General features: G+C 37.5%; 3 protein-coding genes and 1 long non-coding RNA gene across 8 annotated transcripts; 1 reads left to right on the top strand and 3 right to left on the bottom strand.

Moving 5' to 3' along the window:
• The first annotated feature begins 16,800 nt into the window (after positions 1-16,800).
• Positions 16,801-20,245, top strand: LOC110873729. 5 transcript variants are annotated; one of them, XR_004863901.1, is made up of 5 exons: positions 16,801-18,670; positions 18,799-19,086; positions 19,176-19,410; positions 19,533-19,588; positions 19,785-20,245. It is a non-coding gene; the product is annotated as an uncharacterized LOC110873729 (long non-coding RNA). The 5 variants fall into 5 exon arrangements; XR_002555359.2 differs by having other exon boundaries at positions 16,801-18,728; XR_004863902.1 differs by having other exon boundaries at positions 16,801-18,921; positions 19,034-19,086.
• A 12,407-nt stretch (positions 20,246-32,652) lies between these two features.
• LOC110873728 (proline transporter 2) lies at positions 32,653-37,079 on the bottom strand. The gene is made up of 8 exons (XM_035975798.1): positions 35,942-37,079; positions 35,629-35,853; positions 35,446-35,540; positions 35,170-35,356; positions 34,956-35,083; positions 34,307-34,522; positions 32,997-33,227; positions 32,653-32,919 (listed from the first exon to the last, which is right to left on the bottom strand). The coding sequence occupies exons 1-8, from the start codon at positions 35,991-35,993 to the stop codon at positions 32,764-32,766; spliced, it is 1,290 nt and encodes a 429-aa protein (XP_035831691.1). The 5' UTR covers positions 35,994-37,079; the 3' UTR covers positions 32,653-32,763.
• Positions 37,080-37,748: 669 nt separating this feature from the next.
• On the bottom strand, positions 37,749-56,714 carry LOC110873727 (proline transporter 2). The gene is made up of 8 exons (XM_022122731.2): positions 56,542-56,714; positions 56,187-56,411; positions 42,468-42,562; positions 42,212-42,398; positions 41,694-41,821; positions 38,409-38,624; positions 38,083-38,313; positions 37,749-37,989 (listed from the first exon to the last, which is right to left on the bottom strand). The coding sequence occupies exons 1-8, from the start codon at positions 56,654-56,656 to the stop codon at positions 37,840-37,842; spliced, it is 1,347 nt and encodes a 448-aa protein (XP_021978423.1). The 5' UTR covers positions 56,657-56,714; the 3' UTR covers positions 37,749-37,839.
• A 466-nt stretch (positions 56,715-57,180) lies between these two features.
• Positions 57,181-58,433, bottom strand: LOC110871479 (glutathione S-transferase T3-like). The gene is made up of 2 exons (XM_022120207.1): positions 58,169-58,433; positions 57,181-57,917 (listed from the first exon to the last, which is right to left on the bottom strand). Exons 1-2 carry the CDS (start codon positions 58,431-58,433, stop codon positions 57,181-57,183), a joined length of 1,002 nt encoding a protein of 333 aa, XP_021975899.1.
• Between the last annotated feature and the right edge of the window lie 13,656 nt (positions 58,434-72,089).

Here is a 72,089-nt window from a genome sequence, read left to right as displayed (position 1 = left end):
GTGGCCCCACATGAAAGCTAACATAGCGACATATGTTAGTAAATGCTTGACTTGTGCTAGGGTCAAGGTTGAATAACAGAAGCCATCAGGACTACTTCAACAACCAGAGATCCCAACATGGAAATGGGAGCAAATTTCCATGGATTTTGTCACTGGCTTACCCAGATCTCAGCGAGGAAACCACACCATCTGGGTGATCGTGGATCGACTGACAAAGTCTGCACACTTTCTGGCAATCAAGGAAACTGATAAGTTCTCTACACTCGTAGATATCTACTTGAAGGAAGTGGTCGCTAGGCACGGGGTGCCAACTTCCATCATTTCTGATCGTGATCCACGCTTTGCATCAGATTTGTGGTATGAGATGCACAAATCCTTTGGCTCACGTTTAGAGATGAGCACAACTTATCACCCACAGACGGATGGGCAGACACACCATCCAGACTCTTGAAGACATGCTTCGAGCATGTGTAATCGACTTTGGTAACGGCTGGGAAAGGCACCTACCTTTGGTAGAGTTTTCGTACAACAACAGTTATCACACCAGCATCAAGGCTGCTCCATTTGCGGCTTTGTACGGATGGAAATGCCGATCACCCCTATGCTGGGCAGAAGTTGGCGACAGCCAAATTACTGGCCCAGAACTCGTTCTTGAGACAACGGAAAAGATTGCCCAAATCCGACAACGAATGGCGGCAGTTTGTAACCGTCAGAAAAGCTACGCTGATAAGCGTAGGAAACCGCTCGAGTTCCAGGTTGAGGATCGAGTACTACTTAATGTTTCACCTTGGAAAGGTGTGGTTCGCTTTGGCAAACGGGGCAAGCTTAATCCGCGTTATGTCGGACCTTTCGAAATCACTGAGAAAATCGGCAAGGTGGCGTACAGACTTAATTTGCCCGAAGAGCTCAGTGGTGTTCACAACGTCTTTCACGTGTCGAATCTGAAGAAGAGTCTGTCAGATGAGACCCTCATAGTTCCTTTCAAGGAACTCACTATCGATGACCAGTTACGCTTCGTCGAGGAACCGGTGGAAATTATGGACCGGGAAATCAAGTCTCTCAAACGAACCAAGATACCTATTGTTCGAGTTGATAATCTAGTATTGTTTTCTTTTACGTGGGTTATTGGTAATTTTCAGAATATTAACAAGTTATATTAGAAGTTTCAATGATGAATATTAGGGTGCATGATAGTGTGAATCTTTGATTTGGAATTAAAGGATGTAAGTGGTCCGATTAATATGATAACCTGGAAGTTTATGTTCAAACCATGATTCCAATTAGAATAGTAACAACTGGTTGGTGGAATAATAATAATTGTTGATCTGATATGGGTATAACCAAAACGATTTAATCTAATATAGAAGTGGTTAGGATGCCAACTAATATTGACCAATAGAATAGAGTTGCACAATATTAATATTTGATGAATTAGTGAGATCTGATGCCATGTGGTACATGAACAAGATGAATAATTGTTAAAACTAGGATATTACTTGATCCGATTTGAGTTGATGATTACTGATTTGTGAATACATAAAAGCTCTTGTTGATTAGTGAATATATGAAAATTGTAGGTGTGGCTGTATGTAAGAAAAGTTTGAGTTATGATTTTCGAAATGTATATAGTATTGATACTTGATCTTGATCGTGAATGCTTATGTGTTTATAGATAAGTATTAACATGCAACTGTGAAGTATGATTTTATGTAATATGTTGGTATTGAGTATTGATTTCGTGATAACGATACTTAGAATCGTCGTAGGAATACATGAAAAACAATCTAAAACAAGTAATGTATCGCTTAGTGATTTTCTGCAGAAAATATGCTGACTTGCGTAGTCTGTTCTGGGACTTTAAATTATCGAAACTTTACGTTTTCAGAGTCTAAAACTAAGTATCCGGAAATAGCTTTCAAACAGAAATGGTTTCGTATTTTTCGGACAGGTCTAGGTATTTTTAGCCGAATTGTTTGTAAAACTGCTCTGAGCTGCCATTTTCTGCAGAAAATGCAGCGAACATTTTGCATTATAACTCAGTGTGTGTTTACTGTTTGAATATGAAATTGTTACTGTAGATTCTAGGGATCGGACATCCGATTTTGTTTTTGGTTTCGCGCCAATCGGAAACACAGATATTTTTAAATAAATTTTTCGGCAAACCTGATCAGATTACGTCAAATCTGATCATGGTTTGGCGCAAGATTTTTCACGAAAAATCCATAAGGAATTTGGTCATCAAATTTTAATACAATGGTCTCTGGTTCGATTGAAACGTTCTGTAATTTTTCGGGAACTATCCGGTGCCCGAACGGTCCCGATTAATGCACCGTAAATTGTCTGAAAATGCACCTAAAAGCTGAAATTTTGTAACAAGATTTATTATGTGATTTGTGACAAAAATGTGGCCACTATTTCGAATAGCGACGCTTTGCATGCATGTATACATATGTATATTTTATAATATTTTACGTGCTACGTGTTAGATACGTGTATGATCCGCGTCTCTGTGTGAGTTCACACACTAACTTTTAAACGGTAATCATGTTAGGACGTGAGTGACCCGTTCCACTCCGCCCCTACTTTCTGTCTTTTAACCGAGCAAACTAAGGTGAGTTCACTGCTCTTTTTCCAAGCATGCATCCCGGGGAGGGATATTGGGTAACGTTCCAAGGAGGAATGACAGGTTAATGGGATGTTTGTTATTACTCATTTCTATCATATAAGACCCCTTACATCTACCGATATTTGCCGGGGAGGCAACAAGGTTATTAGTTGATAGCGCTATTAGGTTTGGCACCCTCACACCGTACCGAGGAGGACGGGCGTGAACTAATTTCCTTAAAGCATGACCAATGTTTTGATAGAGACATTGGGGTTGGGCAAATACATCTTTTAGCCTTCTGCGGTAATCGAGTTAATAACAACATCAAATCAAATTATTGAACTATTGAACTGTTGAACTGTTTTATACACATACCTGGTAACTAAACGCGTTAACAAAACTTTGAACTCACCAGCGCCGTCTGACACACTTGTCTGCATGCTTGCTGGCCGTTAGATATCTTGGATTTGGGAACTTGCTGTCTGGAGTAGCTGGAGTGGTCATGGGTCGACTGGAGGGATTTATGTGATTGAAATATTGATATCATACATTGGTTTTTGAAACAGTTTAACATTGGTTTACTATTTGCTTCCGGTGAACCTGTTGGTTTTCATTTAAAGTCGTTGAAGGTATTTTACATTAATAATTAAGGATTTTATTTTGAAACTTGTACGGGTTCAATGTAATTAGTGGCTCATTATTGGTAAGTCACACACCTAACAGGGACATTCCCTAGGTGGTATTTTGGGGGTGTGACAGTTTGGTATCAGAGCCACTGGTTATAGTGAACTTGGTTTTAAAACGTTTTTATAAAACCAGACTATAACCGAACAGAATCGAAATCGACCATGACACTCAGCTCCAAATTGCAAGGTTCGTCTTTCTCACTTGTTGCATACATTACAAGATTAGTACACAATTTCTTATGACCCAACATATGAACACACACTCATCACTATAGCAGGATTGCATGAGTTACTTGCTTACATTATGACTCATTTTGAAAACCATGAGGGGCAGACGCCGGGAGCGTGCTGGCTGCCAAAGCGGACGATATCATGGTGCATGGTTAGTATGCCATAGTCTTTGGATTCCTGTGATTTTATTACTTGACAACCTCCGTTTGACATTTGAGTTTGAAGAACCATTTGACATGAGTTAGGAGGAACTGAGATGAGCATGCAAATCACAATATTATTGTGGGTGCACACATAATAATAATGTGGGGTGCATGCGAGTCACAGTGAGGCTTAACAAGTGAAAAGGGGTTCCGTTCTGTTATTTGATCAATGTGAAACACAACAGTCTATAAGAGTCATAGCAGTGATTGTCTCTTACTTGAACGTGATCTTTTCACTCCACTCTGAACCCTTACGAATCTCGATGCTATCGAGTGTTACCTGAACGCCCATCTGAACGCCTAGCGAACTGTGTAGAATGTTTGGTGCTTGTATGAACATCCCTGAGTTGGATCGAATGATTGGACGATACCTTTTCACTCCTTTTCATTGGTTGGAACTCAATGTACCGACGTCTTAGACCCCGGAGTGCGACCACTTCTGCAACACTCTCGCAACATACCGTGTATTACTCAATCGACTTGCTAGATCGATGGACAAGAGGATGAGTGTAGTACTTTACCGGTTCCAGTATTTGGACAACCCTGATTTCCGGCAATGAATACCAGCGAATTGACTACATTCTAATCCTTAACTCTAGTCAGCGACTTATGGGAGTCGACTCTTACGAATCAATCAGGACACGGAATGTGTAACTTCCCACGCAGTGAGTAGTGTCTTAGGACGCGACACGGAATGGGACAAGATGGACCCTATTGTTGAAAGATCGTAGGGCCCCGTTTTAAGCAAGGGGAGTAGAGGCAACAGTCACGGCAACATCAAGGAACTCGTAATCGTAGCTTACAGTATGGAAACGAAGTTGACCTTAACAAGGATTGACTGTGTTAAGTCAAAGTGCCAACATCCATGGGGACAAAGACGGTACTAGGAATTCTCGGGGCAACGAAAACAACAATACTGGAAATGATGCTTACGAAAGGGCGTTTAGGATTGGTGTAGGTGACGCCAGGCATAATAGCAGCATGGTAACTTGTATAAGTAGCCCTGTTTTGGTTAGCCCTGGTGCTTCTTGAAACCGAACCTGTGGTGGAAGAAACTGATGGCAAGTCAAATGAAACCTCATATGTTCGTTGGGATGTAAACTCGACCTGGTGGGACAAGTGTTCGACGTCAACCTTCTTTCTGCTATCCTTGATAATTTGATGCAGTAGTTAGTATGGATTGGTTATCCATACATCGCGCAGATATACCCTGCGAGAAGAAAGCTTTGCGTACCCCTCTCCCTAGTGGAGAATCGTCATCTGTTCCAAAGTACCAGGGTTGTGTAAAGGTTAGCATCAGTTCTGCAATGAAAGCCCAGAAGTGTCTACGGAGGGATTACCCCGCTATGTTAGCAACCGTTTCTGATTGTCAGGGTAAGGAAAATAGGATCGGGGATCCATCAATTGTTTGTGACTCCTCTTGGTGTGCTACTCGAGGAACTTTCAGGTTTACTTTCACGACTGTTAGTCGGAATCTCAGTTGATCTCGCGACAGAGGCAGCTCTTAATACTCGTACATTGTACCATCTTGCACAGAAGGGTTGCAAGAACTGTTCAATCAACTACAGGAAATACTGGACAGGAGTTTGTCGGACCTAGCTTTTCGCTTTGGGGAGCCCCAGTTATATCCGTGAAGATAAGCCTTTTTCGTACGTGTACTGGTTATCAAGAACTTAACAAGGAGACAGTTAAGAACCGTTTGCCTCGATCATGTATTGGCAACCTGTCTACAAGTGCGAGGGTCAAGCTTCCATTCGAGGAATGACTAACGAATGAACTATCATCAGATGGGAGTCCAGAGGGGAGAATGATCCTACAATGGCGTATCAGACGCAGGGTGGCCATTGCGACGTTGTATTCCAAAATCTCTAGGCTAATCATCACACCGGCAGCTGCATGGATCACATGAATCGACTATGCTTATTGACAACGTGTTGAATCATTTTCAGGAGAGAGGAACATCATAGACAACATCTGTATCTTATTTTAGGGCTCCTGAGGGAGGAGCCATTACGTGCGAAGTCTTGTTTAGTGTAACATCAAGATTCGAGAGATGCATTTTGATCATGTAACCAACGGAGTGGGAATACACGTGGATCTTGCCAGGATCCATTTTGCTAGAAACTGATCGACACCAAGGATTCCTTCGGGGATGCAGCGATTTCTTGGGTTCACTGGATACTATCGTAGATTCATCACCGGATTTCCAAAGATCGCGCAATTTAAAACCTCTTTGGCACAGCAGGGTGCTGTGTTCGCGGAAGACAAAACAGGAGGACATTTTTTTAGCTTTTGGAATTCAACTCTACAATGCACTAAGCATCGTCTTTACCTGAGGGTGCGGGTGACTTAGTGGTATACCATGACGGTTCGAATCAGAGTCCCAGTTACACGCCAATGCAACACGAAGAAAGTAATAACTTACTCGGTGGGTTCACAAGAAGATTTACACGCGTCGCAACCTGGGGGTGGAAACCATGTCTTTAGATTTAAGTGGGGGCATTACTTGGACGGTACCAAATGCATTACCTAGACCGATCGCAAGGGCCTCCCGTGTATTGATGTTCGAAAGAGCTAAAGCAACCAATGACACCGCTGGATGGAACTTTGGAATGAGTGCGACTGTGAAACCTGAACGTGCACGAGCTATGCAGCTCTCTATCGACTTTAACTTACCTGATCAGACTCGCTCTGTTCAAACTGGAGAACTGAAGTAAGAAGGTTTTCAAGTTGAACCCATGCGGGGCATAGAGAAGCAACCTTTGGCAGTTCGGACGATATTCACTACCTCCTGGAACGAATGTAGATCTCATTATACGGCAACTGTAGGGAATTTATGTTGACCAAAGCACACCGACCTCGATGTTCTAGTAATCTGGGTTTTGATGAGAAATATTAGGATCTATAAATCCCGTACTGGTGATCGGGCATGAAGGCCCGCCTGGCAATGTATGTGAATGATGTTTGATTTGTGGAAAGGTCAAGGTGGAGTATCATCAACCAGAAACACCCATATGGAAATGAGAACAGACTGCCATGGATTTTGTCGCTAGTCTACTTACAACTCGAAACGGAAGCAATATCACATGGGTGATCGTTGATTGTCTCATGTAACCAGTACATCCTCTTGCAATCATGGAAACTGACAAGTCTTCATAGCTTGTGAACATTTCTCTGAGAAAGGTGGCTATTTAGGCACGAGGTGCCAACTCCTGTATTCCTGAATTTGATCCATACCTGATTTATGATAGGCACTACACAACACTCTTGGCACGCGTCTAGACATGAGCATTACTTATCACCATAAGACATACGGTCAGAGTAAATGAATCATCCTGACACACGAAGAAATGCTGTGAGCATGTGCGTGATTGACGTTAGCAAACATTTGGGAAGGACACTTATCTTTGGGTGAGCTCTACTACAGTCGTTACCATTTTAGTATGCACACAGCTCTGTTTGAGGCATTGCGTGGATGATAATGCCAACCTCCTTGTTGGACTGAGGTGGATGACAACTTAATCACGGGACTAGAACTTGCACTCGGTATTAGAAAGTGTGTGGCGACAACGCGTGATCGCCAGGAACCCTGATAACTTAACAAACACCGGGAGTTCGCTGCAGGCGAACGTGTCATATTGGAAGTCTCACCCTGGGAGGGTGCGATACGCTATGGGAAACGTGGCAAGCTTAGTCTGCGGTACGCTGGGACATTCGGATTCCTGGAATGGATCGGTGATATGACTCACAAACACGAGTTATCTGATGAATTGGGTAACGGTCACAATGCTATTTATGCCTCGAATCTAAAGAAGTGGTTGCTCGACGGAAAAACTAGTGATACCCTTATTAGAACCTTAGGCTGACAACAAGTTTCAGTTGTCGTGGAATCTACTGAAATCAAGGACCAGGACGTCAGGATTCGTTAGTATAGTCGGATCCCAATCGTGAGAGTTCGTTGGAACTCAAAATGTGGACCGGAGTTCACGTGGGAACGCAATGATTGGAGTAAACCCTAGTATCCTCAGTTGTTCAAGCGGTTGTATTAACTTATGATATCATTGGCGAATTTCGGGACGAAATTCCTCTTCATGTTGGGGATGATGTGGCACCTGAGGAAAATCCGCAACAATCTTGATTCATCACTTCACCTCTCTGTGCTTATTTGTCAAATTTTGGGACGAAATTTCTTTCAGGTTGGGGATGATGTGATAACCCGAACTTTCAAGGTCAGTGTCATGTGGTTTCGTGATTCTAACTCTTCCAAATTCCTTCATCCCACATCTTTGCTTTATTAAACTTTCCGCTAAACGTTTTATTATGATAAAATGTTGAGTGTAATCGTTCTATCATGTTAAACGTTTTATTTTTGTGAAGTTGGGTCAGCTTGGGCCGCGATACACAAAGTAGGCCACTCATGGTTTGGGCCGTGACAATTGTAGTCCATCTAGGATCATTTGAGCCCAACCCACCTTAGTTTATGTACACATTGGGTCTAGGAGCCAGGAATACGTATTTGTTAGTTTTGTTTTGAAATCATAAGATAACAAAAGGAAACCCTAGTGCACCCTACCCTACTCTTTTTGGCGATCAGCCTTCCTCTCCCTTCGAATCATTCTGGTAAGTTATATCAAGGATTATAAGCTTGTTAGCTATGATTAGTTGCATGAAAAGTGGCATTGATGTGTATGTATGCATGTTTACATAGTGGTTCTTTGTTGAATAAAGGTACGATGACATGTGGTGATTATTTGATAATCTAATATTGTTTTCTTTTACGTGGGTTATTGGTAATTTTTAGAATATTAACAAGTTATATTAGAGGTTTCAATGATGAATATTAGGGTGCATGATAGTGTGAATATTTGATTTGGAATTAAAGGATGTAAGTGGTCCGATTAATATGATAACCTAGAAGTTTATGTTCAAATCATGATTCCGATTAGAATGGTAACAACTGTTTGGTGGAATAATAGTAATTGTTGATCTGATATGGGTATAACCAAAATGATTTAATCTAATATAGAAGTGGTTAGGATGCCAACTAATATTGACCAATAGAATAGAGTTGCACAATATAATATTTGATGAATTAGTGAGATCTGATGCCATGTGGTACGTGAACAAGATGAATAATTGTTAAAACTAGGATATTACTTGATCCGATTTGAGTTGATGATTACTGATTTGTGAATACATAAAAGCTCTTGTTGATTAGTGAATATATGAAAATTGTAGGTGTGGCTGTATGTAAGAAAAGTTTGAGTTATGATTTTCGAAATATATATAGTATTGATACTTGATCTTGATCGTGAATGTTAGACAAGTATAGTTAATTATATATATAAGCTAGATATAATACAAGATTATGTTACTTATTAGATTAGATATTAGTTAGGGTTATATGTCTTATTTTATTTATTATTGGGGACGGTTATCATATGTGAACCCCGAATACATACATATACATTCAGATGTATCATTTACGTTTTTATCAATTCATTTTATGAACAAAACAGATCTGGTAGAAACCCTAATCCAATTCGTATAATTCAAGGAATTCCAACATAGTGGTATCAGAGCCACGACGATCCGACATCGTTTCAATTCAAACAACTGTATTCACGTAGAATCAAGCGAAGATGAATCAAACACAGGGGATTCAAACCCAAATTCCTAAACTTACTGGACAGAATTATTACCACTGGCATACTCAAATGAAAGTGTTACTCGAATCACAAGAATTATGGAGTGTCGTTGAAGATGGATATCAAGAGTTGGGAAATAATCCAACAAATGAAGCCACTGCAGCATACCGTGAGTCAATTAAAAAGGATAAACGTGCACTGCACATATTATTTCAATCAGTAAATGATACCGTATTTGAGAGGATCGCTATGGCCAATTCATCAAAGGAGGCCTGGAATATTCTACACAAATCATACAGAGGAGAAAATCGGGTAAAAACTGTAAGACTCCAAACTCTTAGATGTGAATTTGATGCGTTGAATATGAAAGATGGGGAATCTGTTGAAGAATATTTCAATAGAATAACCCTAATAGTGAATCAATCAAGAATGAATGAAGAAAAGGTCAGTGAACAACAAATTGTAGAAAAGATTCTACGTAGTATGACTCGAAATTTTGAGTCTGTTGTAATCGCTGTAGAGGAAACTAAGAATCTAGAAGATATTTCCACCGAAGAGTTAATGGGAATCCTGCAATCCCATGAGTTACGAATGAAAAGATATGAAGATCCTCCGATTGAACATGCATTTCAAATTCAAAATACTAATCAAGATAGATTTCGACAAAATCGAAACAGTGGAGTAGGAAGAGGACGTGGTAGATATAGGGATCGATATTTAAGTTCCATTAGATGCTACAACTGTCAAAAACTAGGCCACACCGCCAAGTTTTGCAAACAGAAAGAGGAGAATGGAAGTGCGGACAATATGTTGATTCATCAAGAAGATGAACCGGATGGAAAGGAAACGGATGACTCAATGTTTATGATTCTGAATGTAGAAGAGACCGTTAAAGATGATCACTGGTATTTAGACAGTGGTTGTAGCAACCACATGACAGGAAACAGAGACTTGTTCATAAAATTGGATGAGTCATTAAGAAAGGAAGTACGAACGAGTGATGACAAGAAGTTAGAAGTTTTAGGTAGTGGGGAAGTCATGATTACAATACAAGGGCGAAGCAAAAGGATACTAAACGTGTTTTATGTCAAAGGTTTAAGACACAATCTTCTGAGCGTGGGACAACTCATAAAAAAGGGTTACATGGTCAAGTTTCAAAAGGATAAATGCATTATAAAGGATGCTAGCAATGAAACCTTGGGTATCATAAGGATGACAAACAACAAAATGTTTCCTCTCAATCCTGAAAAGGATTTAACACTAGCATTGACCATGACTACTAAGGAAACCTCTACACTCTGGCATAAGAGGTATGGACATGTAAATCTAGATACTCTAGCAGAAATGGGAAATAAAGACTTAGTATATGGGTTGCCCAAGATTTCGAGAGATATAAGTATATGTGAAGGATGTGTATCAGGCAAGCAAGCGAGGAAAGTTTTTACGAACAAAGCCAAGTGGCAAGCAACTAAACCACTTCAACCTATTCATTCAGACATATGTGGTCCAATGAGAACGGAGTCCATCGGTGGATGCAGGTACTTTATCACCTTCATTGACGACTACTCTAGAAAAACTTGGGTTTATTTTCTTAAACTTAAGTCCGAGGCCTTGAATTATTTTAAATTATTCAAAGCATTAACTGAGAATCAATCGGATCACATGATAAAAACGTTAAGAACAGATCGTGGAGGGGAATATTGTGGAAAAGTATTTTCAAGAATATTTGAAAGAAAATGGGATTCATCATCAACTCACCAACAGTTATACACCCCAACAAAATGGGGTAGCGGAAAGGAAAAATAGAACGCTAATGGAGTTAAGTCGAAGTATGTTAAGCATGAAGAGATTGCCAAACAAATTCTGGGCAGAAGCAATAGCTTGCACCACATACATACTGAATCGAACAGTCACAAAGACTAGACCGAATACAACTCCGTTTGAAACATGGAATGGAAGAAAACCTAATGTAGAGCACTTCAGAGTTTTCGATAGTGTAGCCTATGTCCACATACCCAAACAGCAGTGGAATAAATTGGATGATAAAACGGAGAAGATGATATTTGTTGGGTACAGTGAGAATAGTAAAGGATACAAGCTGTTTAATCCTTTAACTAACAAGATTACTATAAGCAGAGATGTAATCTTTGATGAAAATAAAAGGTGGGTCATTAACAATGAATCAACCGAAACTCCGTACATGATAATAGAGGATAATGCAGGATCAACAAGTCAAAGTATAAATGATCAGGATTCTTCCGATGATCATCATGAATCAGATCCTGTTCAACATGAAAATTTGACAGACAATGTAGAAGTGAACTCCGGGTTAACTGATTCTCGACAAACACAACAACATCAAGACGACAGTGAGTTAAATTCTGCATCAAGTCAAAATCAGCGTGACGAAGAAACCTCCTCCACTGACTCCGAAAATGAAATGATTCGTACAAGAAATATTAATAGTATTTATAGAGACACAAGGGCTCTAACCAATGAAGAAGTACTACGAAAGTATAATGAAAATCAAGTGATTAACTTCGTACTTTATGCTAGTGCTGATCCTACCACCTATGAGGAAGCTAGTAAAGATGTGAAATGGATTGATGCAATGGATAAGGAAATCGAATCAATTTAAAAAAAATCAAACCTGGGATCCGGTTGATCCTCCAAGAAATCAGAAACCTATAGGGGTTAAATGGATCTACAAGACAAAGTATGATGAGAAAGGAAATGTAGATAAATACAAAGCAAGATTGGTGGTAAAAGGGTATAAACAAAAATTCGGGATCGATTATCAAGAGGTATTTGCACCCATGATTAGATTCGAGACAGTGCATTTAGTACTGGCACTCGCGGCTCAAAATGACTGGTGTCTTCATCAAATGGACGTAAAAACTGCATTCTTGAATGGAAAACTAAAGGAACAAGTCTATATAGACCAACCACAAGGATACATCAAACCCGGAGAGGAAACTAAGGTATGTCATCTCAAACGAGCTCTATATGGTTTAAAACAGGCACCAAGAGCTTGGTACAGCAGAATAGATACGTACTTCATACACCACGAGTTTAGGAAATGCACATATGAGCATACTTTATACATTAAAGACACCAAAGAAGGAAAATTGGTGATATGTTTATATGTAGATGATTTAATCATAGCTAGTAATTCTATGAAGTTGATTTCTGAATTCAAAGATGAAATGAAAAAGGAATTTGAGATGACTGATATGGGAAAACTGCATTATTTTCTTGGCATGGAAGTCTCATATGAAGATGGCAATATAATCTTATCTCAAAGGAAATACATGAGGAATTTACTTGAAAAATACAGAATGACTCAGTGCAATACTGTTTCAACACCGATGGAATACGGTATAAAATTGTCAAAGGATGATCCGGAAGAGTTCATAGATGAAAGTGTGTATAGAAGTCTTGTAGGAAGTCTAATGTATTTGACAAACACTAGACCAGACATTATGTTCGCAGTGAGTAAAATAAGTAGATTTATGGAAACTCCTAAAAGAAGTCACTGGGAGGCAGCTAAACGCATACTCAAATATGTTAAAGGGACTCTTGATCAAGGAATTACATACTCCAAGGGTGGAAAACAGAAACTAGCAGGTTTTAGTGATAGTGACTATGCAGGAAATGTGGATGACAGCAAAAGTACATCAGGGTATATTTTCCACCTAGGATCTGGACCCATATCTTGGCAATCAAAGAAACAAAAGGTAGTTGCACTCTCCTCAACGGAGGCAGAATATATGGCTCTAACTCTAGCCGGATGTCAAGCAATATGGTTAAAAGGAATTCTAGATGAATTGCAAGGAAAGGACAATTATCCAATACCTATCTACTGTGATAATAAGTCCACTATATGTCTGGTAAGAGATCCAGTATATCATGGTAAGACCAAGCATATACGAGTCAAATATCACTTCATAAGAGACCTGATCAAAAGAGAAGATGTAACAATACTGTTCTGTGCAACCAAAGATCAGTTGGCCGATATCATGACTAAGGCGCTACAACCGAAAGATTTTCTACGTTTAAAGACTTTACTACACATGATGCTCCGATGATCTAGCTTACGGGAGGGTGTTAGACAAGTATAGTTAATTATATATATAAGCTAGATATAATACAAGATTATGTTACTTATTAGATTAGATATTAGTTAGGGTTATATGTCTTATTTTATTTATTATTGGGGACGGTTATCATATGTGAACCCCGGATACATACATATACATTCAGATGTATCATTTACGTTTTTATCAATTCATTTTATGAACAAAACAGATCTGGTAGAAACCCTAATCCAATTCGTATAATTCAAGGAATTCCAACTAGGATATTACTTGATCTGATGCCATGTGGTACGTGAACAAGATGAATAATTGTTAAAACTAGGATATTACTTGATCCGATTTGAGTTGATGATTACTGATTTGTGAATACATAAAAGCTCTTGTTGATTAGTGAATATATGAAAATTTTAGGTGTGGCTGTATGTAAGAAAAGTTTGAGTTATGATTTTCGAAATATATATAGTATTGATACTTGATCTTGATCGTGAATGCATATGTGTTTATAGATAAGTATTAACAAGCAACTGTGAAGTATGATTTTATGTAATATGTTGGTATTGAGTATTGATTTCGTGATAACGATACTTAGAATCGTCGTAGGAATACATGAAAAACAATCTAAAACAAGTGATGTATCACTTAGCGATTTTCTGCAGAAAATACGCTGACTTGCGTAGTCTGTTCTGGGACTTTAAATTATCGAAACTATACGTTTTCAAAGTCTAAAACTAAGTATCCGGAAATAGCTTTCAAACAGAAGTGGTTTCGTATTTTTCGGACAGGTCTAGGTATTTTTAGCGGAATTGTTTGTAAAACTGCTATGAGCTTCCATTTTCTGCAGAAAATGCAGCGAACATTTTGCATTATAACTCGGTGTGTGTTTACTGTTTGAATATGAAATTGTTACTGTAGATTCTAGGGATCGGACATGCGATTTTGTTTTTGGTTTCGCGCCAATCGGATACACAGATATTTTTAAATAAATTTTTCGGCAAACCTGATCAGATTACGTCAAATCTGATCATGGTTTGGCGCAAGATTTTTCACGAAAAATCCGTAAGGAATTTGGTCACCAAATTTTAATACGATGGTCTCTGGTTCGATTGAAACGTTCTATAATTTTTCAGGAACTATCCGGTGCCCGAACGGTCCCGATTAACGCACCGTAAATTGTCCGAAAATGTACCTAAAAGCTGAAATTTTTGACAAGATTTATTATGTGATTTGTGACAAAAATGTGGCCACTATTTCGAATAGCGACGCTTTGCATGCATGTGTACATATGTATATATTATAATATTTTACGTGCTACGTGTTAGATACGTGTATGATCCGCATTTCCCTGTGAGTTCACACACTAACTTTTAAACGGTAATCATGTTAGGACGTGAGTGACCCGTTCCACTCCGCACCTACTTTCCGTCTTTTAACCGAGCAAACTAAGGTGAGTTCACTGCTCTTTTTCCAAGCATGCATCCCGGGGAGAGATATTGGGTAACGTTCCGGGGAGGAATGACAGGTTAATGGGATGTTTGTTATTACTCATTTCTATCATATAAGACCCCTTACATCTACCGATAGTTTCCGGGGAGGCAACGAGGTTATTAGTTGATAGCGCTATTAGGTTTGGCACCCTCACACCGTACCGGGGAGGACGGACGTGAACTAATTTCCTTAAAGCATGACCAATCAAATTATTGAACTATTGGGGTTGGGCAAATACATCTTTTAGCCATCTGCGGTAATCGAGTTAATAACAACATCAAATCAAATTATTGAACTATTGAACTGTTGAACTGTTTTATACACATACCTGGTAACTAAACGCGTTAACAAAACTTTGAACTCAGCAGCGCCGTCTGACACACTTGTCTGCATGCTTGCAGGTCGTTAGATATCTTGGATTTGGGAACTTGCTGTCTGGAGTAGCTGGAGTGGTCATGGATCGACTGGAGGGATTCATGTGATTGAAATATTGATATCATACATTGGTTTTTGAAACAATTTTAACATTGGTTCACTATTTGCTTCCGCTGAACATGTTGGTTTTCATTTAAACTCGTTGAAGGTATTTTACATTAATAATTAAGGATTTTATTTTGAAACTTGTACGCGTTCAATGTAATTAGTGGCTCGTTATTGGTAACTCACACGCCTAACAGGGACATTCCCTAGGTGGTATTTTGGGGGTGTGACACCGTCACCACCACAACACACCCCATCCCACCCCCACCTTCCCTTCTATCTCTTTCTCTCGTCTCTCTCTGTTTCTTTCTCCACCTCCACCTAGTGAGCACCACCACCACCATTAGCCGCCATATCTCTCTCTTCCTCAAACTCTCTCTCTCTAAATCGTTATAACAAGATCTGTAACATTCCGACCGTCAAAACAGTTATGTGGATCTAATATTGGGGATTTGGGATTTAAAACACTAAGATGGATCTTGGTGGCAAGAGATGCAGGTGGCGAGAAGTGAGGTTCCTAATGGCAGAGTTTGTGTAGTTAATTATTGTACCATGAACCCAATTTATTAGTAACTATCCCTCCCTGCAAGAAATGGTCATCTGACATGGAGCAAAACAAGAGAATGGTCATCTGGGCTGGTGAAATTATCAGAAAAAAGACTAATAAAACTCCAGCAGATACAGGTGGTCAGAGGCCAAACCTCACCACTAATCACTAATCCACACCGTCACCACCATCTTCGCTACCGGTAGAACCTCATCGGAATTTCTCCAATATTTTATTTTTTAAGGTAAAAAGTTTATTAATTTTTTATATCTTTCATGTATAATGCACTGACGGATCCACTCGATTAATTAATCTTCAAAAGGGTGTCTTAAAAGTTTTGCTTTATGATGCAATCTCAGATCATTGTGTGAATTATGGTTCTGATTGAAGTGATTTGATTTGGGTTTGAGATTGAATTTATGGTGTTCTGTTATGGCAATCTTTAGAGAGAGGAAGAAGAGAGAGAAAGGGGATGTAGAGTGTGTGTGAGAGAGAGATAAGATGAGTATATTATTTAGTTTATTAATATTTTTTCTAAAAAAAGGGGCATTTTAGTCTTTTCATTATAAACTAATAGATTAATCTAACGGTGTTAAAACATTGGACTCAGATGGTTAAGAAAAGTGGCTATAGGGACTCAGGTCGTTAAACATTTTGATTTTGGACTCAGGTAGTTAAAAAACCACTAAAACACAGGGACTCAAAAAGTAATTTACCCTTTATTTTATATCTACACCTAAACATTAGTTTTAGAACAAATAAATATAAAAGTTTAAATAATATATACATATATATTCAGAAAAATGAAGTCCCTCCAATTTGATTCCCGCTGCCGTTCTAATTTTTTTATTCCCGCTCCTTCCCAATGTTTTGATTGCCCCATACCCAAATTCACTTCCCCACAACCCTAGTCCACTCACATCTCGATCACCGGTGTTTCTCTCCACGTTCCGTCCCTGGACCGACCATCGGTGAACTACCTCTCGATAAGCAGTTCTGGTGGGAGCTATCCACTTCGCCCTTAACATTCCTTGTTTGTTCTCTTTCCCTAATTTCTTAGTTCTGAAAGTTTCTACTGTAAGGGCTTTGTTTTTTGTGTTAGTTGCTTTAGTTTTTTTATGTTTGGATAGTGTTACTTTATATGCTGGCTTTGCTCGCAACCTGTTCGATGAAATGTCACATAAAGAGCAAGTTGTCTTGACCCTGATTTGTTAAGTTATCGTTAAACCAAAGTTCTATAGCGTTAGATCGTCTGTACTCTCTTTTGCTTCCTTATTTCTTCGCCCTAAAAATCGCAGTTACTATTAGTTGTATTTCCATATGATACAGAGCTTCACTTGCATACTCAAGGTTTGTTTTGGAAAATGAATCGTTATCTAATGATTTTATGTTTTATATGCCATGTATTCTGTCTTTTCATTGCAGTGCTAAGGTTAAAATTGTCTTAGGCTATTAAATCGACTTTCTTGAGGTCTTAGGAACTGTCTCTACTTGTTTTGTTTATTTTTTTGTGTTTATTGTAGGCTCTTTGAAGTTGGTTTTTATGCCGTTTTGTTCATTTTAGAAAAAAAAAATGAGTCTAGTCTACCCTGAAGACTTTAACCCGGTCCAAAATTATTAATATGTTTATTTCTGCTGGTCCTTGTTAATTTTAAGTATGTTTTTTTTTTCTGCATGTTCTTGTTGTCCATGTGCCTGCTATTTTTATACTCGTTCTTAATAAGCATTCTAAGATGGTGTGTCTACTCTCATATATGGGTAGGGCTATAAACGAACCGAACTAACACAAATAAGGGCATGTTTGTGTTCGTTTGTTAAGGTAATAAATGTGTTCATAAACGGTTCATAAACACTTACAAAACGGGATTATATGTTCGTGTTCATTTATTAAGGAAATGAACCTGTTCACGGACGGTTCACAAACACAGACAGAGGGAGCAGTGTTGGATGTGGAAAAATAAGCTTGCTTGATCAGCATTCAAAACAAGTTGGAGCTTGTAATAATGCAAAGTTATCGTTTTATCCTTACTTAATAGAGTTTTTCATTCAAGCTTTCTATGTGTTAATCATATAATTTTACAATAGCTAAATTGATAAACACATCCTTTTTATGTAATTTCTAGTGGTGCCTACAAAAGTGTCCTATATATGGTACATTATACATTTTAAATGTTAAGATAGATCCTAATCTTTCTTTTTGTTAGTCATCATGTTGACTTAACAAGTCTTCCCAATATTCTTCATTGATTTCAACCACTGGCGTAGCTATGTAGGTGACAACCTGTCAAGCGACACCAGTGATTTTTACGTTTTATTTAGCACGTATAGTGTTAGATTTTTGGTTGACACAAATCTTTTTATATAATGACACCAGTGGAAAATACTAACACGGATCGTTATGTGGTCTTGTAGTTAAGCATGTGTCTTCTCACCCAAAGGTTATCCGTTCTAATCTTCTTCGTTTGTTTTTCTATACTTTTTTTTCTAGCAAAAGTCGGAATCTTTTTTAGAAAAGCAAAACCTTACACACACCCTTTTCATTTTGCTGCCACTACACTCTTTTCATTTTGTTATCACTCTCCATGCTGGTCATGCCGTTTTCATCTTTTTTTTGCTATTTCAGCAACCACACACCCTGTGCTAGCTGACTTTTATCTGATGATGATCTTTAGAAAACTTACTATCCAAGTGCGTTCCTTTTTATTATCTTTTTTTCGACGTTTCAGCAACCACACCCTGTTTTGGGGTAATGTTTTGGGTTCAAATATTTTTTAATAGATATGATTTTTTGATGGTATAGTTTTATTAATTTGCAGAAACCAAGGGAATGGAATTCGCAGATTGAGGGTTAGGCTTCAATTAGTGGTTGCAACAAAGGATCTCATCCATTTCATTTACCGCCTCACTTTTGTCACCTCAAATCTTCGCGTTACATGTTTGTTAGTACTAATTTATTTTTAATTTATGTTTTCTTACACACTTGAAAATATTCATTATTAATTTCAATATTAAATTATTTGCTGGTTCTTTACTGTCCATTGTATGTCGAAGCTTAGAACATATTGCGAATTCATTAGGCATTTTGGTCGTTTCTTCTTATACAGGTACATATTTCCCACATTTTCTTCATTGTAAGATAATGTGATCAGTGAGTGAGATTATAATCACGTTCTATTCTATCATTTTATTTTAGTGGTTCCTATACTGGGAACTTCTTATAAGAGTTCTCTGCGGGGGTGGAATTATACAAAACAAAGCTCAGCATATATATATGAGATTGGAGTTGGCCTTCTTTTGATCATCTCTTTTCCCTATCTTCAGTAACCATGTTATTATTTCTAATCTTTTAATGTAATCCTTTTTCTAAATTAATTATTTGTATATACAAGTGGTAGTGTAACACAATACAAACTTTATTGTATTTGCAGGTTAGCACCTCTTCTTGTTAGTTGGGTTAGCTATTATCAAAAACTAGTACACGCTATAAAGTACATTCGTTAGATAATGTTTAAAATACCACTTTTTAAATAAGCTTACTAATTTGTAGCAGGTACTGAAGCTAGAGATCGTCCATCACCATTTTTGGAACGCGAGCTGGAGAAAGAGGTGGTCTTTTCTAGAAAATTTGTTTATTACTCGTATTTACAATGGTTCAAATCAGTTGCTTATGAAGACATTGAATTAGCAGTTGTGGTATAATAACAAAAATGAACATATAAGCATTCTTGCATAGTTGCATAATTATCGCATTAATAGCCTTTATTGACCGATGGTTAATAAATAATTTTTTTTTGTTTTGAAGGAACAAATGAACTACAAACCTTTTCATTGATCCTATTATTGTCGTAATGAACAATGATGGCTACCTTCTTCTTTATGGTAGCGGGTGTTACAAATAAATGGATGGTGGTGAGGAACCATACATGATTCTGGGTGGGCTTAAGGCATTATTCAAGGTGAGCCTTAAAGTTGAAAAGCATGGTTGCTTGAAGTACGAGAAAAAAAAAATTGAAGGAGACCTTTAAAGAAAAAAAATTGAGCTAGAAGCTATGCAGAATGATTTTGATAACCAATGAGCAACTTCAATGCGAAGTATTATATGGAAAAGCTACTTATTCGATAACTTCAAGATCTTAGAGATGATTAGGAGGTCTTTGTTACTTTTATCATTGTAAATGACAACTTCATCTTGGTTACTCAGTTATTTTTAATTTGGATATGTGTTAAATTACAATATAATGTTTTATTATATTTATGTTATTATTGTGTTGGTGTAATTGAGATAATATTGTATATTAATAGAAAATTTAGTATTTCAAATAATGACGCTATAGAGTTGCATTTGATTGTAGAAAAAGTTGCATTTGATGTAAAAAAAGGTTGCATTTGAGTGTAACAAAGGTTACATTTTAAACTAATAAAGGTTGCCTATAAGCTAGCAAAGGTTGCATTAGCATATAAAAAGGTTGCATCATAAAAATGTTGCATTTGAATAGGAAATGCAACCTTTTCAAAAAAAGTTGCATTATATTATATGTATTTGAATAGGAAACGCAACACAACTAGCTTCCTCAGTGACTACGTGCTAAATTTCAAGACCAAATTTCTTTCAACTTGGGGTTGATGTGACAACTCGTAATTTAGAGCCTTTCTTTGTGCTTCGATGTAACCTATATGTACACTACTTGACTAGTTGATGTGACGAATTTAACTGAATGTTTATGAGGTTGTTTATGTTATGTTTTATGTGAATGTTATAGTTATGAGTGCACAATAATTGTCCAATCGCACAACACCCTTTCGGGTCGCACACTCGCCCAAAAACCGCACACTTCCTTTCCTTATGCTTGCACTCTCGACCCAATCATGTTGTTTCGAACTCGTGGCCCAAGGGCAGCCCAAGGATGGGTTCGGCCCGCTCCTTTTTGCGCATAACAACATGAGGATTGGTGTATAATCCTCATATTTTACAAAATAGTGAAAACACACAAAACCCTAAGCTCTCTCTCTTCTCCTCCCTTTTGTTCGATGGCAACCTTCCCACCATTCGAAGCCTTCGTGTCTCGGTCAAGCCAATCCATCGCGGTTAGTGTTCCATCATTGTTAGTTTGTTATGATACGTGGTGTTGTGATTGCTATGATCTTACATAATGACTTAGGGTTTCATGCCAGTAGATCCATTGATGATATGTGTTCATGAAATTGAAATAAATATTTGATCATGGTGATAATATGTGAGATAATGAAACTGGATTTGGTGTTCATGCAAACCGTTATACGAGGGTGGAACAATTGGTTGATACAAGGTTTTGACGATCGATGCTTTCATGATTTAGTTGTTTATATGTTTTGTATGCAATCTGGTTGATGAATTGTTGGCATGGCAAACAACTTTGTGGGTGAATCGGGTTAAAGCTTAGTTGATCATTAGGGTTATATGATGATGTAGAATTTAAGAGTTAATCATATTATTTGAATGATGGGTGATTTGGTTAATTACTTGTTCATGAATCTGATCGCATGAATGCATATGATTGTTGCTAAAAGTGTTGTTTGATCTGATTTGAAACTTCCAAAAGTGTGGACTGATGTTACGGAGATAATGGGCTAAATTTAAGGAAACCAGTTACAATATACGGGTCTCGACTGAGGTTGCGAGTCGGAATCGGCTGGTTTCGACTCGAGACCACACCGGTCACACCCCAACCGATGGCGGAAACATCGGGGCGTGGCACTGAGCGAAACAGATTGTCAAGAGAAATTCCATAACGACTAAATTACCAAATAGTTAATATTATGTCCCATACCATAACCCATTAAGTAATCTAATTATTACAGATGTAGATATTCTCAAAACAAAACATGTTCCGACAACTCAGATTCAAATAAATAAATTGTCTTTGTTTCTAGACTCCATCCTACTTGATTCCACAAAAGCAGATAAAGCACAGCATCCTAAGCACCTGTCACATACGTTAAAATATAGGTCAATGCACATAGTGTAAAGGTGAGCATACTAGTTTGATAGTAATAATAGAGTTTGAAATCGTTTACGCATAACCAGCATGAAACATGTATAAAGTGAAGGCAAGTAGGTTATCGAGAGAGAAATATGCACAAACGTGACTGCGAGTTGTAGAATGCGCAACACATATCCCCACTGGGACACGTGAAGTAAAGCCCTTAACAACCCCTGTCCACGACAGGTGCTGAGTCCAAACTATAGTACTATCGTTGCTAAGGTGTCAGGCAACAATCACTGTGTTAACATAACATACAAGCATTCATGAAACATCATGTAGCAGGCAATAACAGTTAGCGTATAAATAGTGTTTGCGTTGTGTGATTGATGTGATTTGAATATAGATAACGTATGTAACACCCAAAAGTGCGTAAAGCAAAAAGGGATCGAGTATACTCACAGATTGTGTTTAACAAGTAAACACTCTCTTGGATTGAAGGGAGCGCTGAGAGAGATTAGCCTGAACAGTTAACGATAGCATAAATGATGAGCGACGAGTAAATCGGTGCAAAGAACCAAGTGTCGGATGGTAATCCGATCGGAGGCTATCCAATCGGATGGCCAGTCGATTGGATGTCAATCCGTTCGGATGGTCATCCGATCGGATGGCCATTCGATTGGATTGACATCTTGTTTGGTAAGGATGTGTTTGTGTATGATGGCTTTGAAGTTTTTGTTATAGCATTTTGAAAACAGGGAAGTATCTCTACCCTTCAGGTCGATCGATCGAATGGTAGTTCGATCGGATAGCGATCTGATAGGCAGGACACTTAGTGAGAACAAGTTCACAGCAGGATTGTCACTCGATCGGATAGCCATCCGATCGGGTGGCAATCCGTTAGTTACTGATGATCTTTGAAAATTGAAAACGGTTAAGTGTCGAAGTTCTAAATGTCACATGATCGGATGATCGTTCGATCGGATGGCAATCCGATCGGATGACATTCCATTCAACGTTCAAAACTTTGAAACGTTAAATAAAAAGTTTAAGTGTGGAACCAAGTGTAAGCCGATCGGATGGCTGTTCGATCGGATGGCAATCCGATCGGACGACAATCCGTACCAATGACCTGATCTTCTTTGACACTTGATTGTTTTGAAAGTCTTGCAGTTTTGATCGAGACGATGTGATAATGTGCTAAACAACAGAAACCCCATCATGACCCAAGTGACCCGATCGGTTGGCCACTCGATCCGGATGTCCAGCGTGTTGAGTTTCGTCATTTCGATTCACGTGTTGAGCGTTGCGATGCGTTTCGAGCGAGCGATGCGATAGAATAATAACAAACACACAAATACTATATCTAACATACAATCATCATAATTAACTGGCGTTTAGCGTTTGCGATTCGTTTGCGATAGAGCTGCGATTGCGTTTCGATTAATCATCACAAGCATAAGCATAATTTAAGCACGCACAAGTAACACATAAAAGGCACACACACGTAAAACAATATCCAAAATGTATAATTCGAGTTGCGAGTGCGATTGCGATGCAATAAGCGATAAAACGATAAAACAAGCGATGAACATCGATTATTCACAGATACTCCACATAATACAACTAAATCAATTAAAATAAAGATTCGATTACAAGTCAAAGAAGTCAAAACAGTAGTTGAGCAAGGAGTGACAGATCACAATTAGCAATCTTTTCTTCCTTTGACTTCAATCTTGACTTTGACTTTGACTTTCGAAACACGGGGTGTTACAGCACCTGCACACAAACAACAAGACTCAAGACCATGGTTGCGGGTCTGGTTGTGACTCGAGACCAGACTCGAGAGCACCTAGTCTCGACTGAAGAATGCATGAACCGAGACCGCACAGTCTCGACTCGAGACCACATAACTCGCACACTTGTTTTGGACTCGCACACTAGCACAGGCCTACGTAATTAAGCCACACACTTGGGCTTTGTACGGGTACGTAAATGCTACTGTTAAACATGATATGTGTTGTTAACTAACTGCCATGATACTATGCGTATGCCATGATCATTCTGTGTACGTAACCTTTTAGTATACGTGTAGAACAAATACGTACATTGCTTGAATATGATCCTGACTTGTGTGGTAACCATGTTAGGAGGTGGTTGACCACATTAGCTCAAGTGACCATTTATCTGTCGAGCTAATCTAAGGTGAGTTCACACTTTTCTTCAAAGCATGGGATTCCTGGTGGTTTGGGAATGGGTTAAACAACAACAACTATCCCGCTTGGGTGGGATGCAACCTGCGTATTCTACTTGGGTAGAATATGTACCTCCGTTCTCCTTGGGAAGAGCGACAACCTTAAGCTTACTAGACAACAACTCTATCTTGAAGTCCCCCATTTTTATATCGACTTAATCTCCGGGCCAATGGTGAATAGGTCATTAGTTAAATAGCGCTATTAGGTCCGACAAACCTCACACCGTGCCGCAGAGGACAGGCGTGGACTAATGTACTTGGGCACTTAGTCAATGAGGATAGACATTGACTTGGGGCACGCAACATAACTTAAGTCAGTAGTCGATATGGTACGGGTCTAGTGGTTTAAAACTATGGGGTAGCCCCCACGGCATATGGTTATGAGAACAAGGAACTTGACAACTTTTGGTTTTTGAAACAACTTATGGTTTTTGGAACAACTTTAAAACTGACAACCAACTATGAACTCGCCAACATTTTTCTTGATACATTACTACATGCTTTGTTGGTCGTTTGGTTATTTGCTAGAGCTTGCATGGAGAATGAGTCGTTGTGGGACATGAACCGCTGTGTGTTCATGATAAACTTTTTGAACTTTAAACTTAACTTTGGTTTTGAACTTAATGCTTCTGGTGTTAACTTAGACTTTTCTTAATTGTGTGACACTAATCATATTGATTGTGTTTGGTTTTATTTACTTTATTATATTGTTCAATATGATTGGTGGCTTGATCCTTGTCAGTCACACACCCTGCGGTGATACCCGCTTGTGGATTTTGGGGGTGTGACAACTTCCGTTTTATTCCCTGAGGTTTGGTCACTTTAACGGTTTTGGCCCAAACCTTTAAAAATAGCCATTTTCCTCCAATAATTTGCTATGGTTTTTCAATTTTGCTGGGAGCAAAATGGAAAAAACCATAGCAAACTATTGGAGGAAAATGGCTATTTTCAAAGGTTTGGGGCAAAATCGTTAAAGTGACCAAACCACAAGGAGCAAAACAGAAGTTTACTCTTTATACATTTATCTGATAATCATAAAATATTGATGAGTAGTACTGATGAAAAATTTTATACATTTATCTTAATTATAGGTTACAAAGGTGACAAAATCACTAAAATGCCCCTAAAGTGTCTTAAATTTTTGGGAAATGCGCAAGTTTACTCCCTCTAAAATAGTTTGGCTCTCTTGTACATGTTGCTTCAAAATGTGTACACAATGTAAAATTACCAAAAGAATAAAAATCCTAGTTCTCTTAATAAGGTAATAATATTATTAATTTTATACATTTATCTGGTAATCATAAAATATTGATGAGTAGTATTGATGAAAAATTTTATACATTTATCTTAATTCAAGGTTACAAAGGTGTCAAAATCACTAAAATGCCCCTAAAGTGTCTTAAATTATTGGGAAATGCGCAAGTTTACCCCCTCTAAAATAGTTTGGCTCTCTTGTACATGTTGTTTCAAAATGTGTACACAATGTAAAATTACCAAAAGGGTAAAAATCCTAGTTCTCTTAATAAGGTAGTATAGAAGTATAGATTATTTATATTTATACATACTATTAAATCATGAAAATCCCAAAGGTTGCATGTCTAACCTTTAGTTTAATCAATTAATTCCTTTAATTGTTATAAAACTTTTATTTAATTCCTTAATTTAATTCAATTAATGGAAGACATAAGTGGGCATGGATTCCGTGGATGAAATGTCTAGATTTCCCTCAAAGTGTCTTAAAACTTTGGACAATGTCCAAGTTTCCCCCCTCTAAAATGGTTTGCTTCATTTGTACATGGTGCTACAAGATTTGTACCTAGGCAAAATTACGAAAAGGGTAGAAAACCCTGTTCTCTTAATATAGTATATATAGATATCTGAACTTTGAATCATAAAAGTATAAAATCTTTGTATTATATATCCAAACTATAAGTTGCTTCCATTACCCTTTAAATGTAACAGAAGAAAAACAAATAAGATGGTTGTAATGTAATGTATAGGTTATAAAATGGAGGATAAAATGCTTATATTTTTTAACTGTTGATGTTCAATTTGGTTAAATCTTGCTTTTACTTTGTTTTGTATTGTTTAAAGAAATGGCACAAAAGAAAAGTAGGATTAGTTGGAAACAAGAGGGACTTGAGAAAACATTTCTTGAAGCATATGTTCATGAAATAACAATCCATGGACGTGAAGGAATCAACCTTAAACAAGTTTCATGGAAGAGTGTAGTCGAAAAACTGAAAACAGATCACAATTTCATAGCGGATCAAAAACAGTGAATCGTTATGATTATTTGAAATCAAAATTTGCAGCTTGGCAAAAGCTTAAAAACAAAACTGGCAACGTTTATAATACCGTAACAAACACCTTTAACTTGTCAGAAGAAGAATGGCAAATAGAGATCAAGGTATTGTTTAAGTAATATTTATAAATTATATTTCAATAATATTTATAATATTTTTTTTACATAGTCTAACAAATACGTAGAAGCTTTGAGAAGTGCACCACTTTCTTACCCCGAACTTTGTGTTCAACTATTTGAGGGATCTACTTCGATTGGCTTTGACAGTTGGGGGCCATCTTCTACACTTCCTCATCCTTCTGAGGAAGTGTCTGAACACAACTTAAATGGTATTGAGGATATCGAGTGCACTCAAATGGAACCCCCGACTCAAGGTGTTAATGAGGACGAGTCATCCGTTCGGTCTTAAAAAAGAGGGAGAAACGAAAAGATAAGGCAACATTAGAAGAAGTTGGGGACTCTATCACCAAGGTGGCAAAGATGTTGATTGAGAAACACAATCTTTCTAATGATATGGATGTATGCATGGAGAAATTGGAGACAATGGGATGGGGACAGTTAGATGCGAAATACCAAACAACGCTTTTGCTTTTCGGTGAAAGTGATGACATTAGGAAAGTGTGGTTACGACTTCAGTTAGAGAGTTGTGAGCTATGGGTTAAAAATGCGGGGCGGAGTATGAATTGCTTGGATAGGATTTTGTGAGTGTTATGTTATCTATAGAATTTTGTTGCACCAATAGTTATTGTTATGGATGTTTTTTTTTCTGGATAGCATTTTGTGGATAATTAGTTGTGGATGTTTTTTTAGAATTTTGTGAATGTTATGTTATGGATAGTTTTTAATATTATCTTATGGTGGTTTTTTTTACGTTATGACATGGATGCTTTTTTAATCTTGAATATCTTGTAATGTTTATGATAGGTACCCTATGGATTCGGACGATGAGATTATAGTTTCCTTTTCCTTTGTTGGTATTGGAAAAAGTGAGCCTCAAGAAGAAATCAAATATAAGAGACCTGAATTCAGCATTAACTGGTCATGCATACACACAAGAATTGTTGCATGGATCTTCTACACAGTGTCATGATAGCTAGTCAACTAATTTGAAATGATTAAACTTAAAATTGCACGCAAAATATTAATTTATATTTAAATTTTAGTCTGTTTTCATGGATTTTGAAGGATTTATGTGTAATTTGAATTTTCTTTGATGTTATGTATTTACCTTTTATAATTACTCATCATTCTGTTCGGTCATTCAAGAGCATTAGCCAAACAGGTAGATTTCATTCAACATAAAATTGTTCAGAGGGGTAAAGTAGTCATTATGCATAGTCATTCAGAGGTCCAACCAAACAACACTTATTAGCTCAGCAATTACTAGTTCAGAGTCTCTTACCCATTCAGACATCTTACTGGTTCAGCGCTTACCCATTCAGAGGTTGCCAAACAACCCCTAAGTCTTGAATAGACAAACGGAATTGACTTTAGAATCAAGACAAATGATCCCCATTCAGCATTTGGCAATGCATCAATCAACTTCTCTATAATTTCCTCATCGTCCTTTTCCACTCCCAGTCTCTTCATCTCGGCAACCAGAAAACAGTATCTCTCTACAAGCTGCTGCATAGTTTCGCCTTTACTAGTGGTAAAGATATCAAATTCCTTCTTCAGCAGTGCCCTCTTACTTCTCCTCATATCAAGATTCCCTCGGTTCTTGTTTCGCATAGCTTCCCCGATTGAATATGAATATTCGAAATGTTGTAACAGCTCAAGTATTTCACCATTAATTGATTGCTGCAACAAATTCATCATCTTCTTTTCTTTAATATATTTCTCTTTTTTGCCTTCTGAAATTTGTGAGATCTTGATATTCTCATCTGATTCTATTTTATGAATGATATACTCCTCTTCAATGGCCATCCACGCATCGAGATGATTTGTTTGAACATAATTTTCAAAGTGACTGGCCCACCTAGAATAGTTCTCCGTCTTCAGCAATTTGGGAGGCTTGTTGGTAGTTCCCATCTCATTATCAAGATTCATGTTCTGAATCAGATTTGACGAACTCCCACGGGCTGCACAAGCATTGTACATTTCTTGATCCATACTTAGAAAAAAAATTAAACAACAAACTTCCAAGAGTATGAGCATATAAAGAGTATGAGGTTTTCACACGTTTGAGCAAAAACTAGGCGTATGAGGACAAACGTATGAGAGTTTCCAGGCGTATGAGGTGAACCCACGTATGTATCTTCCAAACGTATGAATTTGCCAAACATATGTGATGAACGTTTGACTTCCCAAGCGTATGAAACAGACGTATGAGCTTGACAAACGCATGAAGCAAGCGTATGAACCTTTCAAAGCATATAAGATCAACGGATAAATCTTATGTGCGCGGATGAGGCTTATGCGCTTGAAAATCTCTTGCGGATGAGACTCAACTGTGCGTATGAGCACATGCGTTCCAAGAATGCTTCATGCGCATGAACATCATTTTGTGAAAAATTGGTAGAATTTTGGGGTAAATGGATGAATTTTGATATATGCTCTTGATATGTTGTTCAAAAGTGAAAAATGAAGGTGTAGAAGAAGAATCGGAACTTTTTAACTGTGAAAAGTTATGAGAAATCTTCAAAGTAGCTCGTTTTGAGCTTTTCCAATCAAATTCTTCAATCCTCAAGTGCAATACAAGTAAATATCTTCATTCTAGCTCTGATACCACTTGTAGGATTGGTTTGCACGGTTACAAATGTGTAGAAACACGAAAAACCATTTTCCAAGATATCTAGCGAATCAAAACATGTGCGGAATTCATATTATGATTACGTATAACACCTGATTCATAAATTCACTGTTTTATTGAAATTTGGGCAGCATAATGGTACGTAGATCAAATCCTATCAACGCTCCAAAAGTGTCAAGTGTGAAAGTTATCACCATATGCGCATGAGCCTAGTATTTATAGGCACACCATGAGCATGAGCTCATGCGCACGGATGAGACAAGCACGCATATGCATGTATGACTCATACGGGCGTATGAGTCCAGAGTCCTTGTTAAATTTCTATCATTCAAACTCTCCAAACACTCTGTTATGCTACCTATCCATTAATCTAGACACAACTAAGATGTAAGCATTAGACATTCTGTATCAACACATGTGATCTGATTTAATTAATTAGGTTAGAGACAAAGGACATAATGTTTAACATTTTAAACTATTAAATATAAAACTTATCAATTAAAAGGCAAAGAAAATCGCCTGAAATTTGGTATAAAAATAATGGACAAAACTTACAATTTACTCCATCTTTTTTTATGAATGGCAAGTTGTTAATGCAATTTCTTACTACACATCTATTGCATAGTTGTATGGATTATTGTTGTAGATAGGAGTATAATACAGTCTTTGAAAATATTTGATTATGTTTCTCTATTTTTTAACAACAATTTGTTTAATTTAGATAGTTAAAAGAGTGGAATGAATTAAACTAATATAAAACAAACTCTTGATGAATAATAAGTTATTATTATTATACATATTAAAATAAACTTTTGATGAATAGTGAGAGTTCAGGATTCGGCGAGTTTAGACGGAAGTTTGGGTAGAATAGAACTAATTCGCTAGAATATTATTAAGAACGGAGTAGAAGCAGAAAGATTCGTCATTAGTCGAAACTTTCATTCATACCGAAAGAGTATACATCATTTACAAGCTAGTGAAAAAATCTGTGATCTCCAAAACTTAACAAATTCTAACACGTGAACCTATTTATAGCATGGTTGAAAAAGTCGTTAGGCGCTCCCTAGTCGGATTCGGGAGTACTCGGGAAGTACTCGGCTTAGGCGGAGACTACTCGGGGAGTAATTGGCCTGGGAGAACAGTACTCGTGCCTCGGCAGCCTACCTTGTAGCGAGTACTCGGGGAGTACCCGGAGCTTAGATGGGACTTTTACAGCCATGATTATAGTCATGACTCATCCGTGCGGATGAGTCTTGTCCGTGCAAATGAGCTTCATCCATGCGGATGAGTCTCATCCGTACGAACCACTCCTAAGCACCATATCTCATTTGTTCGAATCTAACTCTTATCTATACGATATTCAACCTACGCTCTATCTAGTATATTCACACAATTATAAACACACAAAATATGTACTAAAAAATAGTAAGTAGTGGTTTGATTTTTGTTTTGTTTTTTTTTTTTTTTTTTTGTATTTTGTGCATCGATTGAGTGTTCAATTCCTAAAGATATATTAAATATAAAAAATTGTCGTTCAATTATATTTTTTTTGAATAGCTATGTTACAAATAAGTTATATATAACTGATTTTCCTTTTGGTGACGAATCAAATTGATACCATATGAACAACTTAGTCGATATTCGTTTTTATGCCTTTCTTGATGTTCCTATGGGTTTCGTGATGAACCAATTCAATTCCAACCGAATAACATCAGTACCGGTAAAACCTTGTCGGTTGCTACCATTCATAACCGGTATAAGTTTAGTCGAAGCGGAAGTTGTATTCGCCCATGTATTCATTTTTGTCTCTTTTGATTGCTACATTGAGTACTCATATCGAATCGCACCGTGACCAACAGAAAACCCGCCGCGAAGCGCGGAAAATTAAGCGGATAAAATAAAAAAAATAAGTGGGTAAAATAAAAAAACAATATTAAAAGTAATGAAGTAAAATGGGTAGGAACTTGTCTAATTATGTATATTTAATGCACAAGCTACAAATAGTATTATCTAAATATTAGTCTCTCAGTAAAACAATATAACCATCTTTATATTTTGTTGCAACAACTTCCTTTTATCGTTTTTGCTGTTCACAATAACAGATTTATTGGTCGAGACGTCCAGTGATGTGTGTCGTACTTAATTTTTCGATCATATTTCATCCTACACGTCACGTGTTCGGGTGTGGATGTGATCATCCACCATCTTGATTGATATAGACAGCCATTCCTATACATGTTGTGGAGATTCTGATCGAGTTTTATCGATCACATATCTAAAAGCAACATTGTTTGTGCAGATAAGTTATATTACCTTTTGTTGAATATGACAAAATGTAGACAATAATTGAGCATGTTCTTTAAGCTTATAATTCTATCTATTTGTTTTTTATACAAGTTAGAATAATGGATGAAACCTAAAAGATAACTTAACTATTTCCTCTCAGAAATCAGTTTTAGCTATGAAATTATACGACGGCCAATATTTACTGCAAAGCTAGTGACGGATTTGTGAAGGGTTTAAGCCATGTCATAGAATATAATAAAACAAATGTTTTTTCGTAGGCGTTCCTAAAATAAAAACAAAAAGTTAAAGCCTACATTATCCCAACCGTTATTTACCAACTTTCTATTGCGAGTGTTTTTTACTATTCAACTTTTTATGCATTCTAATGCATACGGCACAACCATTTTATGCAACTTCCATGATTACTATTTATTTTATTCATAATAGTTTTTCTTCACATATCATCATCATTATTATTATATTAACTCAACTCCGCTTAAATAATAGTCGCTTTTAATTGGCTCAGTTTTTACTATTCATTTTTTTCCACATACTAATTTTAAAGTACATGCAATTTGATTTTCGAGATTTACTGTATACGTGTTATATTCGGATAGTTTGCGTGGTTTATCTAAATTATGTATATAGTGTCCCTATAGTTTATCTAAATTATGTATATAGTTACGGGTCTGTCGCAATAGATTGGTCCTCGATACTAGTGTGATTTTAAAATATATATACATATCTTTAAGTCAAGCAATTGTATAATTTGGTCAAACACAAACAAAATTGGACATTTATGTCAGACACATACCTATTTGGGTTTGAACATAGCCATGTTTGATCAAAGTTAATAAAAGATGGTCAATTCTCGTCTCAGATACAGTTACACTTGGGCAAACATAATAATAAAAACATGATCATATTTGGTTATACATAGTAATTGTTCAAACATATAGGAACTTGTACTACTTGTACTTGGTATGACCATATGGTTGGTCACCCGTATAGTCATTATTAATTAGTTAAACACAAATTAAAACTGGTGAATCATGGTAAAACATATCCATTTGTTAATGCAATGTTCTATAGATCATATAACTTGTCAATCAGTGAACAATGAATACAAAGTGATCGAATTAATAGAACACCATGAGAGGAGCTCGAATTGCGAATAACATCATATAAGAATAGTACAATGCATCTATATAAACAACACACTTCCTAGGACTGTCGTGTATCTGCGAATAAATGGTATTCGGAAATGTTGTTTACAATTAACCGGACAGCGGCTATGGTGGTTACAACCATCAACAGACTAAACAAAACAATAATGGCCCAATGCCAGACCTTCTCAGTTTTTGCTGCTTCTCTCTTCACCTGAATAAAAAAACACACATGTAACATATGTTATATTCTGATTTCTGGATCTTTAAAGTGCAACATTGTGTTCTAACCTTTATAAAGATCATACTGGGGAACACGAAGGTCAACGGTATAAGTAGAAAAGATCCTAATAAGTTGACAAAATCTCCCATAAAAGGAATTGCTGCTGCCACCAGTGTGTTGAGAGTGAATAGTAATGCTCGTAGGCAAAGTAGACGAAATATGTTTGCTCTAGAATGTATGCCTTTTTCAAGTATCAGGAACTTGGTATCTAGCGCCTCATGAACTGGTGCGATAAATGCCTGGAGTCCAAAAGGTCGTAACTTAAACATATATCGATCATTTAGACATGATGACTTGGTGATATGTATGTAAATAAAACTTATATAAACCATTAAATCGAAGCAAATCCTAGTTTGAGTTTCATGTGGTTTGGTTCTTGGTTTAACGCTTATGTTCACGATCTAAAACCGAGAACATGTAGTATACTTTTTTTAGTAAATTATCTCTATCATTTCAAAAAGTTTAATACAAGCTAATGATTTAAAAAATATACCAGTTAAAGGAAAAGCTGACATGTTCAAACCGCTCAAACGGACCTAACTAACCCTAAAAAAGTTCATCCAAGATTTGGCATACTTCTACTTGGACTAGTTAGATAAATGGAACATGACAGAAAATGACTATAAGCAATGGACAAAAATGTCTGAACGAGCCGGCTCATGTAGTTCCTAAATGCCTAATTGTCGACCCGATCCCATGAATTAGGACTTTGATTCCGTCACGCAAAATGTTTCCCCAATTCTAGCATCTTCGCATTCTTTCGTTTTTTAGTGTAAATCATTGATTGCCTTAATTTGCTATTTTATTTATGTCTTTAACTTCAGCAACCGACGCCATTCCAAAAGCTTGAATCTCACGCTCTCAACAAACCACTAAATTTTTTGCGTGTTAATCACGCTTTATTATTCGAAATTTTGGCAATGCCTACCAAATTTAGAATTATTAAGGGGACCTCATATAATGATTAAGTATTCAGATCTATGTCATTATCCTTAAATTTTCAAGCTTATCTTTTTTTTTTTTGCTTCAGCTCTCATGTGTTAAACCCGACCAGTTAGGTTTGCCGTGTTTCAAGACTGAGGTTAGCGCTTCGGACCAAAATTTTACCGAGAACACCCCTAGCTATCTTAAATCAACTCTTCTTCAAAATTTGAGGGTTTCATCAAAAAGTTTGGGAGACTAGTGGGTGAAAAAGAAAGAATACTATTACCCAAAACATTGCTCAAACTAAAGTCAGTTACATTTTATACAATAATCCTTGATTAAAGTATTGATCACCAAGTATATGAAAGGAAAAGCATTAATTAGATGAACTTACATGCTGAGAAATTATGGATTGTGTGAATACTACTGCGTTAATCAGGACCTTAGCCCATGTTGGTCCGGTTATGTTTTCAGGAAGATACTCAGAGACTGCTGAACCATACGACCAGTATCCGACTATGCTTACACCGTAATAAAAGGTCAGGCCTATAGTAAACTGTAGATGCAAAGCTTTCCTCATGTTTTCAACCGCTGGCGAACGTAGAGTTGACTACAATACATAGAGAACATCATTTATACTTTTATCAATTTTTAAATCATCCCACAAAATGTTTGTTGCATGTTATTCACTTCTCTTGCAAAATTGAAAAGTATTATAGTTTGCAAGTGTGAAAAAGTATATGCATGGCTGCTTTTTTTTATATTTTTAGATAACAAGCTTTAAAATAAATGTGTGGCCAGAATTCAGTTTATTGGTTTTTAAGTTGGGATTGATCCTACCCATGAGCAAGTAATCCTATTTTTATTTTAATTTTTTCATTGCAAGAGACAGCGACAAGGGTTTTTATCTCGCCCCAAAATCCTCGCCAATTAGGCGTTTTTAACAGTTTTGTAGGTTGCAAAGTCCAGTTTTGTATTGTAGAGTGACCAGATATGCTAAAAAATAGTAGTGGAAAATTCATTGATTTATAAGAAATCTGCACCTGTATCTCAGGTATAATGCCAGCGGAGTTACAAGCGACAATAGCTGATATTGCACAAAAAGCATTAAACATCTTGGAAGAATCGCTTCCTCTAACTTGGTAGTCTTTGACTCTGTTAGAATTCAGTCCTATAAAATGTAATAAGTATATCATTATCACCAAAGCCATGTTTATCAAAAGAGATGCTACCATTAAGTATACATGAACTACCTACCATCCTTGATTACAACTGCCAACAGAATCCCGATATAAGTGAAGGTAAGAATTGTTGAAACTATCAACCACTTCCCCATTGATGATATTGTTGGGACAAATATTGAAAATACAAAGTAGGCTACACCGGTGATGATGATAAAATATTGGAGTCTTAAAGAAGAGCCACCAAATTCTGCATTGATTTCCTGTTTTGAAAACATTAGATATATATATATATGTATATATTAGATCCTTACAATCAAACAAATCAATACAAAATAAATGTCTTTTGTACCTTTAATGCCTTTCCACCAAGAAGTATGAATCCCATATTTGTAATAAGTAGGATCAAGATTTGGGAAACCCAAGTAACATAAAACATTTCTTGTCCTGCACATGAAAGAAAAAACAGATTGTTATTAGACTGGCTCAGAATTTGGCATGAACTAATGTGTTTCGAATACGTAATAGAACTTACCAAAAAGAGAGCCCATAAGATCTCTAAATCTGATGAACCGCTGACCGTTTATAAAGTGAAAACCAGCCAGAAGCCAGCTAGAATAGGCAGCAAAGACTGCGACCACTATCAGGCTAATGATGCCCCAAGTCCAGCCTAGAGGCACCAACATCAGGTTTGAAAAGCTTAAGATATAGCCACAACTGTAGCCTGTTACTAGCAGCAACCCGACTTGCTTCCATGAATCTACACACTCAAATCAAAATTATTTGAATAATGTTACTACGAAATGAGAAGAAAAGAAGTTGTATTATGTTAGCTAGGTGTAACATACCACGGTCAATTGTATGAGCAGAAACTAGACCACCCTTGTGTTCTATTTCCATTTTCTAAGCCTCTATGTTGTGGTCTGGGTTCAATGGCTGATAGAAATATATTTTTTTGTACAAGTTTGGTGGTGTTGAATGTGACATTTATCATGTAGTGTATGGCTAGAAAAAATAGTCATGTACAAGTCAATAAGTGTTGTATCCGACCCCTCATACCCAGTGGCGAAGCTTGAGATTTCCGACTGAGGGGGCGGAAGTCACTGGACCTAAAAATTTCTACAAAACCGGGGGGGTCGAAAACGTATATACCCAAAAATTTCTATACGAAAACTACATACTCTCCACGACTAAGCGAAAAGTTCGGGGGGTCGTCCGCCCCTTAAAAGCTTCGCCCATGCTCATACCAACTAATAATATCCAGATTTTTCACAAGAAGCTCTCGAATTTGTTTTGGTTGTCCAAGGGAAAACTTCCCCAGTGGCCATCTGGCCCATCCATTATGGACTACTCCTAGTCAAGTGCACTTAACTCTGGAGTCCTCCTCTCATTAGCCAAGGTGTCCAAAACACGTTGATGGTATTTGAGGTGGGCATTTTTTATTAACCCAGGCACCCAACATCTCTCCTATCAACGGCGGATGTGATACAATCATCCCTTATGGACTCGTCGTCGATGAAGTTAGCCCCCACCATCTTGAGTAACGAAGTGGGACCACCTAAACTGTCCCAAACACCACCGGTGTTTTCATAACATTTGTAACAGGCGAGCCCTCATATCAACTTATATTGTGTGATTTGCCCTTAAGTAGCTCACATATTTGTTTTTGGTCACCCATCATGGAGTATTCTCACTCAGGCGCGCTTAACTATGAAGAGTTCTCCTCTCCTCTACAGTCAGTGTCTCCAAAATGCGTTAATGGTATTTGAGGTAGGGCTCATCTCCTGTGTCCACAACCGATGTAGAATTTGCATTGGGTGTTACAATGAGTTTTGAGACAAAGAATCAAGCTATGAGCCATGCATGTGCAACAAGGAAACCCCTTTTGCTTCCACCATGTGAAGTGTCAATATGAACTATAGCAACTTAGCATTGTTATTCTTATGCTTTTTCTTTTCTAATGCTTTACTTCAAATCATAAAGTAGTGTACAATGGTTAGTTTGATTATAGTGACAAAATGGGCGGGTTCTACAGGCAAGTTAGGTAACTAGTGTGTCAAATATTATTGAAAAAGCATATTATTTCGATAGTAATATATAATTTTTGATAAAATGTTATATGAAGCTATATGTATTAAAATGCACTTCGGGCAACATTCGACCCGTATGGCCTATTTTGACCCATTTTCTTTTCACCTAACCTTTTCTTTGTTTACGTTTTTGACCCTTAACATGAGTGTAAGGCCTTTAGAGTTTCATAATTTCAGATCTTGTCCCGTAAATATATTTTGAAAGGAAAGGAAATCACACTCAAAGATAAGCTGTAATGGACGTACGAGTTACAAAAGTTTCAAAAAAACTGAACTTTTGAACAGCAAAAGATTTCCAAATAGGATAAGCACACAAAAAAGAGGCCAATTATTGTATGGTTTTCTAGTGCCTAAAATAAAAATAATTCCAATATAATTGAAATCGAGTGGCCTCAAGTTAGACTCCAGCTTGTTGTCAAGAACACTCACTTTATCTTTGTTAAAGGTGATATAGATATTTGATTAACACTACAACTTTTTATTAGTATGCAGTAAGAATCTTTTGTTGCAACTTGCAATATTAATGTTACTATGTGGTATTAAATCTTTGGTACTGAATCTTCATACCATCAAAATTGGCTTTTGATCATAGGAAAATCATTAGTTTTTGCAGGAATAAAAGGAAAAAATGTTACGTTACAACATAATTGTCACATTTATGTATCTGCAAATAAATTGTATTGCCTAACGTTGCGTACAATCGATCTGATAGCAGATATTGTAGTCGCTATCGTGAGGAGAGAAAACAAGACGATAATACCCCCATGCCAGACCTTCTTCTCCAATCTTGTTGACTTGCCTTTCACCTTTTCAATGTAAAAAACAAAAAACAAAAAGAAGTTACATTAACCCTTCTCTTTCTAATGTTTGAACTATTTCTAAATATTCTGTGTAATAACCTGGATATAGATCATGCTCGGGAATACAAACGTTAAAGGGATGAGTGAAAATGATCCAAGCAAGTTCACAAAGTCCCCCATAAACGGGAACGCTGCTGTCACCAATGTATTGCCTGTAAAGACCGTTGCTCGCAGGAGCAGTAGGTTCTTTATGTTTTCTCTCGAATGTATGCTTTTGTCAAGCCTCAGAAACTTTGTGTCAAGAGTCTCATGAATCGGTGCAATAAACATCTAAGCAAGCAAAACAACTGTTATTAAATATTTTCCAACCTGAATATTTTTAATTGGCCGTCCACTAATAAGCGAAACAATAGAAGAAGGCGTACATGTTGGGATATTATAGATTGAACAAAGCTTATAGCGTTGATCATAATACTAGCCCATTTAGGGCCACTGAGCTCTTCAGGCAGATATGTTGAAACAGCTGAACCATAGGCCCAGTATCCAACAATACTCACACCATAGTAGAAGAAAAGTCCCACACTGTATTGTAGATACAAGGCTTTCTTCATGTTTGCGATAGCTGGTTTACGCAGCGTCGACTGCAATACAAATAATATTTATGGTGCATTTCAGATGGTATATTTGGATGGCATTTTAAAAGTAACTATGTGACATTGCATACTCACAATAATATCATCAACTATAAATTAATAAGGCTTTTGGCTATTGTGTTCCAATATATTCGATGCCTCAAATTGATCCACGCACTTTTAGGTGCAGACAGATTTTATAGCTCGCCGCTAAACCTTTCGCGAGTATCCTCTCCACAGCTATACGCGTGTAGTCATTTTGGCTTGTTATATTTTTTCGCACTTATATATTGGGACAAATTTTACACATTCATAAGGGCAGACAAAATCACATAATTATAGGCGAACAAAATTAATGTGTACATATGAAATCAAGTATTTGTTTTAGTGTTTTAAGAAATAGATAATTAGATGTCTAAGTGCTTACATTTGCTAATTATATGAATAAAACTTTTGATATAAGGACCAATTAGACATTTAGTGAAAGAGATGAGAGGTACACCTTATGAAATGAAAATAAAAGTCTCAAAACAGTTTAACAAAAGGATAACTTTGTAACTATATTTTCTCCTAAATAATAATAAGTTATACTTTATTATCAGATACATATTGGATGATGTCAGCAATAAAATAGCAGGTAGTGATGGTTGTGGTTAAATGTCAACTAAAGCAATAAAAAAAGGTCATCCAAGGACAAAAGTTAACTGTAGCCATGAATTACATATTGGTGTTTGATGATTTTTGTTTTTTTTCTGTATACATGTCTTGTATTGATTTTTTGTAGTGGTTTGCAACAGTTCTAGTATGAATTAGTGCAGTAATGCAGTAATGTAGTGTTGTCTACTAAACTTGTCTTAGTTCATTCGGCCGTGTGTGGTCTAAATGGGCTTTAGAAATGCTTGGGCTCGGGCATGTGTACCACTATTGTCAGGATCGGCTAAAGGGGGAGTGAAATAAAGCAAGCGTTTTGGGCCACCACTTTCATAGGGCCTTAAATTCTACAAAAAAAAAAAAAAAAAAAAAAAAAAAAAAAAAAACCAGATTATATGTAGGTGATCTTGGATTTAAGGTTATTGATATTAGGATTTATGATCTATAATTATGTATACACAGAGACAATATATGAATAATAGGAATTAAAACAAACTTTTTCTTTTATTTTTTATGAAAAGGGCCTCAATTAATTTTTCTATACGCTTTGGGCCTACAATATTTTGAGCCGGCTTTGACTATTGTTAAGCCCCATTTGTTCATTGATCTTCCAAAAATTTTATTAATTAATATAACTTTGCCAATCTACCGGCTCCTTGTTGGCCTTAATTGTGTGATCAAAGTTTGACTAGAAGTGCAAGGGTTGATTATGCACTAGTTTAAAGTTATTTAGACGGCGGTTACAAGGCGGTTATAAAGTTCGGGGGGTGATTATGTCATTTAAGAAGTTTGTAACCACCACTCAAGGAATCGATGTGTCTCTTGGAGACACACCTCTAGATCGACGGCCACAAGGAAGACAAGAAGAGACGTGACTTTTGGATCAAGAGACGCAACTCTTCAGAATCATTCTCAACCACATGTTTTAGAGACATGACTATTCGTGAAAGGACACGACTCTACACTCGCACCCATTGAAGTCTATAAATAGTTTAGTTTTAGTTTGTATTTTTGTAATCTGGAATCTTGTATCTTGCATCTTGTAACAATCAGGTTCTATTGTTCATTTACTTAATACGATTGTGTATTAGGGTTAATCCCTTTCTTCTTGTTCTTTGTTCGATTATTATTTTGTTCTTGATTGATGGGTCGAATTCATGGTCTCCTGGGATCTATATTGGTATCAGAGCCAAGGCTCAAAGAATCAAGATCATGGGTTCAATTCTTCAATCAAGGCAAGGGTTATGCGGTTCGGGAGAATCATCTGCGGGAAAAGGAAAATCGGTTGGTGCCGGTTTCGGTGATGAAAGGACGAGCGGTGGAAAGTGTGGCCGAGGCTGCAACAAAGGGAAGAATGTTGCGCAGGGGAAGCCATCCACGAGTTCGTGAAAATCACCCATTAAGAAATTTCCCAAGAAGTTGATCACGAAGTCGCATACAGTTAAAAAAAAATATTGGGTTCAGAGATTGCCCAAGAAAAAGATACAGAGAAAGAAGAGAGGATGCCATCACAAAGATCAATCGCAAGAGACGGTGTTCGTGTCGGAATTCCCTAAGGACTTGCAAGGTTGAAGATTGTTGATGGAATCATAGCGGGAACATAATGGTTTGCACAGTCATATGTAGACATGGATGAGGCCGCAAAGTTTTTTGGTGTAGTGTGTGACGCATGACACCAGGATTATAGTTTGCCCAAGAAGAAGCATGCAAAGTTCAAGAATCAAACTTGGATCAACAATTAGGGGGTGAATGTTGGCCTTAATTGTGTGATCAAAGTTTGACTAGAAGTGCAAGGGTTGATTATGCATTAGTTTAAAGTTATTTAGACGGCGGTTACAAGGCGGTTATAAAGTTCGGGGGGTGATTATGTCATTTAAGAAGTTTGTAACCACCACTCAAGGAATCGATGTGTCTCTTGGAGACACACCTCTAGATCGACGGCCACAAGGAAGACAAGAAGAGACGTGACTTTTGGATCAAGAGACGCAACTCTTCAGAATCATTCTCAACCACATGTTTTAGAGACGTGACTATTCGTGAAAGGACACGACTCTACACTCGCACCCAGTGAAGTCTATAAATAGTTTAGTTTTAGTTTGTATTTTTATAATCTGGAATCTTGTATCTTGCATCTTGTAACAATCAGGTTCTATTGTTCATTTACTTAATACGATTGTGTATTAGGGTTAATCCCTCTCTTCTTGTTCTTTGTTCGATTATTATTTTGTTCTTGATTGATGGGTCGAATTCATGGTCTCCTGGGATCTATACTCCTTACCAGAAAAGAAAAAAGTTGCCTTATTTAAACATTAACGTACAAGTGATTTTGTGATTGCAAGTAACAATAATCAAAGTATGGATTTCAAAATGCATATCTGGACACCCCTTTATGATTCCATGCAATAATCACCATTTAAGGGTGTTTACCTGTAGTTCTGGTAGTATGCCACTCGTGTTGCAAACAATAATCGCAGATATCGCACCAAAACCATTCATCACTTTGGAAAAATTGTTGCTTCCGATAATGTCATAGTTTCGATCTTTGTTTGATCTTCCTTTAAGAGAAGATCAAATAACAATCCAGTCAAACATTAAGCATTAATATGATAAAATGTACACTTGAAACATAAAAAGTGGACCGTTGTATTCACAAGTTGCATACTCCTAAACACTAGCTAGGACTTCATTTACACATCCTGAATCTTATAGTAGCTTAAGGAAGGAATGGGTCTCACTTCAAGAGGAAAAAAAAACAAATGATCAAAGGTAGAACTGTTAAAATGGTGGGTTAGGCAAAGGGTTCGAGTTAAACATGTGTGGTTTTTTTTTTCGAGTCAGGTTGGGTTGAAGAAACCTTTTAAAGTCTTTAGGATTACAACACTTTGTAAACTTGTTTAGAATTTAAATTAATTAGACTCCTTATATAACAAAAAGATATCACTTACCATCTCGAAATACTACCACAAGAAGAATTGTTATATAAGTGAAGGTTAGAACCATAGAGATTCCCAACCACCTTCTCATTGATGACAATGTAGGAACCAAAAGTGCAAACACAAAGTACGATACACCCGTTATCACTACGAAATATTGGAGTCTCAAAGGCGAATCGCTGAATTGTGAATCGATTTCCTGCAACCAGTTATAACTACTGTTATGTTTGACCCATCATTGATTCAAATTAGTAAAATTGAGTCATACCTTAAGGGCTTTCCCTCCAAGAAGTAAGAACCCCATGTTCCCAAGAATAAGGATTGAAAACTGAAGAACCCATGTTACATAATACATTTTCCGCCCTATACAAGGTGAAAACATAATATTAACAAATGTATATAAAGGTAGCGGGTTCAAGTAGATGTGGCAATTTCGACCATTTGACTTATACATGGGATAATATGGGTTGCATCTTTGTCTCTAACTGGTCAAAGAAACCTTTTTCACTAGAAAGGGAACGTGTTAGGTTTATTTTTTTTATATCGACGTTCTCCAAAAGTTAATGCGCCTATACTTGAACCAAGTACACATAGCATGGGGGTTAAAAAAAGGCCCAATTTAGAAAATGCATAATTTTGCTACATTAACAGCTATGAGCCCTTAAGTAATGGATGGAAATGTTTCAATTGGCTAGATTATTTGATAAGCCATATGTGGTTTGACCCTACCCTATGGTCCCAATTTTGATCATCAAGAGCTCTGATTTTTTATTCCAGTTTTTCCCCAAATTTAGCAATGTTTAACTATTATCTTTTAACTATAAAAATATGTAAATCATTGACTGCATCAATGACCCTTTTATTTACTTCCTTGATTTCGTTAAGCTCGTAATTGTATTCATTCAATGATATATTAATATTCCCCTGCAAAGAGAATTCTATTCATTTAGGGGCTCGTTTTACTTTGAATGCTTGTTAGTAATCCTCACAACAAATGATAAAATGTTTAATGAAATTGTCCAAATGGAGAAAGATGTGAGGTTAAAGAACTATAGTGTGTGATGAATGACCTCACTGTTTGGTTCGAAATAACCACCACGATACTTTAAGAAATGTGTGCCTTTAGCGAAAGTGGTCGCAATGACCATGTAAATGTATCATGGGTGACTACGATGCCATATAACGTCAACCAAACAATGGAGGCATTCATGGTGATAGGAGCTACTGACCTCCTCTAAACTGAAGATTCAACACAAAGACTTTTCAAAAGTCAAGGTGGATGGACAGTTGCATTGAAGGAATGTTGGTCGTCGGAATGATTGTTACAATGGCTGACAACCCTTTATTGTTGTATGAGATCAGCAAGTATAATGTGCAAGATTGATAATAATACATGTTAAAGGTGTAAGGTTGATTGATGATTTGTATATTAAATGGTTGTACATGATTGTCACGGCCCCCGACCCGGTTTGACCCGTTTCAGGAGCCGCGGGACAGGAATCCCGTGGTATTTAATTTAGGCGACAGCGGAAGTCTTTTTAAAATAGGATCTTTTAATAATTTAAACTGCTCGTTTCATAACTTAGGGATAAATTCCCGAAATTTACAATAATGTGATTTCTCAAGGAAATCTTTATTTTCAAAACATGTTCATTTATTTATTTACATTGAGCCACTTTTCTAAGCTGGGAGTGCTCCACGGCACTTTTCTTTGCTCATACCAGATCACCTGAAACATGTTTGAAAAAGGTTTTGTCAGCGGGGAAATACTGAGTGAATCATTCAGTTTACTGAAAACGACACATTTGTTATAATCTACAGTATTAAGGGGAATTACAATGTTTCTGATATCAAACCAACTACCCACAATATTTGTCACTCGACCATCCATTGGCTAGCCCATTTGTCCAATGGTGTCTGTGACTGTGGTCAGATCACCCCTTGGCCACCCGTTTGTCCAAGTGTGACGGGAAATAAGTAATGTATACAAAACCCCACATACCGGCTGTAACTTGGTGATTACATAGACTTAATCACTGTAACTATAACTTTAAAATAACTTGGAGTTCTGTAAAACAGTTGATAAAAAGAGAATGACTCACATTGCAGATTTACGAGCAGAGTATAAGCTTTACTGATTAGCCATCTAACCTAATTTAAATAACAATGCACACACAAACGGGATTAGTAACTAATTCAGCAGTTACGTCAATTCACGAGATTAAACCCTCACAACTATTATCAAGTGCGATACTTAACAATTCAATGGATTCACAACGAATGACAGAGCATAGTCTGAATTCGAACAGCACTCAAACATTCAAGTTGAAATCACAATGAATAACAAAGTACAAGCTCAATTTGAGCAGCACTCGGACAATCGTTGGATAGTTATAATCGATCGGACGTTGAATCGTAATAGCGATCGAGTTATTACCCTGATTGCGGCAGCACCTCGTGATTGTGTGTGTGTTGTACTGTAACTATGATAATTCGACGTACACAGAAGGTATAAACGTCGTTTCAACTCCTCTGTGCAAGTCCCAAGGTCGGCTATTTATAGTAATTTTTGGGACTCCCTTACGGACCGTATGCCTGATCCCTTACGGTCTGTAAGCTAAGCAGTCTAATTCATAGGCTGCCTAGACTCGGGACTAGCCTTGGTGACTCAAGAATTTAACCAATCAGGACTGTGCAACGTTTTAATTTAGATAATTATCAGCTAGGGTTTGCCCCCCCTCGAGTTTTAGGGGTCCTGATCCTAATTCCGATTGTCCTGAAAATTTTAGGGCTAGTGCAGAATTAATTGGGTGTCTCAATTAGGGTTTTCTTATTGACTAATTATCGTCCTAATTATTGATTTTAGTGACAGTTGTTACATCCTCCCCACCTTAAGAAAAATCTCGTCCTCGAGATTTACTGAAATAGATGAGGGTACTTTCGCTTCATCTCTGATTCCAATTCCCAAGTATACTCTGGTCCTCTCTTGGATTCCCATTTGACTTTTACTAGCACTGGTCGTTTGTGTTTGAGAAACTTGATTTTCCGGTCTTCTATTTGTAAGGGTTTCTCTACGAATTTCAGCTTTTCATTTACCTCTATATCTTGAAGAGGTACTACCAGGGATTCGTCTGATAAATATTTCTTGAGATTGGATACATGAAACACATCATGTACTCCCGCTAATTCTTCTGGTAGTTGTAAACGATAAGCTACTGGTCCTATTCTTTGGATCACTGGGAATGGTCCAACATATCTGGGACTCAGTTTTCCTTTCTTACCAAATCGTACTACTCCTTTCCAAGGAGATACTTTTAATAGTACTTTGTCTCCGACTTGGAATTCTAACGGCTTGCGGCGATTGTCTGCATAGCTCTTCTGACGATCTCTAGCAGTCTTCAGTCTTTCCTTGATTTGCGATATCTTGTCAGTAGTTTCTTGCACAATCTCTGGACCTGATAACTGACTTTCCCCTATCTTTGCCCAACAAACGGGAGTTCTGCACTTGCGTCCATACAGTGCTTCGAATGGAGCAGCTTCGATGCTCGAATGATAACTATTATTATAGGAGAATTCAATTAATGGTAAATGGTTATCCCAATTACCACCAAAGTCAATTACACATGCTCGGAGCATGTCTTCCATTTTTTGTATCGTCCTTTCACTTTGTCCGTCCGTTTGAGGATGATATGCAGTACTTAAATTGAGTCGAGTTCCCATTGCTTCTTGGAAACTTGTCCAGAAACGGGAAGTAAAACGACTATCTCTATCCGATACAATGGAGAGTGGGACTCCATGTAAGGATACTACTTCATCTACATACAACTTGGCTAACCTTTCCATGCTAAAGGTTTCCTTCATTGGTAGAAAATGAGCTGATTTGGTTAATCGATCCACAATTACCCAAATAGCATCATTACCTTTTCTGGTTTTGGGTAACTTAGTAACAAAATCCATTGTTATGAGTTCCCATTTCCATACAGTCATTTCTAACTGTTGTAGTAGTCCTGAAGGTTTCTGATGTTCGGCTTTAACTTGTGAACAGGTTAGACACTTAGATACGTATTCGGCTATATCCTTTTTCATTCTTATCCACCAAAAATTATTTCTTAAATCTTGGTACATCTTATTATTTCCTGGATGTACAGTATACCTAGATTTATGAGATTCTTCTAAAATCTTATTTCTTAATTCTCCTTGTTTTGGTACCTAAATTCGTTTCTTGTGGAATCTCCAAATTCCATCTTTTCCTTGTTCTAATTCCTTTAGGTAACCTTTCATTCCTTTGGCATCGTCCTTGATTGCCGTTCCCTGAACTTCCTTTATTTGTTCCATTAAATCTAATTGTAGATTTAACCTAAGAGCACGGACTCGCTTTTGCTTTTCATGATATTTACGACTTAAGGCGTCTGCGACTACGTTCGCTTTTCCTTCGTGATATTGAATATCACAGTCGTAATCACTTAGGATTTCCATCCACCTTCTTTGCCTCGTGTTTAACTCTTTTTGCCCAAATATATACCTTAAACTCTTATGGTCCGTATAGATAGTAAACTTACTTCCATACAGATAATGTCTCCAAATTTTAAGGGCGAAAATTATGGCTCCTAACTCTAGGTCATGAGTTGTATAATTTTCTTCGTGTTTTTTCAATTGCCTAGAGGCATACGCAATTACCTTTTTGTGTTGCATCAACACACATCCATATCCTAATTTTGAAGCATCACAGTATACTTCAAAATCCTCGGTTCCTTCGGGTAAAGCTAAAATTGGAGCATTTGTCAATTTGTGCTTTAGAATCCTAAAAGCTTCCTCTTGTCTAGATCCCCATTCAAACTTAACGGCTTTACAGGTTAGCTTAGTTAAAGGTACAGCTATCTTAGAAAAATCTTTAATAAATCGTCTATAATATCCAGCTAATCCTAGAAAACTTCTAACTTCCATAGCCGTTCGTGGAGCTTTCCAATTTGTGATTGCTTCTATTTTAGCAGGATCTACGTGAATTCCTTCGTGATTCACCATATGACCTAAAAATTGCACTTCTTGTAGCCAGAATTCACACTTCGAGAATTTGGCATAAAGCTTTTCCTTTCTTAACAAAGTTAAGAGTGCATGCAAGTGCTCACAATGTTCCTTCTGACTTTTGGAATAAATAAGTATATCGTCAATGAAAACGATCACAAATTTATCCAAGTATGGTTTACAGATCCTATTCATCATGTCCATAAATGCGGCTGGAGCATTTGTTAATCCAAAGGGCATGACTGTAAACTCATAATGACCATACCTAGTTCTGAAAGCAGTTTTAGGTATGTCCTCCTCTTGCACTTTCAGCTGGTGATATCCTGATCTTAAGTCTATCTTAGAGAAATACCTAGCTCCTTGCAATTGATCAAAAAGATCATCAATCCTAGGTAATGGGTATCGGTTCTTAATTGTGACTTTATTTAATTCCCTATAATCGATACACATTCTCATTGATCCATCTTTCTTTTTCACAAACAACACTGGTGCACCCCAAGGGGATGAACTAGGTTGTATGGATCCTTTGCTTAGTAATTCATCTAATTGCTTTTTCAATTCTAGCATTTCAGTAGGTGCTAATCGATAAGGTGTCTTAGCTATTGGTGTAGTACCTGGAATTAAATGAATTCTAAACTCTACTTCTCTATCAGGTGGTAAACCAGGTAATTCTTCTGGAAAAACATCTGGGTATTCTGAAACTATAGGAATGTCCTGGAGTTCCTTACTTTTAGTGTTAATGATTACAGAAATCATATACACCATTTCTTGTTTCCTTGAATAACTAGCCAATTTCATTACTGAAATGAATTTCAGTGGCTTTCGAGGTCTATCTCCTCTAATTAGAATTACTTCTCCTGTAGGGGTACGGATTTCTACGGAATTCTTATCACACAGGATTCGAGCATGGTTGGTGACTAACCAATCCATTCCTAATACTACATCAAATCCGGCTAATTTCATAGGTAACAGGTTTGCAAAAAACTTATGACCTAATAATTCTATCTTTCCTTCTTGCAAAACCTTGTCTATGTTGACAGAATTTCCATCTGTCGTTTCAACAGTAAAGATCTGCCTAATGGTAGTTAGAGGTAAGTTAAGAGCTTGGCAGAATGCAGTATTAATGAAACTTTGGTTTGCACCAGAATCAAATAATACTTTTACATAGACGTTATGCACTAAGAACGTACCCGCTATCACGTCTGGAATGAGTTCGGCTTCTTGAGTGGTCAGCTGGAATGCTCGTGCATTTTTCTTAGTAGTTCCTTCGGTCGTTTTAGCTCTACTGTCTGTTGGTTTAGCTAACTTAGGACATTCAGATTGGAAGTGTCCCGTTTCTCTGCAGTTATAACAAATTCTTGTTTTCCTTCTACAGTCTTCTTCACGATGTCCTCTTGCCTTGCAAAAGTTGCAAATTACATTGCATTGTCTATAGTGTTTCTTCTTGCAATTTCTGCAGAAAGGAGGAGATGAGGATTGCCCTGTTCCCCTCTTTTTGAACTTATTATTACTATTACCCACGCGAAATCCTTGGGTAATCTTCTGAGCCAATTCCTTCTTGCGATCTTCCTCTCTGGTGCGGACTAGTTCATCGGTTAAGGTATTAGCTAATTCCACAGCATCGTCAATCGTGTGTGGTCTTGCAGCTTTAACGATGTTACGGATTTCTCCGATTAATCCCCAAATATAACGGGAAATGAGTACCGGTTCTGGCGAAGCCAGGGAAGGTACCACTCTCGCATATTCGAAGAATGTCGAAGTATATCCTCGACAGTCTACACCTATCATACGATGACTCAGGAACTTGTTTGCCATTTGTTCCTTCTCGTATTCGGGACAGAATTTTCTTTCGACAAGACTCTTAAATTCTTCCCAATTCATCGCATAGGCCACCCTTCTTCCTTTTGCTTGTAGCACCGTGTTCCACTATTCTAACGCCCCTTCTTTGAACAAGTTTGATGCATACATCACTTGATCTTCCTCAGCACATTTACTTATTGCAATTACTGCTTCGGTTTTCTCTAACCAACGCAGTGTTGCAGTTGCCCCTTCATTACCTGCAAATTCTGCGGGTTTACAGGCAAGAAATTCTTTGTAAGTGCAACCAGGCGTTGCAGCTTTCATTTTCTTAGGAAGTGGGGCCTGTTACGGATCATGATCGTCATGATTGCCGCCTCCATTTATGTTGTTACTGCCGTTATCTTCCGGAGTACGTTTACTAGGAGTTAATTGTGGTTCGGCAGGTTTTTGAACAGCAGCCACAATTTCTGGAATAGCATTGGCTATCCCTTGAGCAATAAAGTGCTCAATATCTTGTCTAGTTATATATTGATCTTCCTGATTTTGCTCAGACTGATTTACTTCATTAACTGGTTCACTATTAGCGTTTTCCATCTGCTAATTAGTATTAATAGGAATTATTAGTGTCTAATTATTGATAACAAAATCACAGATAAATACACAGATCATTATAACATGCAAGCATAGCCAAAATTGTCGATGCCTCGACTTCTGTTTTGTTTTATATATTATACCTGCTTCAATACACACTTTTTATCTTACATTGTTTTATTGCCCATTTTACAAAGTCTGTTTTACTATATTAGTTATAATACAAACAAAATTCTCCAAACCCCTCCTATCTTTTGGTTTACTGGCAGTTTTAGTAACGACGCTCCCTCTTGTCGTACTTCCAAGAGATCTGTTCTCCCATTTCCCGAATCCTATTCCCGGTGCCTATCAGTTCTTCACCAAACTGACGTAGTTCAGCTAAATTTTCGTAGCTCATTGGCGGATTAGGGATAGGTTCTAGATCAAACTGTGGGAGAAAACTATAGGGACTATTAACTATATTTTGGAATTGCCAGTCATTGGTCCACCATTCCTCCATTTGGCCTAATGGTCAGGTGTGAACTAGTGGGTCTGGAATAGCTGGTCCTAGGTTTATTGGGAATTGGGCTGTAGCAGGATAAGAGAAGAGATTATCGTTGATAGGCTCTAGAACATCACAGTTATCCAGTAGGCGGTCTATTTCGTCCTGGAATGTGATTTCCTCAGGCTGTTTAGAGCTTTCTCCGATCTCTATTCCCTTTTGCTTTAGGTCTATCCCTATTTCTGCTGGCTTGGAACTTTCTCCGGTTTCTATTTCTTTTCCCTTGCTCACACTCACAGGATTTTCTATTTTAGGGAGTCTCCTAGGTTTCCTTCGGCGCACCTTTCGCCACCCTACATATCTTCTCCTCTTTTTAGGTTTTGCTTTTTCCAGCGGTGGAGCTTGGATTTCTAGCGGTTCCTCTATGTCAGCAATGTAACCAGTGAAGTTGTGGGAGACTTCAATTGGCACAGGATAGAGGTTGAGGTTCTGAAATGCTTCCGACATCTCATTCATGCTGTACGGCATATATGCAAAATGCACAAAATGCTAAGTTAAAACTTTGGAACAAAGCTTAACAAATAAATATTTTTATTGCACACCAATTTGTACAACATAACAGCAAACAGAACACACTCAGATCTATTTATTTATTTACTGGGAAGTACTTATTTCTATATTTAGAGTTTAAAGATTTGCATTTTCTGCTACAGTAGCGAGCATATACAGATTTGCCCATTTTTCATCTAAGTTATTTTCCCCTGGTGGATTACTGCTAATTTCCTGAATTTCCGGGTTAAACCTCACTCTCTTGGTTTGGGGTTTCTTTTTCTCTTGACCCTTCCTAATAATCAAATTTCTTTTCTCCGGTGTAAGTGGGTTTTCATAATTTGCCTTACGGACAAAGATTCCTTCTTCTAAATTGGTGGGAGATTTGGAAGAAGAGGTTCCCGGTTCTTTGGGTGTACTATCTAATTTGCGGTAGATAGCAGAAATCTTTTGTTTACCCATACTGTAATTTTAACAATTAGTCAGTTAATGCACATATATTCACAGAATGATTATTTAAAATTTTCCTAAATACTTTAAATTAAAATAGTGGGCTTAATCAGTAAGCTTAAAACAGTGGCTCTGATACCACCTTTTCCTGTCACGGCCCCCGACCCGGTTTGACCCGTTTCAGGAGCCGCGGGACAGGAATCCCGTGGTATTTAATTTAGGCGACAGCGGAAGTCTTTTTAAAACAGGATCTTTTAATAATTTAAACTGCTCGTTTCATAACTTAGGGATAAATTCCCGAAATTTACAATAATGTGATTTCTCAAGGAAATCTTTATTTTCAAAACATGTTCATTTATTTATTTACATTGAGCCACTTTTCTAAGCTGGGAGTGCTCCACGGCACTTTTCTTTGCTCATACCAGATCACCTGAAATATGTTTGAAAAAGGTTTTGTCAGCGGGGAAATACTGAGTGAATCATTCAGTTTACTGAAAACGACACATTTGTTATAATCTACAGTATTAAGGGGAATTACAATATTTCTGATATCAAACCAACTACCCACAGTATTTGCCACTCGACCATCCATTGGCTAGCCCATTTGTCCAATGGTGTCTGTGACTGTGGTCAGATCACCCCTTGGCCACCCGTTTGTCCAAGTGTGACGGGAAATAAGTAATGTATACAAAACCCCACATACCGGCTGTAACTTGGTGATTACATAGACTTAATCACTGTAACTATAACTTTAAAATAACTTGGAGTTTTGTAAAACAGTTGATAAAAAGAGAATGACTCACATTGCAGATTTACGAGCAGAGTATAAGCTTTACTGATTAGCCTTTTAACCTAATTTAAATAACAATGCACACACAAACGGGATTAGTAACTAATTCAGCAGTTACGTCAATTCACGAGATTAAACCCTCACAACTATTATCAAGTGCGATACTTAACAATTCAATGGATTCACAACGAATGACAGAGCATAGTCCGAATTCGAACAGCACTCAAACATTCAAGTTGAAATCACAACGAATAACAAAGTACAAGCTCAATTTGAGCAGCACTCGGACAATCGTTGGATAGTTATAATCGATCGGACGTTGAATCGTAATAGCGATCGAGTTATTACCCTGATTGCGGCAGCACCTCGTGATTGTGTGTGTGTGTTGTACTGTAACTATGATAATTCGACGTACACAGAAGGTATAAACGTCGTTTCAACTCCTCTGTGCAAGTCCCAAGGTCGGCTATTTATAGTAATTTTTGGGACTCCCTTACGGACCGTATGCCTGATCCCTTACGGTCCGTAAGCTAAGCAGTCTAATTCATAGGCTGCCTAGACTCGGGACTAGCCTTGGTGACTCAAGAATTTAACCAATCAGGACTGTGCAACGTTTTAATTTAGATAATTATCAGCTAGGGTATGCCCCCCTCGAGTTTTAGGGGTCCTGATCCTAATTCCGATTGTCCTGAAAATTTTAGGGCTAGTGCAGAATTAATTGGGTGTCTCAATTAGGGTTTTCTTATTGACTAATTATCGTCCTAATTATTGATTTTAGTGACAGTTGTTACAATGATTGATGATTCTTTAAAGGATAATGTTGATGTTTGACTAGAATCATTTGATGATAAAATGAAAGATGATTGATGATTTTTATGTTCATAATAAAGAGTATAACGATTGGTTTGAATGCATGTAATGAATTCATGATGTTTTGATAAAACAGTGATATCTAAGTTCTTAATGCATCCCTTCATAATGTGTGAAAAGGTGTTCTTGTATGCTCTTAGTGAGGTTATGTCTAGATCCATGAGGAAGTGTCTAATCGATTTTGTACATGATTTTGTGGAGTAATAATGATAGTTGGTTATTAGAATCATGAGACATAAAAAGATCCTCTGAAATATGAATAAACATGATGTTAGGATTAGTTAGGATTGTTGAATAAATCTGAGGATTTGATTGTTGGAACATGAAAATATGGAGATTGATTGATGTAAAGATTATTTTTGTCTTATCTGATTTAATCATGAAAGTTGTAACCAAAAAGCTGTTTGTAATAAGTGACGCCGCACACTAGCTGAACATACAACCTGGATTGCATGATGTACAACGTAGCACAGCAGGTCCGCACACTGAATGTGCCACGTGTACCGCACAATTGGCAAAATACAACCCATGATGCATATCGTATAGCAGCACAGTGCCAGGCCGCACACTATAGTGAGCGTACACTTCTGTCGTACAACAAGATAATGCTCATGTACCACTTGACTAAGCATCACCGCAAACACTTGTAGTCGCACACTCTCATACAAACTGTGAAGCATAAAGTACAACCCAATCTACATGACCGCACACTGCCTAAGAACCGCACACTAGGCAGTGGGCCGCACACCCTCTTTTGGGCCAATAAGTCATTGGGCCGCACACTTGATTAATGGACTGATATCTTAACTAGACCGCACACACGTATATGGATAATATAATAGGTGGACCGCACACTTATAACCTAGCCGCACACTCCATTGGGCTCATAACCTGTTGGGCCGAACAACTAGAATATATATATATATACATAGTGGACTGATGTATTACTATTTGTATGATTGGGTTTGTGTTATGTGATACCTTGTATGCTAATTGTTAATATAACTACGTGAACTACTTGCATAACGAAACCTGACCAACATTGGTAACCATAATAGGACGTGGTTGACCAACTGTTAAAACAAATAAACTATTTGCCGAGTAAACCAAGGTGAGTTCACACACTTTACTAAAAATGTATGCGTTCCCGGTGGCTGGGAAACAGAACAAACAACACTTTCCCAGGTTTGGGATTGCTTACTATTCCTGGTTTGGAATACGGTTAATTACTATTTATATTAAATGCAACAAGTGTACTAAATGAAACTCCATCACGAAGTCCCTACTTTCTATACCGATTAGTCGTCGGGGCCTGGCTGGCAAACGGGTTATTAGTTGATAGCGCTATTTAGGTTTCACCAACCTCACACCGTGCCTGGAGAGGATCGGTGGTGAAATAATAGACCTTGGCAACCGTCAATGATGATAGACATTGACAAACGGGGCAACAACGAAACAACAGGTAGCACAGTGTTTGGTATTACTCAGTTTAGTAACTTATATATGGGGTAGCTCCCCATAGCATGATATAAATAAGTAACTTAACACAAACACAAGTTTTATGGATTAAAACTGGACAACTCGTGAACTCGCCAGCTTTATGTTGATACCCTACTGCATGCTTTGTAGGTACTTAGTGATAGCAGGAGCTTGCAGCTTGGGAGTGTAGTAGTCGCGTTAACCCGTGTTGGGTCTTTTTATAATAATTATGAACTTTAAACTTTTGTTTGAACTACTTAATTTATGCTTTCGCTATTATCTTTAAACGTTGTTTTAAACTTAAACTTTGGACGCAGACATTAATAGTCACTAATCGTATTGGTGGTGATGAAAACTATTTTATTATTATGTTGTTCAATATGATTGGTGGCTTGATCCTGGTCAGTCATACGCCTCACGGAAGTACTCCGCATGTGGAAATTGAGGGTGTGACATCACGCCATGCCATGAAACCCGCAGACACCACCCAAGGGTGCACCATAGGCAGACCAGCCACCCGTCATGTATCAAACTATGCGCTCATGGACAAAAATACAAAGGAGTGTGCAAAGTTCAAAGTGCACCACATTTCACCCATAATCCATGCCGCGCGCGCACATTTGAGAGGAAGGGTACGCCGCACCCTTTAGGGTCCCACTAGTTTTTGCCCAAGTTCAAAATACGAGGACGCCACCTAGTCATGCCCCTTCCAGACCCACGTGCCATTTGCACTTCCGTCTTAGCCACGCGCCTAAGGAGCTCACGCCATGCCATGAAATCCGCATATGCCACCCAAGGGTGCACCATAGGCAGACCATGCCACCTGCCAGGCAGTGTGGGAAGTTTAGAGTGCACGGCATTTCACCTATAGCCCATGCTACGCACACACATGTGAGAGGAAGGGTGCGGTCCCACTAGTTTTTGCCCTAAGTAGACAATATACAAGGAGTGATCATCCTTATAAACCACTACAAGTTTTGTCATCCCACCTATGTGGGATAAGTTGACAAAGCTTAATCCATTTTTATCATTTTTATTTGTTCCAAACATACAACTTCAAGATTCGATATCTCATTCATTTTAGCTTCATTTTAGACATAGTTTGGTTTAGGCATGAGCAAATGGTATAAAATACCGATCCCATCCCGATCCCGATACCGATAATCCCGATCCCGACATGTTTGGGTATCGGAAACAGTATCCACATTTTGGTTTTTTCGGTATCGGTACGGTACGGTATCGGTAAAATACCGACTTTTACCCTCAAAATACCGATACTGTACCGATACCGTACCGAACCGACATGTTTCGGTATCGGTATCGGTATCAAGTATTCATGAAATTTCGGGATCGGGATTATCGATATCGGGACGGGATCGGTATTTGCTCATCCCTAGTTTGGTTTGTTATAAAGCTTTCACAACGTAGAACACAAATCCATAAATAATTATTTATACACCATATATATAAATATTATTATTAATGTCCAAAATATTTAGGAAAAACTCATTTTCACTAAAATTTCAAACATTTATTACTTCATTAATTTCTTAATTGTCAATTATTAATTTTGAGAGTTGAAAATGTCAAATTAGAAATTCACACTAAGAACGAGCTTCATATAGTGATTTATATATTCAATAATATACTACGTTTCCTCTGTAAAGACTATCCTTTTGTTTGTATTCCGCTCTACATCATTTTCAATCAACACAACCAAACCGTTTTATTCAAAGATTAGTATTGCAAAAATATTCTTTTTATAATCACATTCAATGCATTTCTTTATATCTAAAAAGTAGACAAAAACTTGTTTGTGTTCCCCGACCTCACTCAGTTCAACCCGTACTAATTACTAAATGTACCTATTTTGACATGTTCCCAGACCCATGTATCTTGCCACCTCTAAATCTTCAAATAACTTCGCACATTGACCCGAAAAGAGAAAAACTAACCGAAAAGATGTCCCATAAGATCTCTGTATCTAATGAATCGTTTTCCATCGACAAAATGGAACTCAGCTAATAGCCAGTTAGCATAGAAAGTAATCAGCCCCACAAGTATCAAGCTAGTGACACCCCAGATCCATCCTAGAGGCACCAACATCAGGTTTGAAAAGCTTAATATGTATCCACAGTTGAAACTTGTTATAAGCAGTAAACCAAGTTGACCAAACGAGTCTGCAATAAGACAAGTACATGATTAGTTATTCATAGTGGCGGACCTACACCGCGGTTTTGTGGGCTTGCGGGTTCATTAATAAAAACAGTATAACAAAAAGAATGAAGTCTATGGCTAAGTGAACCTAACCATGGCCGATGGTGTGGGCCGATTCTAGATCTTTTTCTGGACCAGCACCGCGGTTTTGTGGGCTTGCGGGTTCAACTTGTAGTGATCCACCGGTGATGTTATCTTGTTTATCCATTGTTATTAACAAAACTCAAGATTTAATTTCTAAAGCATCTGAACTGTTATTGTTGGTATTTGTAGAAAGGCTTTCTACGAAGTGGCTTGTACGTGTACGAGAATGAAATAGGATATTCTAAGGTTGATTTTCAAGTTTGGCAGGCTAATTATTATTCTATTATTAATATGATATGGTTTCCATTATTAACGACTAAATGGCTAGATGATTTGACCGGCAATGTTTAGTTAATCAAGATATTGTAGACTTAGGCCATGTGTAGTCATAAAACCTTTTTGGGGGCGTTATGCGACATGTGGCATGCCACGTCACCCCGGGGCTTTATGGGGCGTTATGCAATTTGAGGCCGTAGTCATAAAGCCCCTGTGTAATCATTACTCATTTTTTAATTTTTATTTTTTTAATTCATTTGTAACTTTTTTAAAAATAAAATTCATTTCATTAAATAAAAAAAAGTACAATAAAATAAAAAAACATTAAACTAGAAAAAAAAACATTAAACTAGCATAAAAGAAATTACACAATCAAAGGTTATATTTTTTTTCAATCCGCTCCTTTTGTGCCAACGCCATTTTCAAAGCTTTTCCCGTTAAGTGGTCATGCGGTTTCGAGTAGAACTCAAAGTCGTGAGCCCATTGTCTATCCCGCATAATCTCCGTAACTTCACGGTTCTCCTCCAAACGTTTATTACCGAGTTCGTGTATGTCTTGAAGTCGCTTGTTTATCTCCGAAAATGCGTTACTCATATCCGTTCCCATAGACATCGACGACAACTCGGGTTTTTTCGCCCGGCTTTTTCTTCCGGGCGGTCTTGGTAGCTCCTCCACCGGCTCGTCATCCGGAATATCCTCGTTCAAGTCGGTGTTTCGAGCGTCGGAGGTTGGCTTTTCGGGTTCACCCGACTCGTTTGTTTTGGACCTCTTTGATGGTCGTGTATTTCCCGAACGACCACTTGGAGTAGATACGATGGCCCATTTGGGGCTATGGCGAAGGATTTGCCAACACCTCATGTACGGGAAATGGCCATTAGCCTCCGTATACTCGACCAATGCCTGTTGCGTAATGTCTTCATCGCTACTTCCACTTTTCCATCCGGAAAACAAGCGTTGGTACACGGTTTGAAAGTTTGTGCATTTCCTGTTTATATCGGTCCACTTCCCCGATATAGAGTCCGGTAGGCGGTACTCCTCTCCTCTACCCATGAGATCGAAAAAGAGTTCTCGTATTCGGTTCCAAAATACGGTTTTACTTTGATTGTTTGCTACAAAAAAAAAATGTTAGTGCAAAATCTAAAAAAATAAAAACTGAAAATAAAAAAAAAACAGAAAATTAATAAAAAACAGAAAAAAAAAACAAAACAGAAAATAAATTTACAACAGAAAATAAAATTTAAAACTGAAAAAAAAAACAGAAAATTAATAAAAAACAGAAAAAAAAAACAAAACAGAAAATAAATAAAAAACAGAATAAAAAAAACCGAAAAAAAAAACAAAAACAGAAAAAAAAACATACATATGACCGGGTCCTCCGAAACATCGATGAAAGCGCGGGTTAACGCATACTCCTCTTCGGGCTCCCACGTTATCACATTTTTTTTTCGCTCGGGTGTTGGTTTCCACTTTCTTTTTATGTGCCCGTTTTGCTTTTCCTTTTCCTTTTTGCGTCTCCGGTTGCGTATCCGGTACCTCGGGTTGCGTCTCCGGAACAACATCGGGTTCGTGTAGTGGGGAGCCGAAAGCTTGAGCCGACCCAAACGCTTGAGACGATCCCATCCCATCCGTGTTTTGATTTGGGTTCCACCCGTAGAGATTAGGGTCCCATGATAGCGGTTGGTTCAAAAGATTCATGAACCCGGGACTTTGTTGATTGTAATCGAGAAAACCGGAGCCGAAAGGGTTGGGTCTAGTGGGAACCGGCGCCACGGGGCGAGTAGGATTACCACTTTGGTTTGGGTCCGCACTAGATCGGGGAGGAATGAAGCCACGGTTGAATGGATGCATTGTATAAAATATCAAGAATTTAAAAAAAATATGGAAGAGATGAGAATATTTGAGTGTGTGTGGTAAAAAAAATAGGAGAGGAGAATGATTTAAAGGAAAGTTTGAAAAATAAATTGATTTTTTTTTTATTAAAGTGACCATTTGTAACGGTCAAAAAATCAAAATCATCTCCTCAACACGCCGCGATAATTATCGCGCTTCAAAAAATTTTTGGGGCTTAGCGCCCTTGGTGGTGGTGTAGACGGCGCTATGTAGGCGCCATAAAAGGGCAAAGCGCCCCACTACGCATTACCTTAGTGAAGGTGGGTACTCTTTAATCTATTTTTTAGATTTAGATCCTTCTAATTATTTGCTACTCGATCTTACGAGCAACTTCAACGCAAGATATCCTATAATACGGGAAGAACGTGGTTGAGGCGGCCGGCGGCCTTGGTTTTTAATTTTTTTTTTTTTTTTTTTTTTTTTGGGTGGGTTTGTGACTTTTAAATCACATTTAAATATTTAATTAATTTTTATCCTGTAATATTTGAATAGAATAACAAGTTATCTTAAATTATTCTAGAAAGGATTTTAAATTATTCTACAAATGTTTTTAAAAATAGAAATGTAAAAAACACAATGGATCACAAAATATAACATAATGTCGAGCAAAATATAACATGACGCCAAAATATATAACACAATGTCGAAGAAAAAATATACAATGAGTCACAAAAGACACACCGATGCAAATATAGAAAAAGATACAACGATAAATTAAAAAAAAAAAACACAATGATATAACAAAAATCCTAAACTCTACAAGGAAAACATCTAAAAACAAAAAAAAAAACCTAAAATCTCACATCGCAGAGTTCGATAAAACAGTTTCAATGCTGCTTGAGTGAGGTCAATCGAAGTCCGTTTGATATACTTCTTATGGCTTCTTATTTTTAGGAGACGTTGTTTTGGTTGGTCTTTAATTTTACGACTGTTTTGGTCGCAAACCGGTCGCTAATTTTGCAACTGTCTTATGTTGGTCGCAAATTTTGGTCCCAATTGCCTAGTTTGCTAGTAGTGTTTGTTTTAGAACGTTAATTTATATCATTCTTTACAATAATTTTCATTCCGTTATAGTTTTAGAACGTTAATTTATATGATTCTTTACAATAATTTTCTTTCCCCTATATGTTAATTTAAATTATGTAAATTAGTTTACTAACAAAGTTTACATTTGTTTACTATCACAAGTTAATTGAATTTTTATGAATAAATTTAGTGAACACAAAAGTATTTTATCAACAAAGTTACCAAGTGTTGTAATCGTTGGTAATTGAGTAATTCCACCTTAATTTTTTATTCACTTTTTTCTTACTTTTTACATACGTAGATCCAATACTGAAACCAGAAACCTGTGAATGAAGCAAGGTTAGAGCATCTCACGCTAGATTAATCCAAAATCCAAACTTGCCACAACAACATGCCACATCATGTAAAATCACCATCATTTCAAATCTTGTTTTTTTCTCCAACACTAAGGGTGAGAGGGGCGCTCCTCTCTTAGGGGAGTGACCTCTCTTACACACACCCAATCAGCACGCGCCACGTCAACTCCCCTCTTAAGTCCCCATTTTGCACTTAAACGTTGCCATCACTCCACTCACACAATTATTTTTTTATAAAAAAAGAAGAAAAAAATATGATTGGTGGAAAAAGGGTGGACCCACATTAACAACCAATCACCCCCCCTCTCTCTCTCTCCTCTCTCTCAATCGGTGAATACCCCCGCTCCCACTCCCCGATTATCTTCCCCGAATTGATGGCGGCGGTGTTCCCGCTCGGGGACTTCACTCCCCGCTCCCCTCCCCGAGAAGTGCCCCGCTCACCCTAAAACACTTTAAATTTTCACCTCATTATCTACCTAATCACCTACTTTTTTTATTTAACTACATCTAAATTATATAATAAAATTTTAATTTATTTAAATACTAATCATAATTATTTTTTATTAAACTATTAAAAAATAAGGAAAAATTAATAACAAGATAATCCATTTATTAGGGGTGTTCAACATCGGATAATCCGGTTCTCGGATATCCGAAATTTCGGATAGTGAAATATTGACATCCGAACCCGAATCCGAAATTTCGGATATCCGATTTTCGGATATCCGAAATTTCGGATTCGGGTTCGGATATCTAATCGGATATCCGAATATCCAATTTTTTATTTAATTTTTATTTTTTTATTATTTTTAAATATTTGGAACCAGATTTTTCGGATAGTTTCGGATATCCGAATATAAATTTCGGATATTTCGGATATCTTTTCCGGATATTTCGGATATTTTTCAGATACTTCGGATATTTTTCGGATACTTCGGATATTTTTTTGGATATTTCGGATATTTTTCGGATACTTCGGATATTTTTCGGATACTTCGGATATTTTCGGATATTCGGATATCCGAAAAAAAATAAAAATTAAATTTTCGGATATTTTCGGATAATCCGATTATCCGAGAATTCTCAAAATCACTATCCGAATCCGAATCCGAATCCGAATTTTCGGATTATCCGATTTTCGGATATCCGAAAATTCGGATATTCGAAAATTCGGATATTTCGGATACGGGTTTTCGGATATTTCGGATTCGGTTTCGGATTCGGATTTTTTTGAACACCCCTACCATTTATAAAACATTCTTACAACAATTCTTCTATATATTAATAATAGAATGATTTGAACAGTAAAGGTATAATAATATACATGTTTTTTTAATAGTTTTATTATCTTCTTTACTTTTTAAGTTAGATAAGCTTTTGTTAACCGCTACTGGTATTAAAAATACTAGTACGGTTATCGGTACATAAAGTTAAAAAGCGACACCAACCTGGTACAGAAAACACCAAAAGTCGGTATCGAATTGATTTTCAAAATCTTTTAGTTCGGGAAATTCGGTACTGCTACCCAATACCATTTGCTTATCCCTTATCAAGGGTGTCGTATGAACAACGGTATAGTGCAACTTTTTTTTTATTTTTTTTTTAACTTTTAATGATTTCTTTTTTTAGTTTAAGTGGTAGGGATGAGCTCGGTGCCAACCAATACCGAATTGGTACTGGTACCGAAAATACCAATTACGGTACCTGTATATGAAGGTAAAAAACGGTAGCGAACCAGTACCAGGAACGCCAAAAGTCGTACCAAATTGGTACTTAAGATCTTTCGGTTCGGGAAATTCGGTACCGGTACCCAGTATCATTTGCTCATTTCTGACCACAGGTTTCATACGAACAACATTATTACCATACAACTTTTTTTGTTGATTTTCTTTTGGTTATCTTTTAGTGTTTTTTTCTATATTTTCTTTTTATTCTTGTCAGCGGTTTCCGTGCGCAACGCGCTCGTAGTGATTTCAAAACACATTTAAACACAGACTAAACAACAAAAGACGTTCGCCGCAACGCCGCGATAGTAAAAACTAGTTTAAAGAAAAAAACATTATATCGGTGATAACTCTTGGGCTCTTGATATCGGTTGTAACTTTTGGGCTCCAACTCCTTGTTGGACCTTGTATAATGTGCAATCGGGCCTGGAGGACGCCGAACACCCTATTCCTCGTCCTTTCTTGCTGACTCGTGCTTTTTTTTAATAATTTCATTTTATTGTTGTGTGGATATGAGAAGCTTTTAACAAGAGTGGTCCATTCGGGGTAAATTTCATCTGCTAGATAATATCCTTGGTTGTATTCCATGTCGTCATTGTAAATTCGCAAGGCGGCGCAAAGCCATCTAAGATGTCGTTGAATATCGGGGTGTGACAGGTTGGTATCAGAGCCAACATTGAGTGAATTAAACACTATCCTTATGTGTTTAATCTCAATGACACAATTGCACATATTCGAGTCTAGACTTAACATAGGAATGTTCTAAATTCTGATCTGGAAATTTTGCTTCCAAATTTTTATACGTCGCCAAGCAAAGGAGCTGTAATAGGAAGTCTCCACATCAGGAGTCTTGAACTGCTGAGCTTCGTACCGCGACCAGGATGAAACGTTCAACCAAGGAGAAAGCATTCAGGAAATGAATGAAGAAGAAACTCCTCTTGCTGAAGATCGTTTCCTTAATGAGTCTTTATAAGAACATATTTACCTTTCAGTCCCTTCGAGGACAACATTATTATTTTCGAGTCCCGCTTAGGGCAACCTTATATTTCTATTTTCATATAGTGGAATGATTAAGTTTAAACTTTCATTCTAAACAAGAATATTAAATAAATGGAAAATAATATTTCCTATTGTAGGATCTACCATTATAATAAAATGGCAAAATCTAAAAAGGGCAAGACCTAGCCACGTGTCATTGTAAAGATCGGGCCAAGATGGTAGTTCCATAATTAGATTCAGATCCATATTTAACACCTCAATTTAAAATTGATCTGCGATAATTATTAATTAAGTATCTTAAGTGTGAAACCTAGCCTTCGGGTCAATTATAAGACCGGGCCAAGATGGTAAGACCTGATTAAAAGATTCAGAATTCCAGTTAACCTCTGTGATCATGTTAACATCCATGGCAGATGTGATTCGTTAAATATCGCACGCGTCATTCCTATAAGAGAATCCTTCTATGGATTCCAAAACCCAAATTAGTGATTTATAAATCATGGGTTAAATCGTCAATAAAGATGATCATTTTTAAAACATCCATTAGTGATGTAGTGCCTACGGGCCAAACTTATTAAACATCCATTAGTGATGTAGTGCCTACGGGCCAAACTTATTAAACATCCATTAGTGATGTAGTGCCTACGGGCCAAACTTATTAAACATCCATTAGTGATGTAGTGCCTACGGGCCAAACTTATTAAACATCCATTAGTGATGTAGTGCCTACGGGCCAAACTTATTAAACATCCATTAGTGATGTAGTGCCTACGGGCCAAACTTATTAAACATCCATTAGTGATGTAGTGCCTACGGGCCAAACTTATTAAACATCCATTAGTGATGTAGTGCCTACGGGCCAAACTTATTAAACATCCATTAGTGATGTAGTGCCTACGGGCCAAACTTATTAAACATCCATTAGTGATGTAGTGCCTACGGGCCAAACTTATTAGACATCCAATAGTGATGTAGTGCCTACGGGCCATGCTAATTGTCATATAAGACAAAAGGCAGTGGTGGTCTATGACTCCCTGTCAGAAAAAGGTAATGAACTAGGTTCAAACCTCAAATGCTTTGATTCTCTGAAATCATAGCATATAATTTATATATGTCCTTGTGACTAAGCCTGTTGTGCTAAAATATTTAAAGGCCTTGATTTTCTGAAATCATGGCTTATGATTTAAAATTGTCCTTGCGACTAGGCCTTTGTGCTATTAAATAAAACTGTTATTGTTGCTTTGATTCTCTGAAATCATAAGCTTATAATTTATAAATGTCCATGTGACCAGGCCATTGGGTGCCACAAATAAAACTGTTAATGTTTTATAATTGGGATAAATTATAATAGAAATCCTAAATAAATATAATTAATAAATTAACCAAATATGGTCTCTGCTTACCATGGTTAATGAATTTCCCTAAGGGGCAATTCCGTAATAAACATCCCTTAGAAGGGAAGTGCCTACGGGCTATAGTGATGTCCTCTGAGACTAAAAGACAGTGGTAGCCTATAGCTCCCTGTCAGGAAAAGGTAATGAACTTTGATTCAAACCTTAACGTCGCGATTCTTTGAAACCGTGGCTTATAAAATAAACTTGTCTACGCGACTAGGCCATTTATGCTAATACTAACTTATAAATTAGGATTTATGATAAAAATCCTGAATAAAATAAATATCCTTCCTTCCCTACCAGTATGCATTTTAAAAAGGATCTTAAAGGTGAAACCTAGCCTACGCGGCCAAGATGGTGAAACCTACTCAAGGGATTCGGATCCTTGTTTACACCTAAGAACGGGTTAGCACGCTTGACAAATGCGATTCGAGAAAATCGCAGCAGTCATCCTTATATTGGATTCTTCCAATTCCCTTATCTAGCCTAGTGATTTAGAAATCATGGCTTATATCATCCTATGAGATGATCATATTATAAACATCCGTTAGTGATGATGTGCCTGCGAGCCAAACTTGTTGTCCGATAAGACAACAACAGTGATGGTCTTTGACCTCCTGTCTAAAATATTGGACTACGTCCAAACATAATAATCTATATGATCAATGCGATCATGACTAAGATAATCTAATACGATGATATATTATTTAACACCCTTTAGTGATGTTTTACCTACGGGCTATATTATATTATCAAATTGAGACAAGGCAATCGTAATCTTTTGTGATTCTTTGCCCAAGGGGGTGAGTTATACTCAAACCCCATAGTCTATACTATCATTGCGATCCTGACTAGGATCATCAGTATGATGATCATGATATTAACATCCCTCGTGATGAAATGCCTACAGGCTATACTTTATTCTAGTGACAGTAAGACAAAGATAGTAGTAATCTTTTTGATCCCCTATTCAAAATGGTGTGATTATACCCAAACCTAATAGTCAATATGATCGATGTGATCATGACTAATATCATTAGATACGATGGATAAATATAAACATCCATTCGTGATATTGATTGATTTACCCTTCGGTCAATAGAATCGCCTTTCAAGACGATGACAGTTGTAGTCTATGACTCCCTGTCCAAAGGTGAAGAACTATGTTCAAACCTCAAAAACTCCTGATCTAATAAGATTACAACCTACGAATTGATGTCCTTGTGACAAACCCACAATTTATATTACAAGCCACCTATAACTAGCCTCCGTGCTATAATACGTCGTTCGTGACAAGTTAACATACTAAATGTTAACATCGCTAATGACAGGTGTTAGTGCCATATCCTATAAGACGTCCTAGAGACAAGGCCATTTGTGCCGCATCTAAATGTCATTACGACAAGGCCTTCGTGCCATATGATTACTTATGTCCTTCATGACTAGGCTTATTGCCATATCTTTCTACGTCCCTCGTGACATGCTTCTATGCCATTTATGTATATAAATAAGACCAAAGTCATGTAAGGCTAGCCTTGGAGCTATTCATAATTATCCTTGTGACAAGGACAGTTGTGACATTATGGTCCCCTGTCAAGCAGGTATTGGACTAGCTCCAAACCTTAAAATGCCATTGATGGTCCTTTTGTGACCTAGGCTAAATGTAATAGATATACATTCAGATAGCATTCCTTAAGAATGTTCAGAACAGAATAGCCCCTACGGTTTATTAATGCCATGGCTAATCTAAGGCAGGTCATCAGAATGAGGACTAATAGTTGTTAAACCTTGGTGATTGGTACCAAGTTTCGAGTATGGAAAAAAAAAACTCGGATGAAGTAGACGACAGTCGCAATACAGTTAATGCGACGAAAGTTAAAAACTACAAACGTAAACCTCAATATTAATGGAGTTAATCTCCAGGCTGTGCTGGACGCAGCAGTTGTAAGAACCATAGAAAGTTCATGAAGCAATCCAAGGGCCGAATGCTCCTCGCTCTGAATTTCATTTAAAACCATGTTCAATTGCTCGAGAGAAGAGTTTGGTTCACACTTCGTATATGAAGGATGAACCAAAGGAGGAAGATAACTCCCAAAAATCTAAGAGAGAGAGCAAGTACGGGCTTAATAAAAAGCAACGAAAGTTCAGTAAGAGCCTGTATGTAAGAATTGCTATAAAAGACACTAGGAACAGTGTCGCTTTGAACAAAGACCAAAGCAGTGTAACATCTGCTAAGAAAACTGGTCATCAATCCGGCTGTGGTAAGCAAGGCCGCATCAGAACTAGATTCCATAAAGCTGTCAAGGAAAGTACAGCTAAGCCTGGAAAGGCTAAAGGAAGAAATGCCTGAACTCATCTGATGAATGCCCAAAGGCAGTTCACGATGTCATCAAGTACATCCCTTATCGTTTACCAATGACAATTTCCTGCTAAGTGTCCTGATTTAATGCAGGCAATAATAAATCTTCATAAGCCATAAGCTTAGCAAACTTTTATATTATCCGCAAGGTATAACTTACTAAGGAAACCAAACTAACCGATTCTTCTAGTATCGGCAAGGAATCCTTCCGAAAAATCTAGGAGTACTCTTTCTTCGCATAGAGCACGACAACATATGTTATTTTAACTATTTTCTCATTGTTTTTTTCTATCGCCTGCGAATGCCAAACTGTGTTTGATAAACGTACCGTATGAGGATTGGCGTATCTTAGTATGTCCCATAGATTATTTCCATGCCTGATCAGTATGGAGGTTTAATACATGGAACCCCTGAGATATCCCAATGGTCATATTGTCCTAATGTCGACTAGTAATATTCAAAGAAGATATCCAGAATGGTATTGCCCAAGTAAACGTTCCCGAATTGGAAATTCGTGGACTTATATGTGTCACTTGTTTGGCACAAACAATAATGAATGAACTGGAGCCTGAGATATGAAAAACCTCTGTAGTCTCCCTGTATCTAGATTATCTTCTCATAAGTTTTCCCTGCTTACCTCCTGGAAGGCAGGTAGAATTAATATTAACATCCCGCTATGGCTGGAGTATTACGAAAACTCCATATTGCTTATAGAACAATCGAAACCTTGATTAAGAAGGGTTTAAGATATAGGCTCATATAGCCTGACTCAAAATTCTGAAAGTTTTATATTATTAAATAAAAAAGACGGTTCCCGTTGCTTATATAGTAATTACCGCAACCCTAATTAGGCAACGATTAAGAATTGCCATCAGCTACCCAGGATCTAAAGGCAAATTGTTGGTGGATAAGCTCGAAAAAGTCTGTAGCCGCTTATGTAGCCAAATGCTTGACTTGTACGCAAGTCAAAGCTGAGCATCAAAAGCCGTCTGGCATGCTACAATAGCCTAAACTTCCTGAATGGAAGTGGAAATGTGTAACAATGGATTTTATTACCAAGTTACCCAAAACGAGGAAAGGAAATGACACGATATGGGTTATAGTCGACAGACTGACTAGGTCGGCTCATTTCTTACCCATCAAGGAGACTTATAGCTCCGACATGGTAGCCCAGTTATACGTTGATAAGATCGTAGCCTTGCATGGCATGCCTGTGTCCATTATCTTTGATCGGGACACTAGAAACACGTCGTATTTCTGGAAGAGTTTCCAGCAAATCTTTGGGCTCATGTTTGAATTTTAGTACGGCTTACCATCCTCAGGCAGATGGTCAGAGAGAGCGTACTATTCAAACGTTAGAAGACATGCTACGTACATGTGCTATCGATTTGGGTGGTAGTTGGGATAAGAACCTACCACTAATCGAATTCTCCTACGACAATAGCTACCATACCAGCATTAAGGCTGCGCCTTTCGAGGTATTATACGGTAGAAAGTGTAGAGCGCCCGTCTGTTGGGCGGAAGTCGGAAATGTCCAATTATCCGGACCAGAGATAGTGTTCGAAACAATGAACAAGATTGTTCAGATTCGTGACCATCTCAAAGTTCCCGAAATAGGCAGAAGAATTACGCAGACCCAAAAGCGTAAAGCTTTTCACTTCGAGGTAGGTGAAAAGGTGCTACTAAAAGTATCACCCTGGAAGGGGGTGATGCGCTTCGGTAAGAAGGGCAAACAGAGGTTATCAAACGTGTCGGATCAGTTGCCTATAAGCTAAACTTACCAGAAGGGCTCAATGGAATTCACAATGTGTTCCACATCTGCAATCTAAAGAAGTGCTTCGCTGATGAATTATTGGTGATCTCACACACAGATGTGCATATAGATGAGAGCTTAAAATTTTTGGAAAAACCTTTGTCGATTGAAGATCGACGGGTGAAGAAGCTTCGAAGGAAGCATGTACCGATAGTAAAGGTCAAATGGGATGCCCGTAGAGGTCCCGAATTCACGTGGGAAGTTGAAGCCACGATGAAAGGAAAAATACCCTTATTTGTTTGAGTAAATCTCGGGTCGAGATTTATTTTAAGGGGGTGAGGATGTAACACCTCGAAATTTTGGGTCCAATAATGTGTTAACACGTGTCATAAGTTTACACGTGGCATTAAATATTAAATAAAGGACTAAAGTTGACAAACCTTGAAAGTATGTAAATTCGAGGGTTATAAATGTCAACGAAGGGTAAATATACGGTATAGTAACCCTAAACGATGCTCGTACCTTCAAACGAATAAATCATGGATCGTACGGAAGCGAAACGCGGAAGAAAGTGAGAGATTACAAGCTACAGGGGTTAACCGTGTCAACATGTTTAATTATACCTCTGAGTGGCCCTTTAACGCTCCCGAGGCTTTGTAACAGTATTATACACTCACTAGAATATATTGTATAAATTCTGCGAAGTTCCGCTTTAAAACGAGAAATTACGATCGAATTCGTATGAGAAGGGTTAAAAGCGTCAATAATGAAAGTTAAGGCTTTCAGAATAATTAAATAAACTAACCAGGGACTTAACTAAGCGAGTAAATAACAAGAGGCCCTTAGTTGTAAATAATCAAGGGCCAAATCGCAAAGTTACCCCTTCAAAACCCGAAAGGTCAAGTTAATGATTACTAAAGATTTCATTATTAATTACTAAAGATTTTGTTACCCACTTCAAAACCCAAAAGGTCAAGTTAATGATTACTAAAGATTTCATTAATAATTACTAAAGATTTTGTTATTTATTACAAAGATTTAGTCATCATTACAAAAGATTTAAAATCTTTGAAAAATAACCCTCTCGCGGGCCGCGTTGCGTTTTGGGTTAAGTTGAGGTGGGCCGCGAGCCTCCTAAATTGTACGCGTCTGATGTTGAACTCAGGCGACCCGCGTACAAAGTGCATGGATCTTCCATGCGGGCCGCGTCAGGCGCCCAGATGCAGAAACATGCTTAAATTGGCTGTTCAGCCTTCTAAAAGCCATGAGATGCATTTAAATCTTTCCAATTGACCCCTAAACAACCCCTAAGCATCAGGAACACATGTTGGAAGGTTGTGGTTAGTTGGGGGACTTGTGTGTCAAAAGTTGTGGTGAAACTTTACTATAAATAGGCATACATAGTTCACAACTTAGAACACAACTCAAAACAACTTCTCTGATCATTTCTGAAGCTCCCAAGACTTCTTCTAGCCATCTAAATCGTGCTCAAACTTCTGTAAGTTGTTTAGAACATTTGGAGTTTAGTTTTTGCTTAGTATATAGCTAAAAATTCAACCGTCGTAACTACGGTTTGACTTCGATATAACTCCTAAATAGCTCAGTCATACCTCGAATCAAAAGTAGTTATAAGTTGGTATTTATGTGGGTAATAAACCTCTGAAAGGGTTCCCCACGATCACCACTCTAACTATGTCAAAAATCGAGTCAAACGAATGCATAAAAAGTCAACAGAATTCCATCTTAGCGATTCTTGCATAATCTATGATATAAATGATATGAAACCTGTTTTGATATTCATAAAACCTGATAATAAGTTTATAAACTTGTTTACACTCGTTTGATTCGACCATTTGCTATATTAACTCGGTTCGGAGCCGAATGTCGCAAAAGTTTGACTTTTGCATTGATTTCAGTTCTGACCCATTTTAGTGAGGTATAGATATACCTTAGGACTCTCTTAGGACCAGGTTACATGATGGTATAACCCTCTGTGACCGGTTCGTTGTTTGTCCGAGTCTTTTACACATTTCCGTTAATTACTTAAAAGTTGACCGTAACGCCCTTTATAAATTTAAACGAGGTTTTCGGACATGTGAACGGATCATGACCTTGGTTACTGATTTCTAAGCATGTCCCTAAAATTTCATGTCAATCCGAGGTCCAGAATGGGAGTTATGCCAAATAGCGCAAATTGCGGAACTTTGGTAATTAAATAGCGCATTTAGCATAACGCCTATCTAAACCCGGATTTCGGCACCAAACCTTTTACTCGCTGATGTAAAATAATATTTTGGGATTTTTAAAGATTTTTAATTATTTTTACCTTGCTCATAACCTGCGGTTATGGCTACGGTTCGGTAAATACCGAATATGCCCTTTTCGGCCATAAATCGAGTTCTATAAGGTCTTTTGACCCGATTCCAGTTGCTACTGATTTTAAATAATAAATAAAGTATTTTGGACTTTATAAACTGTTCGGGAAACTCAGATTTCCTGTAGAACTCGAAAAACCCTTTAAAAATCTTTAAAAAGACCGAAATACCCATACGGGGCATATTATTAAACTTAAACTCGTTACGGGCATCATGGAAGGTATCCTACTGATGCCACAACCTCTTTAAAGTAAATTGGCTTAGGAAAACAGTGTAGGACTCTCACGGTTACCCGTTGCGCCTATTGCGCGCACGGTTCAGCTTATGTAACTAGTTTACATAATTTAGCCGAAACGGGTCAAACTATACTATTTTGACCCCAAAATCCAGAGTATGATTATTATACCCATATGAAACAAGTATTCAAACTTGTTGGGTCAAAATCACACTCCATTCATGGTTTTCGCTTTTCACGCGATTAAACCGTAACAATTCTTTAAAGACTAACCGGTCTAAGCTTAGGCTTAATTAAAGACCCGTTAGCATCCTAATTGGTTATTTATACCATCGTTCCAGACTAGAGCCTTCCGGTAAATTGTACCTACGCTTACTTAAGTGAATACAGCTGAGTTATTATTCTTGCTATTTAAGACAGGAGCTAGCTCAGGTAAATACTCTTAACTTATTTTCCCTATACGGGCTTGGGATACGGTATAATAATACCGCTTGGTCGGGTATTGAATATTTAATCGGATTGTGATTAAATTATTGAGGTAACCCGGTTTGATCTGTATTGTTTGAAATAAAAGCCTTTAGGGGTTAATGACCATGTCCCGGATATCCTTGACATCATTATATTATAAAATGGTCACGTCTTATGCACGGGGTGTAGGCATACACCTGACAGTTGCATAAGGGAAACAGTATCTCACGCTCAGTGGGCCTATACTTGTGATGTGTCTATTAATCATGACTCGGTTTCTACATCGGGCCCTGAACGTACAACGAACATGTAAATCTGTATACAAGATCATAATTATGATTGTCTCAAGTTATAAAAGATTAATTTTGCCTCTGTGCATTTTAATCAAAATGTCAAAATAATTTGTGCCTGGTGCATCTAAATCAATTTTCCTAAACTCTTTTCAAATGAGTCAGTTGAGTGTATTTACCAGTGAAAACTGACGTATTTTCAAAAGTCTAAGTGACAGGTACAAGTACGTAATAGGCTGGGAGCTGCTCAGGACATTAATAAGGAATCTTGCAAGTTCTAGGCGTCTAAAGTCTGTTGAACAATTTCTTTGTTTTGATTCACCTGTGGATCCTTTACTTTCCGTCGTAACACTTGATATTATTTCATATCCGGAACGTAATATATTTTATCTTTTGCTTCTGCTGTGCATTC

This window comes from Helianthus annuus, chromosome 8 (genome assembly GCF_002127325.2).
Source record: "Helianthus annuus cultivar XRQ/B chromosome 8, HanXRQr2.0-SUNRISE, whole genome shotgun sequence".
Lineage (NCBI taxonomy): Eukaryota > Viridiplantae > Streptophyta > Magnoliopsida > Asterales > Asteraceae > Helianthus > Helianthus annuus.
Note: the sequence above shows the minus strand (reverse complement) of the source record. Positions and strands in the feature narration are given on the sequence as shown.

Coding starts and splice junctions, on each gene's coding strand:
- LOC110871479 (XM_022120207.1), bottom strand. CDS start 58,433: ATGGGATGGGATCGTCTCAAGCGTTTGGGTCGGCTCAAGCTTTCGGCT. Junction 57,918..58,168: donor TTCGGAGGACCCGGTCATAT/GTATGTTTTTTT, acceptor TTTTTTTTGTAG/CAAACAATCAAAGTAAAACC.
- LOC110873728 (XM_035975798.1), bottom strand. CDS start 35,993: ATGGAAATAGAACACAAGGGTGGTCTAGTTTCTGCTCATACAATTGAC. Junction 35,357..35,445: donor TTGGTGGAAAGGCATTAAAG/GTACAAAAGACA, acceptor TTTTCAAAACAG/GAAATCAATGCAGAATTTGG. Junction 33,228..34,306: donor AATCCATAATTTCTCAGCAT/GTAAGTTCATCT, acceptor TTTGGACTCCAG/GCATTTATCGCACCAGTTCA.
- LOC110873727 (XM_022122731.2), bottom strand. CDS start 56,656: ATGGATAAACAAGATAACATCACCGGTGGATCACTACAAGTTGAACCC. Junction 41,822..42,211: donor TGTGGTAGTATTTCGAGATG/GTAAGTGATATC, acceptor CTTCTCTTAAAG/GAAGATCAAACAAAGATCGA. Junction 37,990..38,082: donor CGAGCATGATCTATATCCAG/GTTATTACACAG, acceptor TACATTGAAAAG/GTGAAAGGCAAGTCAACAAG.